Genomic DNA, 67094 nt, shown 5'->3' with positions numbered 1-67094 from the left:
GTGACCTCAACTGGGAACACCCCTGTCAGGTGAATCAATTTTTTTGCTACTCTGTGCACAGTCCAAGATTATGAAAGCACTGCACGTATTGATTTTGGGGTTACAAATAAACCTTAGTGAGTAGGCAAATTCGAAAATACAGAATCTATAAATAATAAGGAATGACTCTATTGGAACTTTTTATTCTCACATCAATTCAACGAGATAAGGGAGTAAAATCTTTTCTTCCTGTTTTTCTTGTGTGTCTGTGTTTTATAAAAAAGATATTCCTGGCAGGATTGGGGCCTTTGTATATTTGCTGGCTATCACAATACCATGCATTAAAGCACCAGATCTCATACCCTTTGAATACTGGCACATATTTTCACTTTAATTATAACCTTGTCAGAATTTGATTCTTTTAAATATTTGATTGCAGTTTACTTGAATAAAACACAAGTGAAGAGCTCCCATACCACTCCAATCTTACTTATAATTTGTACTTTATTATAAATAATTGCACATACTTTTATAATTTATAATTTATAAATTTTTAACATTTATAATTTTTATGACCAACTAGTCTATAAGCTCCCCATGGCGGGGGGGGGCAACTGTGTCTTTCTCTTTCACCTCTTCTTCCTTCAGTGCAGAGCGAAGAATCTGGCATCTAGTAGACACAGAATACACATTCGTTGAAAAAATTGTCCTTTCTCATGTGTTGGACACTGAAAGAATGTTTTATAGTGACTATATGCACATGATCTGCATTTCTATCACCCTTGTAATGACTGTTATGTATCCCAGAATCTTCACTGATAATGAAACATAAAGTACATAAATGTGAGGGAATGGCATGAAGAAGTTTTATATATTGACCCATGTCTTTTCTATAAGACGATATCTGGATTGGGAAAGAAAAAATCTTTTCAAGAGACCAAAGTTTTACCTTAGGCAAGGGTTTAACAAGTTTGCACTGGGGTGCTCCAGCAAATTCAAAATTTGGTAAGAGTGGATGAGGAAATTCAAAATCCCAATAGGTTCACATCAGCCATATATCAGCTTTCCCCATCAATTCACACAGTGGAGTGAGTCTTCCAGAAAAAGAAAATAGAAAAAGGAAAATATGTATATTTGTGAATTGCTATCCACTTTTTCTTAGAAAACATAGCAATAAATTTTCAGGTCTCTATAGGTCAAGATATTCAAAATACATCAGTGTTTTAAAATTTAAACAATACCACCAAAACAAATTGAAAAGAAAACCATGTAAGTGACTTAATAGTTAACAAAATACTCTGACCTCTGCAGCTTTTCTAAGTTCAAATATTCATTAAAGATTCATTCCTCTTTTCATGTATTACAAATTCAAGATAACTGATACATTATATTTCTAAGACTGTTTTTCTGTAATCATTGAAGTATATAGGATGAATATTACATTTTAAATGATCATCTTCTCATTTTCCATCTTCATATTATTAAGTTTGCATCTCTTTTATGATATTTGTGACAATTTAACTTAATCCTATGGCATTTTAAACATGTTTTATTTTCTTTGCTAACCGATGAACCTCAGTCTCTGGGAAAGGCCCATGTGACAGGGTTTCACATGGACACAGACCAGAATCAGAACCCACTTTGCTCTTCATTGAAATGAAGAAACTCCCCAAGATCGCTGTAAGCAGCTGAACAAGAAGTTGTTTCTAAATATCGTAATGATCTTCCACATTAAATATGGATCTGCAGTGTGAAGATTTGCATTGTTCACACTTATCTCAATGTGGTCTCCAGTTGCAACAGAGAATAAAGACGTTACTCACGGGAAGCTGAATATCCTTTAGGGGTATAGGGATGGGCAAGTAGAGAAACCCTAGTGGTTCAAGAGCCCTCCTTAATGATGCAGGTCTTACCAGGAAACAAGTCTTCCCTTCCATAGCTTAAAGACTCACTCTCCCTTGTACATTTTACAGAAGAAAGCTTATTGCAGGACCAAAGTCCTGGACCATCTGTGATCAGGGAAGTGCATGATGAATAAGATGCACTAAAGGAAATGATGTCTTCTCTGTCTGGAGAAACTGAAACATTCTGACATGGATTGATTATTATGATTTAATGTAAAGGGAAGGCTACTTGATAATTGCCTGTAAAGAATGTGAGCATAAGGCACTATCCCATCGTTCAATCTATCAAGAATTTTCCCATACTTAATTTGTGTCTCTGGTATACAGAATAATTATAAATATTGAAAGCAATAAAGTAAATGTTACCAGGCATGGAGGAATGGGTGGTAAGGGAGTTTCACCTGCAAAAAGCTGAAAATTCTCCTTTTTAAGTATTTATGACTTGGCCAAGGGATTTCCTTTGTCAGTTTCTATCTATAGAATAAATCAAAATTGCTGTGATGGGTGCCTGTTGAAGGAATGACATAAAACTTCTGGAAAGTCGGGATGGAAATCTGACTTTGTTGTAAAAGTCTATTTGCATCAATCTCTTGCACCTGTGTCCCCTTATTTACTTAAAATGTTCCCTAAGCTTCTTTGTGGTTTTGGATTGTTTGCTTGGTCTCACATTCCCACAAACCCTCCAACCCACTCGCCCACCCCACTCAACATCCAACTTTCTACTTTGATTGTTTGCCATTTGATCCCTGTTTTCCTTCATATTACCGGGAGTGACCTTACTATTGAATCTCATCAAAGAGCTTATTTTCTGTGATCTATGATCCCTGATTAATTTGTAGCAGATGATTAATCTTGGAAACTTTGGCCTTGGATTATTTGTTTATTCTTTTATTGTGGGCAGACCGACCTGCTTTCACAACACACTTACTAACCAGTTTCCTTCTTTGATTGTTTGCCATTTGATGCCTTATTTTCCTTCACATTATGTTGCATACCCTTGCTCTGTAATCTCTTATCTAATAGCTTATTTCCTGTGATCTGTGTTTCTTGATATATTTTTAGCAGATTTGTCTTTGAGACTTTCATCTTGGTTTTATTCTGCAAGTTGCTGCCTCCTATACCCTTACACAATATATGTATAGTCAAAGGTTAGCATTTTTTATCACTCAGACATTTATTTCCTCTGTAATCTTAAACTAACCTTACATACCCTCTTATCCATTGATAATAGTTATTACATTTATGCTAAGTGTAGTTAAGTATCATTTGTAAGGGATTTTTTTAAGGTTTCAAAATTTTTGTAATAGTGCCCAACAGGGGCCGGCCTGGTGGAGTAGTGGTTAAGTTCGCATGCTCTGCTTCAGCGGCCCAGGGCCCGCCTGCTCAGACCCTGGATGCAGACCTACCCATCGCTCATCAAGCCATGCTGAGGTGGCATCCCATATAGAAGAGCTAAAACTCTACTACTATGATATACAGCTATGCATTGGGGCTTTAGGGAGATAAAATAAAAAGAGGAAGATTGGCAATAGACGTTAGCGCAGGGCCAATCTTCCTCAAAAAAACACCATAGTGCCCAACAAAAAGATGCTTTATATATATGAGTAAATGGTGGTGAGGGAGCACCCCATTGGCAAAGCTAAGTTTGGGTAGTTGAAAGATATATACTGGCAATAGAAAGTGTCTGTTAAAAAGACCACCCAGATTAAGAAGAACTACCTTTCTTGATCTTCTATACTGTGCTGTACTTAGTGCTTATCACAATGTTTCTTCAAGTAATATGTGGAGTTTTGAAATCAAAGTATTTCTCTTTTCCATCAGTTAATGCAATATGCAAAGGAGTTAGGTCCAGGGGCCAAACTGCTGTGTTTCAATCCCATCTCCAACATTTCTTCCCCATGAGAACTTGGGTAAGTTACCTGAACTTTCTATACTTCAGTTTCCTCATCTGTAAAATGAGGAGAATAATAGTGCCTACGAAAAGGATTTTTATGTGTGTCTTCTATGAGTTAATAAATATAAAGCACGTGGAAGAGATCCTAGAAGTGAATAATTCTCATTCCATGTTGACTTATTTCCTTCTGCTTCCTGGAAACAAAAATCATAGCAGAAGCTCAATAAATGTTTGCTATTGAATGAATGTGCTCACAGATTCATGGTTAGATACCATATGAAAAATATACTAGACCCTCACATTTTGCTTTATTTTTTGAACTGAGGAGAACTAGTAGTTGTAGAATCAGAAAACAGACATTGATAATTCTAAAGAAATTCCCAAAGTTATAGGTGTACTTAGCAGATTATTTTTAATCCATTGAGAAGGGAGGAGTAACACTAGATAATACTCACAGACAACTCTTCCATAACTAAGCACTTTTCCTCCTAATAGAGATATTAGTTGATTAGTCCAAAGAAACAATGCAGATATAATAACAGAAAAAATGAATCTAGAAAGGAGATATCAGAAACTTGGACTCTGAGAGCTGAAAGAAATCTTCTCTGTGAGCTCACAGAAGTATTTGATTTTGAAGACAAGTAAACATAAAGTTTACACAAAGTAGTCATTCTTTCTTATACATAAAGTAGATTTTTTACTAAAACCAGATTGGTAAAATATATTTCCTCATGTTTGACCTTCTCTTGATTTTTAAATATATTTCATGAAGTTTCTTCCTATAGCATATTAAAAATGGCTACATGTTCTTTGCAAATTCTCCTAGCAAGAGGTGGAGGCAATTTTTTCCATCCTTTGAATTTGGACTTGCCTTATGACCTATTTTACCAGTAGAAGGTGCAAAAGTGACATTCATTTTCTAGGCCTTGAACATTCATGCAAGCTGTTCTGGAATTCTGCTATCGTGTAAAAATGGACAAACTTGCCTATTGGAGAGGCCACATGGAGGAGAGAATTAAAGTGTCCAGCTAATCTGCCAAACCCCAGCCTTGTGAGTGACACTTTCTTGGACCATTCTGTCCCAGCTAAACTGAGAGCTCTCTGTAGCCTAATGAGTGAGCCCAGGAAAGGCCCAAAGAAGAAACATTTCACTGAGCCCAGCCCAAATGCTTGTCCATAGGATCATAAGCAAATAATATGGTTGCTGTTTTAAACTCTAAGTTTTAGAATGGTTGATTCTATAGCAATGAATAACAGAGACATTATGATTTATGAAAAACATAGTGCATATGTAGCTCTGTAAGTAAACAAGCATAAGAATATTAATATAGTAAATCAATGTCAAATGGAGTTACATCTCCAGTGTCACAGAATTCTAGAATAATTTGTACAAGCTTCTTGAATGACAGATTTTAATTAAGAAATTATCATATGTCCATTTCGACACTAAATCTAAGAAAATATAAATTCTCTTTAATTTTATATATGTATACATACTTTAACACACACAAAGTAAGGTTTTTTCCCACTCACTAAGAAAGGTAATAATAAACCAGTAATAATAAACCAATAATAATATAATAAACCAATAAATAATAAACCAATAAACCAATAATAAACCAATAAACCAGGGAAAAGGTAATAAATAAACCACTGACTTATGTAATAATTCACTGTAAAATTCATCCTACTTCTTTTAGTTAAAAGTCTCCAATGCAAAGTTGAAATATAAAAAATACAACATATTTGTTACCCACTCCATAAATGTCATTTTGTCACTAAGTTCTGATATGACAACCGGTACACAGGAAGTAGGTAAGGTAAGCCCTCCAGAGTTTTTCATGCTTATTGTCAGTGGTAAATTAAAGGCTGTAGAACAAAGATATGTTAAGCAGTTCAGTCAGCAGCTCACCACAAGGAGCAATGGCATCTCCAAGAACAACATCATATTTCAATTCTTGCATTTGTTGATTACTTTCTCATTCAAAACTACATCCTCACAGAGTTTTTGAATAGATTCAGAATATTCAAAATTTATTTTTTGCATCTTTGAATCATATGCCCACAATGTACTTTTTGGTAACGCGTCTGACCACATCTTGATCCATTTCATTAAAAAAAAATTCAATTTCATTCTTAGTAAAGGATATAGGATAAACTTCAAATTTAAGAGCAGATTGTTTTTTGAGATCCAAGAGGATGTAAGATGAAGACACCGGCACAGTCACCTCATGGCCCCTCTGAGCAAGTTCATCCAGGATTGTCTTATATTGATCCACTGACTGTATTCCATTGGCCACACCAGCACATTTCCACAGAACCCTCAGCTGAAATAACAATACACTGCAAGAAAAGAGGCTCATTTCTTAGACAACATGGTAAAATTCAATCTTTATTCCTTATAAACTTCTTTTAAGTTTGATGTGGCTCTCATTTATATCCAGGAAAGGATCTATTAAGTAGTTAAAATATAACTGGTACATATCAAGTTCACAATGATTGCAAGAGCTCAGAGTAGAGGGTTTAGAAAACAAATAAATAAGCAAAAGAGTAAATGATCTTGTGCTTGTATATGGATATAATAAATCCCAGGATCATTGTAAACATTACTGCCTCTAGGCTAAGGGGACATTACCTTGTGTGTAGGGAGTTTCTAGATAAGAAAGCAGCATTGTGTCAACACAGATCTATTGTGATTTATTTGAGCATTTCCAAGCAGATTTTCTGAATTTCCTCCTCTATATTTTCATACCTGATATATTAGCTCCATTTCATTTGTCTTCACTTTGTTTTTCTGACTGTAGATACTCTTTCCCTTTTTTCCATTTTATCCAAACAAGGGGGAAAATCGAGTATCACTTTAGTTTCTTTTGTTTGAAAAAATTGCCTCCAAATTATGATCTTTTTCCTTTCTGAACATTTGCAATATTCCTTATGTTACTCTTCCTTCATCAATACTTACTCTTCACAGTACTTATCCTCTAAGGACGTTTTTTTGAACCTTGTTTTTGTAATCCAGGTTAATTGTATTTAAAAAAAATCCTACCTGGAATTCCTATCAATTTAGAACTAGGAAAAGAAAGATGTAAGTCATGGTATAGATTTGCTTTCATGCTATTAATAATATGTGGACCTGAAATGAGAGGATAATCTCTCTTAAGAAGAATTTGAACATAGAGTCTAAGCAAAACGTTGCCCGCAGAGTTGCAATATCCTAGGATCTTGGTATTGTCTTTTGGTGGATGTTCTGATGAGTTATCCAGATTCTCCATTTGGGGTGTAAAAATTATTCCCTAGCTGATGAGAAGATTGTCAGCTGACACCCCTCATCTACCAGGTTTCTTTGACGACCGCCTCTGCTAAAGAGAACTATCTAGTCTAAAGTGGTGTCTCCTTCCTCGGGAAGCCCACGTCTAATGCCTGGTCTCTTTATTTCAATGAGCCAACCCTTTTTTGTTGTTGTTGAGGAAGATTGGCCCTGAGGTAACACCTGTTGCCAAACCTCCTCTTTTTGCTTAAGGATGAGTGGCCCTGAGCTAAGATCTGTGTCAATCTTCCTCTATTTTGTAAGTCGGTCGCTGCCACAGCATGGGTTGATGAGTGGTGTAGGTCCACACCTGGGATCTGAACCCAGGAACCAAGGCCACCAAAATGGAGCGTGCTGAACTTAACCACTACTTCCCTGGGCCGGCCCCTGGGCCAATTCTTAAAGGTGATCTTAGCTTCTGAGGTCCCAGTGGGTTGGTTGAGACCTATGCTGAAACTTTATTGTATCCCTATTCTTTTCACTATCAATCTTTCTTCCTACCCTTCACATTTACAGACTTTATTTCCAAGAGCACCTCTTAGAAATATCTCTGCCAGCTAATCTCCAGCTCAGAGTCTGCTTCTTGGGGGCACTCAACCTCTGATAGTGGGTACCAAGGGTGAAATAACAGGGTAGACACTGAGATTGGATTTTGGAGCTGGATCATTTACCACCAGTTGTAATGAGGACTCTCTCACTGGTGGCAGGTGGGACACAAATAGCCTCAAAACTGTGGTAACTGTGAAATTTTTACTACTTTCAGTGATAGTGAGTTGGGACCGTATGCTTTTGGAAGGAAAGGCACTAGTGGTTGTGAAATATCAGGTGTTTGATAAAAATGGAAAAAGTAGAAATGAATGAGGACAATGGAGCTAGATGATTGTTTCTGCTGAATTCATATTTTGGAGAATATAATGGAAAATGATAGCTGTTAACTATCAAATTAAGGCTAAGTCTTAAAGCCACAGAGGCTTCCTTGGCAGAAGTCAAAGAAATTCTCATCTCTTACAGAAGGCCCCTCAAAAATCTGTATCATTTTAAAAGAAAAACATTTCTAATTCTACTTAAATTCCAAACTCAGTCTGATTTTTCCCAAGGTCAGGATTATAGTTGAGAAAGAGCAGAATCCCAAGACATCTGGTAAATGGTTAATTGTACATGACAATCTTGAAATCCCAGTTTCCCCTGAACCATTTGAGTCCTTAGAAGTGGCCCAGTCTGATATGCTATATAGATATGTTATGTTAGTCTGGAAAATCTACTGAAAGATTCTTTACTGAAGTTATAAGGAATGCTCAGTGTGGCTGTAATCTGAGGGTTAGGTCTTTCAGTAGTTATAAAACTGAACTCATGGGGCCAGCCCAGTGACTATTGGTTAAGTTCAAGTGCTTTAGCAGCCTGGGGTTCACAGGTATGGATCCTGGGTGTGGACCTACACACCGCTCATCAAGCCAGGATGTGGCAGCATCCTATATAAAATATAGAGGAGGATAGGCACAGATGTTAGCTCAGGACTAATCTTCCTTAGCAAAAAGAGGAAGATTGGCAATGGATGTTAGCTCAGGGCCAATCTTCATCACTAAAAAAAAAAAAATAATAAGAATTGGACTCATTGATATTAATCATAATCCAATCCAAAAATAAAAGACCCCAATTGATGGTGCTTAATCATCCTTAGTCAGCTGGTCACAATGGTCACAGTGAACAGCAAGATCAGATTTGCAGCCAGCAGGCTTAACCCTTGAAAAGCTATGGTTATGGTTATAGAACAGGCAGCCCTAGGGAGAAAATAGGCTACCAAAAAGGGCATTGCACAATCTATACTAGCTATGTGGAATCTGTGGCAAGCCTATTAGGAGAATCATGACAGAGGAAGATGATGCCATCTAGACTGAAGAATCACATGCATTTGGAAAAACAAGTCCCGGCATGCTACATGGCCCTGTTAGAGATGGAACGTAATCATGAAGCACCCTTTAATGCTCACCAGAAAACATCCATCATGCAATAGGTACTAAACAATAAAGTAGGCAAAATGACTCAGCTAGTTGACATCAGCCAGTCTCTATCATCAGCCATCCCCGTTCTGGTTCGAAGAGCAAATTGGTAAAGTGGCCATAGTGGTAGAGAGAGAGACTATGTATGGGCCCAAATGTGTGTGCTGTTGTTTAACAAAGCTAATCTAACTACTCCTTAAACCGAATGTCAAGAGTTTCAAATATACTAGCAATAGACTCAAACACTGTGTCCGTGATATGGCACCATTGTTTGAGTAGAACAACTGGACAGTTGGACACCAGTTTCCCAGATTGGATCCCTTCCATCTGAGTATTTACACTGACAGGATTCACTACATATACTGAGAATCTTTTTACCTTTCTTATCCACATAAATCAGACCTGCAGATAAGAAAGAAACGGTCACATTCCATTAAGCTGGTTTTAACAGTTTAAACAGTTGACAAGACTGAGAGACATAAAATTGGTATTAAAATCAAAATAGTTTAAGGCCATATGAGAAAATTGATTTTAGCACGTCAAAACAAAGTCTGAGTAGCTTAATTTTCAGCAGAAAATAGTGTGAGAGTTTTTGAATTTCCAAATTATGCAGATCCAATTCCAGATGTCTAGTTTCCTCAAACTCCACTTTCTTTTCCCTCATGCCATGTTACCACTAGTTTCTGATAAAGATCCTGTTCCTTGCAATGTAATCTGGAAAATGACTATACTCAGAAAGCTGGAGTGATCTTAGAGTTCACTTCATCAGTTTCCTGTCTGATAATTATCATGTTTTGTGATGCTTAATGTTCAATATCTGAAAATAGTTGTCATATATAATTTGTCCACTTTTCTAGTTGTTCACTATAGAGGGCTAGTCTGGCCACAGTTACACCATGACGACCAGAAATGAAAGTCAATACCTAATTCTTAAGCAGTCCAAACATCTTGGATCAGTCTTGAATAGATGAATCAAAGCAGAAACTGAGGAAGTTTTGTAACAAGAAAGGAATCCTCTTAATATAGATGTTTAGTAACTTGCTGATCTTATGTGTTAGAGAAAGTACACCCTCTTATTTTCCCAGACTTACTAAAATTAAGAGAACAATATAAGCACTTTTTTTTCCCCCTAAGAAAGAATCAAATAATTAACACTCAGACCAGGAAGCACCCAATAACGTTGAGAGACTATTATTGGTAATGGATGAGTCCATCGGCTATGGATCAAAGGTGTTTAGCTCTTCTGTGGTTCATAACAAATATAATTAAGAAGAATGTTTCATTTAGGGGACTTTTAAAAATAGTATGCTAGCATTATTTTAAAGTCTTAATGAAAATGCACATAGAAAGACATACGTTGTTTTCTTCTACTTTGTTACATACAAGTTTTGTATGGTACAAACTGAGACATATAAATGTGAAAGAAGAAAGCAATGATTTTTTTCTTGAATGATTTTAGCACCTTTTCCTGGTAGATGAAGCAATACTGTATATTAATAAGGAAATAAACATATTTCTAACAACAAAAATAATGTGAGCAAAAGTACAAAAGTTAGAAAAATAAAATAGGTGGTTTGAACTGCTTTACTTGATTATTAGAGTAATGATTGTTTCACATTTTTAACCCCAGTTTCAAGGCACAGTGCTATGATATGTCAGATGGGGGCTGGTCAGTAAGGTACATGGTCGTGGTCCTCTGGAGCTCTTCAGAGTATCTGCCTAAGAGAAAGAAATTAAAACCACAATAACATGTAGTGATATATGTGTGTGTTTGTGTCTGTGCGGTTGGAAAGACCTATTTAGGGTACTTTATTTTTCTGGATTTTATGCCTATTTTGTTGTCCTTTTGTGTATCAAAAATCTTATGTCAGATATCTTCAATAGTAAGTACGCTTTTCATTAAGTGTGCTGGTTCTTTTATATTCTTTAATAAGGAAAATAATTTTGCGTGTACTTCTCATTCAAAACTTTCTTAAAGAATGGATTTGGAATTTTGCCATATGCCTCAATACTTTAGAAAGACAAGAAATGTTAAAGGATGACTAGTTAGAAATAACCTAATGACTATTCTTAAGGATAATCATTGCAAAGATCTTTAGTGATCATAATTGCAAAGAAAATATTAAGAAACTGTCCTCTGGATTTTATTATAGTTTATGTTTGAGTGAAATAAATTTTACTAATAATTTTAATTAGGAAATAGGTCAATCTCATATATTTCAGTTTAAACATTTTATCTTTCTCTAAAATTACCCCATATTTTTCAGATGATCTCATGCAAATCTTGTTGTAAACTTCCTGACAGGTACATATCATTAGAGTTTTCTTTTGAAATGAATTTGGGCTGCTAGAGGAAGACTATTTTGTCAGTATAGATCTTATTTTATGAACTTCTTGATCAATTGAGATATTTACATTTTTCTCCTTATAGAACTCTCGTATCATAAAATGATTTTTGTGATGAATTGTTAAATCTTTCAGAGATGGTTTATAGTTTTTTCCAATTTTGGGAGTCTACATTTAGAATTTTCCCTTTTGTTATAGATTACAAATATATGTTACCTAAACTTAAAATGTAGAGGGAAAGATATTACTAATGTCACCTCCAGTGAGGGACTCATGTTTATGTATTAAAGAGATAACAGAGAAGAAAGAAAAATGTTTGAGGAAATATAGACAGAACGAGAAAAGATTACCTAAATTTTGTATATGCGGAATAATAGCTTCAATCACAACTGTTCTTCAGAAACATTTTCAATAATGCAATTTGCCTTAAAGGAAGTTAAGTGTTTTTGTTGTTTCAATATAGGAAGATATAAGCACATATGTATTTTGAAAGAATAAATACTCAAGGACTTGAACCTCATTAGATGAACTACATTTGAGAACATGCACAATTAAAGGTTGTGTATAGAGGGAGAACACTTAAGTAAAGTGTCCTTAAAGCCATTAGGAAAAATTACTTTAAGTTGTGAAACAAATAACTTTCTGAAATGGCTTTATTTTGTTGTTAAAAGCTGATGTGTGCCATAATAAAATCTATAAGCTAATATAAATTTTCTTAGCTGGTGATATATTCTTGAAAAACAAAATTGTGAGCATTTCCTTTGAAAGAATTTGCCTGCATAAAAAGTGATTCTAAGACTGGATGTAGCACCATGACTCTCCCCAAATCTAGTGAAAGCTGGGCTCTAAGACTCAAATCTAGAATTTCTTCTTTCAATGACTGATGAATCTAAAGGAAATGAACTGAATTTAATTAAAATATTCCAAACATTCACCAACAAATTTTGTAAACTAATTAGAGTACTTATACTTCAATAATGAAGACAAATTTGGCCTTTCATTTATTTATTTTTAGTTATTTTTTAATGCACAAGTGCCAACCTCACACCCCCCCCAACTCTGCAACCAGCTCATTTTGCAAACTCCTCAGGACAGCAGTGAGAGTGACTTTTGGTAGTCACAAAGATTGCCCACAGAAAACAGGCTAGGTCCTATAGGCATGGGAGAAAACACAAACTTGAGCTATAGTGCCACCTTTGTGAAAAGAAAAGAGAGTTTTCAAGCACCTGGCCTAAGTGAGTTGTAAGATCAAGAGAAGAAATACAAGGCTAATATTTTTGCCACAAAATGGAGCAAGCACTGTAGAGCAAGTGTATCCATAAAAAGTTGAGATACTCCTGATGCAAGCAGGACCAATGAAAGGTATCTCCCACTTGTAGGCAGCTGTAAAGATTGGAGAAGGAGATTGATACTTCAAATGTGAAAATAGCAATGCTAAACTCCAAGAAACATGAAAAATCAGGGAAACATGACATCACCATAAGATAACAATATCCTCTAGTAACCAACCCAAAGACTGGGCATTCTGTGATTTACCCAATAAGGAATTCAAAATGGCTGTTTTGAGGAAACTCAGTGAGCTATAAGAAAACACAGAAAGACGAGTCAATGAAATTGGCATAAGAATACATGAATAAAATGATAAATTTAACAGAGATAGAAATAATAAAAAAGAACCAAACAGAAACACTGGGGCTGAATAATTCAGCGAACGAAATGAAAAATGTAACAGAGAGAATCAATAGCAAAATAGAGCAACAGAAAATAGAATCAGTGAGATAGAGGATAGAAATTTTGTAATAACTCTGGCAGAGAAGAACAAAGAAAAGAAATGAAAAAGAGTGAAGAAAGTCTACGTGATCAATGGGACATAATCAAAAAATCAATATCTGAATCACTAGAGTTGCAGAATGAGAAGAGAGGGAGAAGGAGGCAGAAAGTTTATTTAAAGAAATAATGGCTGAGACTTTCCCAAACCTAAGGAGAGATTTAGACATCCAAGTTAACAAAGGTAATCCATCACCCCCATTCTGCAATTCAAAACAATCTTCTCCAAGATATATTATAATGAAACCATCAAATATCAAAGACAAAGAAAGAATCCTAAAATAAGCAAGAAAAAAGAAGATTGTAACCTGCAAAAGAACCCCCATTAGGATCTCAGCCAGTTTTTCAGCAGAACCCTTGCAAGCCAGGAGAGAATGGAATGATATATTCGGAGTACTGAAAGAAAAAAAATGCCAACTTAGAATACTCTATCTGGTAAATTTATCCTTCAGAAATGAAGGAGAAATAGTTTCCTAGACAAATGAATTCTAAGGGAGTTTATTACCCCATACCCACATTACAAGAAATGTTGAAAGAATTTCTTTAGCTGAAATGAAAAGACATTAATTAGTGACATGAAACATATGAAAATAGATAACACATTGGTAAAGGTAAATATACAGTTAGATTTAGAAAACTCTAAATCTGTAATATGACGGTATGTTAACTATTTAACTATAGTATAAAGGTTAAAGGAAAGGAAAACTAAAAATAAATGGAGCTACTATAATTTGTTAACAAATAGACAATATAAAATGAGGTAAATTGTGACATCAAAAACACAAAAGGGCTTTTAAAAGGGTAGAGCTTTTGTATGCAATCAAAGTCAAGTTACTATCAGTTTAAATCAACTGTTTTCTCTATAGGATGTTTTATGTAAGCCTCATGCAACAACAAAGAAGAAATTAGATTAACAAAATATAAAGACAAGGGACTCGGGGCACAACACCATAGAAAATCACCAATTCACAAAGATAGGCAGAAAGAGAGGAAAAAAAAAACAATAAAACTACAAAACAGCCAGACAGCAATTAATAAGATGGCATTACTAATTCTTTACATATCCATAATTACTCTAAATGTAAATGGATTGAATTCTCCAATCAAAAGGCACAGAATGGGTGGATGGATTCAAAAAAACAGGGACCCAACTACATCCTGCCCAAAAGGGACTCACTTCATCACAAAGGACACACATGAGATCAAGGTAAAGAGATGGAAAGATATTCCATGCAAGTGGAAAACAAAAGACATCACAGGTAGCTATTCTTATATCAGAGAAAATAAACTTTAAGCCAAAAATGTTAACAAGAGACAAAGAACATCAATATATAGTGATAAAGGGGTCAACTAACCAAGAAGCTATAACAATTGTAAATATATACTCACCCAACATTAGAGTATCTAAATATGTTAAGTAAATACCAAGAGATCTGAAGGAAGAAATGGACAATACAATAATAGCAATGGACTTCAAAAACCCACTTTCTGTAATGATAGATCATTCAGACTGAAAATCAACAAGAAAATGTTGGACTTAAACTATACGTTAGAGCAAATGGAGTTAACAGACATATACAGAACTTTCTACCCAACAGCAGCAGAATACACATTCTTAACTGCACATGGAACATTCACAAGATAGATGACATGACAGGCTACAAAACAAGTCTTAGCAAATTTAAGAAGACTGAAAAAGTCCGAGCATCTTTTCTGACCACATAATATGAAATTAGAAATCAATAACAACATCTGCAAAGTTCCGTTTGCCATGGGTGCTCACATATTCACAAATTCTGAGGATTAGGGCTTGGATATCTGTGACAGCCATTATTCTGCTCATAACAGTCTGTCCTCTGGGCCCCAAAGATTCCTGTCCATCACACATGAAGAATACATTCACTACACCCAAGGTCCCCCAAAGTCTCAACCTATTGCAACATCTGCTCAAAGTCCAAAATCTCATCAGCTCAAAAGGCCCACATCTCATCACCCATACCATCTAAATCAGGTATGGGAGAGGCTCTGGATATGATCCCTTAAGTAGCACAATTCCTTTTCTGTGAAGCTAAAGAACAATTTGTCTGTTCCCAAAATATAACGGTGATACACCTAGGGAAATAGCTATAGCCATTTCAGATTATCAGAGGAGAAAATGAAAAAAAAGTGGGGGACTTGCTGGTTCAAGCCAATGTGAAATCCACCTGAGAAAATGCCACTAGATTTCCAGACCTGGGGCTGATTGTACTTCATGGCTCTTCCTTCTGGCCTTGTGACTCTCCCTTCTGGGCCATCCTTCCTTTTTCATGGAAGATAGCATGTATTTGTAACCAAGTAGTTTTATTAGCCCATTTTCTGCATGTAGTAATCTGGAGATCAGACAGCATTCTTTCATTTTGTAGACTCTTTTGATCGAAGCTAAAAGTGTTTCTGCTGGTATAAAATTCTCAATAACTTTCTGGGTCTCCTGTGTATATCATGGAAACTCACTCCCTCAGATAACAGGCTCATTCACAGATCTTTCTTAGATAATCCTCTCTCTCTTTTGACTTTTACTGAGTTGGCTTAGGGATAACTTACTAGTGGTTCTCTGATCCTACTGCATCATACCCTCAGTCACTTCAAACAGTCTTTTGTGTGACTGAATAAACTTTTGATTTTTCTGAATTCTTAGCAAAAAGTACTATAGCCACACCCTTTGCTTTTTCTATAGATCATGTTTTCCTCACAGTGAATCTCTTAACATTAGCTTTTTTGACAATTTGGAGAGACTATGAATTTCACAAATCATCAAGCCCATGTCCCTTGTTGTTTAATAGTTCTTTCCTGAATTTATCTCTCTCATCTCACATTTTCCCATAAGCAGCTGAAGAAAACTCAGGCAGTATCTTGAAACTTTTCTGGGAAACCTCCTAGGCTAAACATATAAGTTCATCACTTAGAAATCCTCCTTTCATCATGGGACACAATTTCTCAAAGATTTCTGACACTATAGAGCAAATATTTCCTTTCCTATAGTTGCCAATAACATATTTTTCATTTCCTTGTGAGCATTCACTGGCAGCAAGTTTAATGCCCATATTTCTGCAAACAGTCAATTTTTGTGATTTAGGTATTCTATAATTCAATTTAGGTTTCTCTACCAGGATCCTTGTTACAACATTTTTTTTGAAGGAAATGAGGAGTGCCTATATTTTATTACCTATGGATATTGTACAGAAGATTTGATATCTTTCTATGTTATAAAGTCAGTAATATATTGTCATTGATGTAGGAATAAGAATAACCTTTATTCTTCTTAGAGATGCTGTATAACTCATATTTTTATTATATAGTAGGAGGGAAACACTGTTCCCTAGAAAATTGTAGACAGAAATCATTGACCTGAGTCTAATGTATTTTTGCCACTAGGTGCCTAGTCACTGGCTGTCTGTAGTTTTGATGTAGGAAGAAAAAAAGCCCATAGAAATCGCAATACTACCATAGATATTTCTGTAAGAATGAGAATTCCATATGATAGTCAACTGACTATTGTTAGCTAAAATGTGAAAATTATCAGAGTGTCCTATTAGGTGATCTAATCCCATTTTATAATACAGAAAAGATTGAATAGATCATGAATCTAACTAGAGTGTGATTCTGAAACCCTATCATTGGAATAAAATTCCAAGGAATCCTAGATTACTGGAACTTTTTTTTATGGTCAGTTGCTATGTACTATATTCCAGGTCAGTTCTCAAATAACATTGTGATAAAAGTAATACAGGATGCTTGGAAGGAGTTCAAATCAGGCATGAACCTGGTCTGTAGCTCAAAAGCAATGGGACATTTGATTCTATAAATTTAGAAAAACAGTAAGATTTTAGCATAAAGGGACTTATTTACTTTTTTCTAGGTAAGAGTTGATTTTGCCCACTTTTTTCCCAAGTTTATACCTGTCCTCTCCTACCCCATTTGAGTTGTTTATCTGATTATTCAGAAGCAATTACTTTGATTAAATGACATTCCAAATGGGCAAGTGAAGAAACACTACATTTAGGAACCTATGTCCCAGTAGTTGATATTTTCCATTTTAAACTAGAAAAAGGACTAGCCAATTTTGAACTGGCTTTTGGTCTCTCTCCTCTACTCCACAAGCAGAGTATAAGCAGACTCATGGTGGCCCATGCCATCTTCCTCAGGAGACACTTTTAGTATGCTATTCACAAATTGTACCTTCTAGTTAGTTTAAAAGAGGTAATGAGAGGAGGGGCGAGGGATGGAGATCATTTTATACCTGGAATCAGAGCTTGTCAACTCAACCTTTTACCCATTCTACACTGAGTAAGAAGTGCTTGAAATGATAACATGACCCCATTTGATGCTTGCAGTTTCCACACTTTATTTAGAAAATCCATTGGAATGAAGCCAGGTTGATAAATAAATGAACCTAGAAATTCTTTTGTTCCTGGCCATAATATCTAAAGCTCATCCTTAATTTACATTCGTATAACTTTCTGAAAACAATGCAAAACAAGATTTGAGGAATTTGAGCAAATATGTAAAAATAATGAAAATGGAAATACAAAAATACTAAGATATACGTGTATTTTCAAATTCTACCCCCTTTTGTGGAAAGCAGTTTATAAATATGATAAAGAGACTAAAATTTATCTGACTCTCTGTGGTGTCTGGGCAAGGGCCACTGCGATCATGTTGGTGTTTTCTCCTGTGAGATTTTTGATCTCCTGATCCCAATGAAAACACCACAATACCATACTCTCCAAAGCTCTGGACAAATTCTTCCATTTTCTGTATAGAAAGGATTTGCTCATCCATGAAAAAAAATGCATTATAGGTATTTTTCTTTTTAAGAAATGGATGCATTCACTTGTAAATAGAGATAAATTATTAATACATTGCTGCCTTCTAATATGCCAAACCATTAAATACCTTCAGTTGAAATGGTTGATATAAAATCTGTGTTCCTTAAACTACAGATAAACAAGGCTAGTAAACAAGTTATGGAAATAAACCATATTCACCAAGAATTGATAGAATGACTTCTTGTTCCTTGAAAGCGGGAACAAAAGACAGTCCATAGTGTGGCCTCTAGGATCACTTGTATGCCCTTCTATGTCTAATAAAATTATAATTACACTGATTTATTTTTCTTCTGGGTAGGCTTTCAGGATTCCCTTTTAGTGACTAGTTCTTATAAATCTCTCCAAATGAAGAATATCCGAGAATTGACATCTCTTTGCTTTGTTTTAAGAGAAGTAGCTTTGTTGAATCACTCTGATGCATATAAATCAGAACCATATTCACAATGGTCTTCATGACGTTTCAAATTCTTACATGGCTTGTAGGTTAAGCACCCTAAATTTCTGTCTGTGTTGAGTTCAATTCACTAACCATTTTCTTATGATACTACATTAATTGCCTTAGAGGGACATAAGATTTTGAAAATGATTTTATATAGGTGGAAGAGTTAAAAACGGACATGCCATTTAATAACCGCTTCACATTTGGAAAACATTTTTAACAGTTCAGCATCTTGTTTCGTTCAAATCACCAATGAGATAATTTGACTATATATCTAATGGTTGGTCTAATTATTTCATGGGATCTCAACACCCTGCTTTTGAATGATTGCCAAATTTTGTCCATACATCATCAGGATAGTGGATTTTACTCCTTTGGTACGAATTATTGTGTAAATCAACTAGCCAACTTTATCTCTGGAATAATATGAGTTTATAAGACAAAGGTAAAGAAAATCTGCACCTTAATTTTCTCTTAGGACCTACTTTTATAGACAATTTAATATTTAACTAATTTCCTCCACAAAGACTATAAATATTACATGTTTCCAAGTTTGGCATGTGAGATTGTGTAATTTAAAGATTAAAGTACTATGATGTAATCCATGCAGAAACAGAAGTATAATGATGTACACCTGAAATTTATACAATGTTATAAACCAATCTTAATGCAATAAACGAAAAATAAAAACAAAAAACAAAACAAAAGTACTATGATGGATTTTATAAAACTCAACTTGGTCATAATTTTTTTTTTTTTACTGTGAAGATTCACTCTGAGCTAACGTCAATGCCAATCTTCCTGTATTTTGTATATGGGTTGCCACCACAGCACGGCCCCTAATGAGTGGTTTAGGTCTATGTTGGGGAACCGAACCTGGGTCTCTGAAATGGGGCATGCTGAACTCAACCACTAGGCCATGGCGCTGGCCTCAGTAATAATTCTTTAATGCATGAATTTTTCCTTTTTATATCATCTTTGTTGAGTTATAACGCACAAACAATAAAATGCACCCTTTTTATGTGTACGCTTAAACGTCTATTGACAAACATGTTTGTTGATGTTACCACCACCACAGTTGTCTTCAGTACCTCAGTCTCTGATAGCCAATTTGGATGTATGTTAGAGAGTGTGAGGAGAAGTCACATCTGGACCAAAGGCACTCATCATTTTCCCAGTGGGTATTTGGGAACATAGCACATTTGGGCACATTAGCACAAACACAGCTAATGATCTTTCTTTCTTTTTTAATTCACTATTTTTTCTTGTGCATATTTCCTTGGCATTCTCTATTCTCACAGGGAGATATGTGTGACTCGGGGTAGGACGTAGGGCTTGCATCCACTAGCTATAACTGGGTCCTATTATCACTGAATAGAGCAATAGACACATGATTATCTATACTAGGGTCTTTAACTATAGATACACATTTTGCATAAAGGACACAAGCCCACATAGTATTTTAATGTCTTCTTCAGTATTTGCTTCTTTTCAGTACTTTGATTGCAAAAGTACTTAATTAAAAATTTAATGTTAATTATGTACCTATTTCTGGACATAGGAGCCGGGTTTAGGGGAACCATCAAGGGGTAATGCAGAATTCTGGGGCTATCAAATGGGAGAGCTGTTACCAACCCAAATTTAAAGGTCAAGAGAAGGTAGTCGTTCTAAGAGCCCAGTTCTTGGTGGTACTGTCCTTACTGGGTGCTGCAGCTTCCCATTGGCAAGTACTATTGGGCATGGTAGTATTAAGAGTCATCTCAGGGAATCTCCTGGGTTCCCAAAATGGTGTTCTTTGTTTATTACTGAGCAACATTCTAATTTCCTTTCTCTGTCTGTTGGTTCAGGCAGAGGACAGAGGACAGGTTTAGCTTCCAATTTCACAGAACTACTTCCTGATGAACTCATTCCTTCTTCAAGCAATAGGACCTTAAAACCAATTGAGCCCTGATGTCATGGATATTGGAAGCAAAAATTGCTGAAAGATTTATTTCTTGTAATAATATACGGGGCTACTTCTACCTCTTAGTCCCAGACTTATATATTCTGGTTGTGGAGGTAATAGCTTCCTATACTGACCCCAAGAGTAAGGTCTTCACCACTTCCTGGATGACAGACCTCCAGAAGATGTCATCTTTCAGCTTTTAATTGACCAGTCCAACAGTGTATTAAGTCAATTGTTTTGAGTTAATGGACATATTATGATATGTGTATTTCAAAATATTGCAAAGGATGACTCATCTTGTTTGCTTGTCATCATTTATTTACAATTGCTTTATGTGGAAGATTGCTTAGAAGTGAAGTTAATTTGGCCTTAAGCTCGTTTACTGATTTACATCACCCCAAGTGAATCTGACTATGCTGATAAATAGATGATCACCTCCTACTGGATAATTAAGAACATGACAAGCACAGGTCCATTTAAGCATAAGGATGCAATTCTAATGAGATCACCCATTTAAAAAATTTTGAACCAAAGAATGTGAGATGTTACAACAGCATCCTGTGCCCAACTAGTATGAAAACCCAACCTGCGACACTATCGCCAACCTATTCCCATTGAGAATCCATGTACTTGGCTCCCTTTGTCTTTGCAAGAAACATCAGTAAGCACAGGACACCTGGTGTCAGTCAGAACAGAGAGATCAATTTGGAGATTTGAGTCTTATACTCGTGTCCCGTCTTTTTTGTTTATTTAGCAACTTAGCTTTCTAAGGAAATAAATTCTTAAACTGTTAAGTGCTTACTATGTGGTTTGCGTGGTTTCTTAGATCTTCTGCTTCAGGCAATTGATTGATTTCTTGCTGAAACCTGAGTAAAATTAAAATTGAAACCTCAATGTAACACATATATTCACACCAGCTAGTCCACTTTCATGCATCTTTTGTTGTAAATTGTGCTTAGTATTCAGAGATGATGTGTGGTATATCATCACAAGGGAAAAGGCAGTCACTAAGTTCGTGAATAGTAGTCCTGAAAGAAAAGCTGAAGGTAGGGAAGGGCAAATATGTACTCTGTATATGTATATCACCCGGTGAGGACCAAATACTGCCGCTTCCATACTGGAAGGGGTCCTATGTATCATTTTAATACCAACTATGTGGCTGGTCCCCTCAGAAAATGATGCTCTACATTGGGGGCTCAATATTGGCCTTAGCTATAAGAATATTAGAAGTATGAAATGGCAGCAGCTAGTTCAGTCCTGAAAAGGAGAAGTACATAATATGTAGCCCATGCTCTCATGGCCATTTTGTATGTGGGCCTATTCTCAAGAAACGAGGAGGATGGGGAAAGAAGCTGACTGAAATCCACAAGATGTGCTGTCAAGTCCATCTAGTCACTGAGTTTCTTTTGCAGTGGATGCCCTCTGATAAGCATTTACATGAGTCACAAATTTCTTCACTCTCTGAATATTGTATATGGTATATATTGCCAGAATAAATCCAGACGCTTATTATCTTTGTTTGTAGATATATGGGATATAAGCATTTTCCAAATTAAAAGCATTTTTCAGATGCCAGAGGCTGTGTTGATTTGCTCCACGAAAGATATCACATCTGAACTTGCACCTGTGATTAGTTTTACTAATTAAGTTTGTGATAAATTATACTCATTTCTATGACCCACCTACCTTCTAGTACTCCAAACAGGTGTGTTAAATGAGGTAGTGATAGGAATAATCACCTTTGTATCTTCCAAGTCTTCGATAGTACATGAATACCCAAAAAGCTCCCAGAGTTATGGCAGCACTGTGATGTATTACCTTGATGGAAGGTGAGGAACAGGTAATTCCAGTGACCTCCACTTGGCCTTTTGTGAAGATCTCTAGCTTGGGTAATTCAAAGGACTCACAGGACTCCACAGACAATACTCATGCAATGCTTTTAATAAAGGAAAATTAGAGCTTGTGGAGTTAAAGAAGGGAAAGTGAGAAAAGGTGAGCATCAAGTGTCCAAAAGACTTCCAGGCACAGATCCCTGGGGTCATTTCTTATTTGTACAGGGTACACTTTGTCTCAGGATACAAACCATTGAGATTTATATGATGAATTTTGATTGATTGTACAAGACAAAAATGACTAGTGGGATCCTTTTTGCTCCTCTAATTCTTTAACTAAGCCAGCCTGTCTCATGGATTACAGCAGTTGTAAGCCATCAATAAACAAACTGGCTTTGGAGGCTAATGCGAAAAAGGAGGGAAAACTTTCAAATTTTAACACCAAATCATAAATCCCTAGTTAGCCACTCATCTTTATTTTGGCCCAGAGTTAGTACTAGACTCTAGACCGCCACGAAGATAACCATGGGGCTGTCACCATCCAAGTGAGGTGACTCAAATAGATATTCTGTCACGTAGTAAGTGTATCTACATTTTGGTTTCAGAGAAATAATATAAGATGATTCCATGATCCATCTGGATCTATTGTAAGAAGAATTGAGGGTAAATCTTGACCTGTCACTTGACCTTATGAACTCTCACTCTTCCTTTTGTACCATAGCGGTGTTTTGGGTCTCTAGAGATTAGTGTCAATTCAAAGTGATTATTGAACAGCCATTAGAAGATCTAGATATTTCTCTTTTTCCAGAATGCAAGCACCATGGTAAATAGACTCTGTGTAATTCAACCTGATAAAGAGATCTCATCTGGAATTGGAATTAACTTCTGATTTAGGTTGAGATAAATTGCTGCATCACAAAGGAGCTAAGCAATTAGAAGAGAGATGTCACAAGAAATGCTCAGAGGAAAACTTGGAACACATGGGTCAAGATTGCATTATATTTTCCAGTAAGAAAAAATAAGTCAGAGGGAGAAGGTCAAATACCATATGATTTCCTTCATTAAGTAGTAGATAATAACAACAATAAACAAACACTTAGAGACAGAGATTGGATTGGTGGTTACCAGAGGGGACAGGCGGAGGGAGGAGGGCAAAAGGGATAATTCGGCACATGTGTGTGGTGATGGGTTGTAATTAGTATTTGGGTGGTGAACATGATGTAATCTATGCAGAAATAGAAGTATAAAGATGTACACTTGAAATGTATACAATGTTATAAACCAATGTTACTGCAATAAACAAAAATAAATAAATAAAGAAAAATAATAATAAAAAAAAAAAGTTAAAAAAATAGAAGAGGGCCGGCCCCGTGGCTTGGTGGTTGGGTGCGTGTGCTCCGATGCTGGTGGCCCAGGTTCGGGTCCCGGGCGCGCACCGAGGCACAACTTCTCCGTCCATCCTGAGGCCGAGTCCCACGTACAGCAACTAGAAGGATGTGCAGCTATGACATACAACTATCTACTGGGGCTTTGGGGGGAAAAATAAATAAATAAAAAATCTTTAAAAAAAAAAATAGAAGAAAATATGAAAAGCACCTCATAGCAAGCTATCATCTGGACCCAGGAATGAGGCACAGGTCCATGATCAAGTCCATGTTCATAATCCTTCTGGGATGAGCATTATTGGGTAGTGGGGACATTGCTCTGTAATAAACTCTTGTGGATAATGTACTCAACTTATGTCTTTGAGGCTCTAAGAGTGGCAACTACTTAGGGACCAGCCTCCTCAACATTTGGTCTTGTAAACATATAAAAGTAACAAGTGAATTCACATTTCGAATTTTGGGATTCTCCACATGTATGACATTGGGTTTTGTGATGATCTGGAATGGAAGCTCATGACTAACTGCAAAGGGATGGTACAAGAGTAATACTAACAGAGGTGGTTTCTTCTACCTCTCACACAAAAAATATGACACCATTATGACACCTGTAAAGTGAATCTTCCTTCAGTTCCTACTAGTTAGTGATGAAATAGCAGTTTTATATCAAGAAAGGAAGAAAGATCTAGTTTATTCCAACTTCTCTAGGAGTTTTAGGACCCTCTCCCCACTACTCTCATCATTACCTATGTGATGAGATCTTATGTCTAGGAGCTCCTGGAAAAGAGACAAGAACTATAATTAGGCATGTTAATTAGAGAAATCATCTCCAGGACAGTGGGGTGGCTTCCCTTCATGCAACGGTCATGAATTTATGATCTGACAATTGCTTTAAGAATGAAAGATATGTGCCTGCATTTCATGGTATCGTATAAGGGGATTTCGTGTGAGTGGATGAAGGGACTGTTTCTGGGGGAAATTATTGACAGGAACTGAGAGTGAGAGATTAGAATTTCAACTTCTTTGGCTAGGTTTAGATCCAGAATCCAGAAAAATGGCAGAACTGGAGTGGGATTTAGAAGCCAAGAACCCGGGGGAGAAAATGAAAGTGAGAAGTAGAAGGTAGGTAGTGATGCAGTGTGCATGGCAGAACTTAGGTTCTCTGTTCCATAAGCAGCAGACTCTTCTCACTCCCAACTATATAACAGTTTACATATCATGGATACTATTCCATTAATTTAGGGATTACAGAAGATCTGAGACTGCAGGTGAATAATTATTTTTGGTAAAATATATAAAATATAACAGAAACAAATATTTCCCTCATTGTAAAAGGCCAGCAAGTTCAAAAATCAAAACATACAACAATATGAATCACTTTTTATTTATAACATATAGAACGCAACTTTTTGTTCACACATATATGCATGTCAATATGTACAAAATATTTGCATCTACCTATTAGATTTTCGATTAAGTTATGATCCAGAAGAAACTTGGGCAGAGTTTCATAATATACTCATGTAAGAATTGTAAATAGTTTAAATATAAAGTACTTTAAAATACGTTATTTTAACTGACTAAAAAAGCCAGATGTCATTAAACTCCTGAAATAGGTTTTCTTATTAAAACTTAAACTGGAAAAAATCCAATATGTTACAAAGGTATAGTCTCTGAGTACCAAAATTATTACCAGAATTTTAACATCTTTTATATAATGATGTATAGATGATTTAAATAGGTAAATATTTGTTTTTAAGAAAAGCTTGTGTCTCTACAGGATAGAATATATTTATCTAATTGTCAGGATAGTTCTTTTGAATAAACGCAGAAATCATTAAGAAAGTATTCAAATCTTGATTTTACTTTAACTCCTTATGTTACAGCATTTTACAATAATGAAAAAGTGAAGGGATATCTTGAATTTGACATAAAATAACCAAAGATTAAATGATTATATTAAAGACTATGATAGGAAAGAACACTATCTTATTGCCAGAATAAATAATTCAGTACCATTGTAAATTATCACTTTGATTACATTAATTTGAGCTTAAACCAAGCAGCACTAGTGTTTACATTTTTTAAACTCTATGCTTTATATCGTTATATTATTTAATTTTGTCAAAACCTCATAAAATTGAGAAAATATCTTTTTTCTCATATATTTCTGTATAGTTAATTTCTCATCTAAGAATAAATTATTTATCTTCCTCTTATTTGTGCCACCATTCCAGTAAAAACAGATATCCCCCTAATATTTATAGTGTTCTAAGATAGAGTTGTAATTTTAGGTCTATTAAGCTTGGGTCATAAATATCAAACTCTGCGGTAAATCATTTGCTGAACTTGCTTAATAGATAAGGTTGTCACAGTTAGATTGAATGATTCTTTGACCTCAGGGGCAAATAATTGGCAAATATATTGGAAGAGAGTCTTTTTAGAAAAGAAAGGCAGAGAAATCCTTACTTCTATTAAAATTCAATTTGTGTCTTCAAGTTGACTGCAGATTTGTGGTTAACACTAGTTAACAAAAAGCCTAAGTACTTGTGCCTGGCATAGTGATCACGGTACAGTTTATGAGATGAGCAAGAGAAATGATGGGGGAAAGGAAAAGGAAGAAATGGGAACACTCATTGAGTTTCTGAGTAGATGGAGAAATCACCCCCATAGCAAACAGCATTTCTGAGAAATGCATTTTCTCCCCAAAGTATCTGCAATGTAAGAAGCAGTTTTGCCTCTTCTTTCCAAATACAGATATTATAAGTAAAATTAATGCAAGAAAGAATTTTAAAAAATTAAGTTACTCAAAAGGGTAGGTTCTAAATTCCAATCATTCACGTTTGCTCCACCACATCATTGATCATGAAAACTTGGCAAAATCAACTAGTTCTCTGAAGCCAGAAAATGTTACAATACAAATCAACTACTATCACTACTAATTTCCAAATCAAAGGCAATTTTCAAATCAAAGGCAAAGAATAGAGTTTTATATTCCAAGGAGGACAAAGTCAGATGTGTCATACAAAAGGAAATTGGGGATATAAAACGTGATTCACAGCAGAGTAAAAACCCTGACAGTCTCCTGATGTTCTCAATTGGAAGGGAAGCTCTGGCTATAACGTGCTCTATCCAACTTCTTGTCTAGCTGCTTTAGAGAATATGCAGTAATTATGGCATACAGAAATCAAAATGATGTTAAATATTTAGAAAATGTTCAATATGATTGCTACTGCATATAGAATTAATCATTATACTCCTAATGCCTCAAACAGCATCTCAATTTGTTCAACTGAAACAAATGGATAAAGTAAAGCATGAAGATTTCAGTAATAGCAACTTTCATGTGTTTATATGTTTATCTTCTCTTTTTAAAGACTAGATTACTTAAAACCTTAATTGTAAATCATGTGGCCAACTCCTTGGAAGAGTCTTTAATCTCTGACTTGATAAGCTGAGGAATGGACAAGAACTTGGAGAGAAATCTGTTCAAATCAGTGGCTGGATTAATTTAGATGGCCTTATCAAGATTTCCAGGCAAACTCAAAGAAAATTACTCTCTCTTTTTCTTCTTTCCTGTCTTACCAAACTTCTGGCAACAGAAGAGGCAACACTTTGTGGCCAGAAACATAATAGCTGCCGCACATGCTAGCAGGAACCCAATCACATCCAAAGAACGGTACTGGTACCAGGTGAGATTGTGTGAGACTGGCCGCAGGTGTTTGGCTCCTTTGTGGCGCATCACAAACTCGATCCAGAAGACTGCTCGGTCCAGGGGCTTCATAGGCTGATCATGGTGAATTCTTGATAACCTCATAGCATTCTCTTTATAGCTAAAGATTGGACACATAGACAGCAAAATAAAAAATTCATTAAGAACATGATATACCTAAAATTATGTTATGTTATTAAAAGTATACTACATAATTATATGCTGAATATGTCACAGATAATATCACCAAGAGCACAGAATGCATATGGTAGTTTATTTTCTCATGAGACATTTCTAGATATGGCAGACTATCAGCTGGAATTTGTTGGATATTTCATAGTCTAAGTAATAGTTGGAAGTAGGTGAGAGAATAATTTCCAATCAGAAACAGCATTTGAAAAGTTCAGAAATAAGAATGTGGACCATGTAGGTTGAGAATACAGAATTTTAATCTCATTTGATAAGTATCATTTTAGGAACAAGATAGTGACAGGAAGCAGCATTGAGGGGCAGGTCTGTGATAAAGAGATGCCCATCTTCCTGCCCTGTATTGATCTGGAGACTTTGTGTCAACAATTAGCTAGTCTTCAACCGTATCAGGTAATGGTTTCTGTCTATGATCTTCATGGGCCTGACATTTCAGACCAAAACAAAAAGCTTAATATGACCCAACAGGGAAAAGGTAGGCCCTGAGAGTGAGCAGATACTAGAATATTTGCTTCAAGTTACAGAAGGATGCAAGTGCCATTGGTGAGAAGAGACAATGGCAATAATGAGAACACTAACTCTTCTAACTTCACTCATGGAACAAATGACCAGGCCAGGGTTTTGGATTAAGGTTTCCCACGGCTGACCTAGGAGGAGGATTTTCTCGGATGTGTGAAGGAGGTGAAGGAGGGAGGTTATTCTTCCACACTGAAGTACAATCATCATTTGAGGAGAATATAGAACATTAAATGGTAGAGAATAGTGGAACAACATGTAGAAAGTTATGAGGAAGAGAATTCTGAGCCAAAAAATTATACAAATCCCTGTTGCCCTTTGCTTCAAAGAACAAGGCAGGCCTTTCTTAGTATGCAAGAATTTAAGGAATAAGTACCTCTAAGGAATAAGTACCTCTTGTTTCTCAGGAAAACAAGGAAACAACCAAAATAGAAGCTCCAAGACACATAAACAAAATATTTGTCAGAGAACAAATTAAAAAAAACAAAACCCCTCAGGAATAGAAAGACTGAGGTAAAACAAATGGCATCATTAAATCCATATAAATACCAAACTAAGGCCAAACAGTACTGGAAATTGTGGTCATTGACAAGATCTGTATGTTATACGCCTTAACAATAATAATGATAATACATCAAACAAAGATTAAAATGTTAGGTTTAAGAGACATGCATGAGAGGTTGAGAAGTGACTTTATAGTGACAAGTCATTCTATAGTGACCAAAATTGGAAACATTTCAGAAATAATTATTCTAATCTCTAATGTTAATAGTTGTTCATGGATTTATATGTAATTTTTAGTATATGATTTATCTATTAAAGAATATTTATTCAAAGCCTGGCGATTCTTTTAATTTGACTATAGTTTTTCTTTCTTTCCCTGAATATATTTATTTGATTGATTTCAAATAAAATAACATATTTAATGTAATCATTTATTGTTGAGAACTTTATTTATTTACGATCACAGTTATGTTTATTTGAAATGAAATAGTATTACCAAGTAACATCAAAATTAAAGGATTTTTTCCAGCTTTACTGATATAGTTGAAGTATAACAATGTGTAAGGTGAGGTGCACAATGCGTAGATTTGATACACTTATACATTGAAGTATGATTTACTGTAGCATACACTAATACTTCCATGACATCACATAATTGCCATTTCTTTTTTCTGGTGAGAAAATTTAGAATCTACTTGCTTAGCAACTTTCAAGGTTGTAATATAGTATTATTAAATATAGTTATCATACTGTACAAATGTCTAGAACTTACTCATCCTATACCTGTAAGTTTGTACCCTTTGACCAATATCTCTCCAACCCTGAACTGTTAGCACCTGGTAACCACCAGGGTCTACTCTCTGTTTCTGTGAGTTTGGCTTTTTAGATTACACGTATAAGTGATATCATAAAGTATTTGTCTTTCTCTGTCTGAATTATTTCACTTAGCATAATGCCTTTAAGATCAACTATGTTGTCACGAATGGCAGGATTTCCTTCTTTCTCATGGTTGAATAATATTCCATTGTAGGCATATACCACATCTTCTTTATCCATTCATCTGTTCACAGGCACTTAGGTTGTTTCCATATTTTGGCTATAGTGAATAATGCTGCAAAGAACATGGGAGTGCAGATATCTTTTCCATAACCTGTTTTCATTTCCTTTGGATATATACTCAAATTGGGATTGCTGAATCATACAGTAATTCTATTTTTAATTTTTTGAGGAAACTCCATAATGTTTACCTTAGTGGCTATACCAATTTACATTCTCAGCGAAGGTAAGAATGTGTTTCCTTTTCTCCATATCCTCACCAACACTTGTTATACCTTATCTTTTTATGACAGCCGTTCTAACAGATGTGACGTGATATCTCATTGTGCTTTTGATTTGCATTTCCTGATAATTACTGATGTTGAGCCCCTTTTCATGTACCTCTTGGCCATTTGTATGTCTTCTTTGGAAAAATGTCTATCCAGAAATCCTGCTCATCATTTATATCTACTTGGTTTTTTTATTTCTTTTGCCATTGAGTTGTATGAGTTCTTTATATATTCTGGATATTAACCCCTTTCAGATATATAATTTGCAAATATTTTCTCCCAGTCCATAGGTTGTCTTTCATTTTGGTGATCATTTCTTTTGCTGTAAAGAAGCCTTTAAGTTTGACGTAGTCCCACTTTTTGATTTTTGTTTTTGTTCCTTGTGCTGTTGTGTCACACCCAAAAAATCATTGCCAAGACTCCTGTCAAGGAGCTTTTCCTCTAGGAGTTTTACGGTTTCAAGTGTTACATTTAAGTCTTTAATCCATTTGTAATTAATTTTTGTGAGTGGTGTAAGACAGGGGTATAGTTTCATGCTCTTGCATGTGATATCCAGTTTTCCCGGCATCATTTACTGAGGAGACAATTCTTTTGCCATTGAGTATTCTTGGTTAGCTTGTCAAAGTTAGTTGACTGTATATGCGAGGGTTTATTTTTGGGCCTTCAAGTCTGTCCATTGGTCTATCTGTCTTCATTTGTCAGTATCAGTACTTTTTTTTAATACTATAGCTTTGTAGTATAGTTTGAAATCAGGAAGTGTGATGCCTCCAGGTTTGTTCTTTCTCAGGACTGCTTTGGCTATTTGGGGTCTTTTGCGGCTCTATATAAATTCCAGATTTTTTATTCTATTTCTGTGCACCAAAAGCCTTGAGAAGCTGATCACTCAGCCTGTTCTTCCTTTCCCAGTTAGGAACTCTTTCTAGCTGGCTTGGGGATGGGATGATGCAGGCAAAACGAAGCTGTTCCTTCTCTTATTGGGTGACTAGTCTCAGTTTCTTTTTTTGTTTCACTGTGTTGCTAAAATTTCTTGATTGGACTCTAGAGCTATCCCAGGGCTGATTCTGTTCATGAACAGCTGTCCAATTATTGATCTTTGTCGTGGGTCAGACAGGCTAGGTCTTCTATGTCACCATTTGGACCACTCAATTTTACTTTACTTTCTTTCTTTTCTTTTAAGTTAACATATAGCAATATAGAATATTTTTTATTAAGAAGTAGCATGATCCAATATTTAAAAAATTATTTCTGTCTTTTTCTTTTTCATTTATAAATTAGCAAAAGGAAATATCTGAAGTAATATTTCTCTGTCAGTAATTAGTTATAGCTACAGGAGGCGAGTTAAGTGATTTTTAATTTTTGTTTCTCTATTTTTTCTTATATTGCTAAATTCTTTATAAGGGTAATATCTGCAATTTTTAAGAAATAAGCAATAATTATTATTAATAAAAAATAAAGATTTGTGTCACTTTAACAATAGCTTATTTTCTTTAAAGGAACTTAGTGTTTCTATGAGGTTGTGATCTATTATCAATTAATAGTAGGTGCATCAAAATGCCTCCATCAAATTTGAGAAGTATAAGAAAATTGTACTCAATATCAATTATGTGCTGGTGATTATTTAAAAGCAATCAATTTAAAATTATGCAAGTTTTCTTTTTTAAATAGTCCACGTTTCTCAGACAAGAATATATTCTTTACTCACGAAGGGTTGTTAATAACGGCCTTCATAGCGTTAAGCAGATCCGAACTCTTCATTGTATGCAAGTCTACTTCAACACCTGCCCCTTTGGCCTTCATACGAGCAATATTACCAAACTGATCACCAAATATGGGAATTCCCACCACAGGGACCCCATGGTAAATAGCTTCATAGATCCCATTGGTTCCACTGTGAGTGATAAAAGCTCTGGTTTTGGGATGACCTAATAGGAAAAAACACACAATTATTCTAAGTTGTGAGAGTTTCAGAAACAGAAAATCATGACACCTGTACAAACTATTGATTCAATTAGGCAGCATCTACTATACAATTCTGTGCTGTGAGGCCATATATAAAGTCCTCTAAACTCTAAAGAAATCAGCAATTATTTATTCCAGCAATTAAGTCATTCCATGAACTTCTAAGAAGGTTTGTGTGGAGTTTAAATGATGGAGAGTAGTTTCCAGGTGGACAAGTTGTTGGGATAAGGAATATATTAAAAAAAAAGAATGGAACGTTTGAAGAAATGAAACTTGTGTGGGGATGTGGCAGGAGAGGTAAGATGTGCAGGGTTTCAGTGGGAGAATGTCAGCCTAACAGGCTACAAAGATAGACCAGGGCAAGTTCATGAAGTACTCTGTTTAAGAAAATGGGATTTTGCACTTGATTTTATACTAATATGGAAACATTTATAATATTAGAAATGATAAATAGAGTTATCAGATTTTTATTTTCAAGTGGTTAGATTGGGATAGAGAGAAGAGAGGTGGGAGAAAATGGATACAAAGAATCAGGAGATGCTGCAATATTCTATGCCAGAGTTAAAGAGAGCCCGATCTAAAGGTATGTTGACTCTGATTCTGAGGAGGGAGAGACTGTGTCATAAATGGGAGAATTATAAACTCCTTCTTAATGTTAGAGCTTGGCAAAGATTCTCTCCTTGTCAAAACTCTAGTCAGACTACTCTGAACTCTCTTCTCAACTAGGCCCTGATTTTTGGGCTTCTGTGTTTGTCTCTGCATTGTCTAATTTTAGCAAGAATCCTACTAAGTCAGCCTTAGTTTAACTAGATTCTTCCAGCCTCAATATCCAGATATCCCAGATCAGGATATCTGATCAACCTTTGTACCTGATCAGTTTCCTCATCGATCATAATCCCCCAGGTGATGTCTGATCACTCTGACCTGCCTTCACCAAGAATCTGAGTAGATCAGTTTAGCCAGAGTCTCTCCTTGCCCCCGAGGTTTCCCCTTAATTTTCTATACAATGAACCCCCACCCCACTCTGCTCCTTGGCTATAAAATCTCTACTTTTCCTTGTTGTATTCAGAGTTGACTCCAATCTCTCTGCTTCACTGCAAAAGTCCATTGCAGTGGGACCTATGCTTATCAGGATGATCTTGAGTAAAGTGTGCCTTCCAGTCTTGAACCAGTTTCATGAATAATTTTTTTCTTTAACAAGCTTCAGAAGAAATTAAAGACGACGTTCAGGAGTTTTTTGCTTGTTTTGAATACAAATTTGTTGGATTTACTTGTTATTGACTAATCATTCAGATTATCCCTCATTCAACTTTGTTTAGTTTTGCTTCTCTTTGGTCTTACCGAGAAGATCATTCTGTGGAATCCATTCATATAGCCGTGTATTGGGTCCTAATGTATCTGGTTTTGTTCCTGTGTATCTCCACAGAACCTGTTAAGATAAATGCCTCTACTCTATTAGATTTTTAGGATCACATGAGACATTTATTTAGAATTATTCTAGTTCAATGCTTTCATGTAACAGATGAACAAACTGAGGTCCTAAGAGATTAAGTGATGGGTGTTCTTAAACCATTGAAACTATGACTTCATTTAAAATGTTTGCAACAATCCTAATAGATAGGCCATGGTCATCAGAACCTTTCTCATTTATTAGACAAAGAAATAAAGGCAATCTGTATCTGAAATAATTACATACTGCTGTTAAGGGGCCCTTCTGGTAAAGGGAATTTTTTAAATGGAATTTTCAGAAGCAAAGGGAAAGGATGTTACTTTCACTCTAAGAGTTTGTTAGTGTTTCGAACATTTGTTACATACTTGGAGGTAACAGAGAAGCAATCATTGTATTTTTTTTATTATTGTAAAATATACATAATGTTATTTATCATTTTAATCTATTGTAAGTATACAATTCAGTGGCATTAAATATATCCACAATGTTGTGTAACCATCATCCTCATCTACACCTCGAAAGTTTTCATCATCGCAAACATAAACTCTGTATCGTTAAACAATAGCTTCCTATGCCCCTACTCCCCAGTGCCTAGTAACCTCTATTCTGCTTTCTGTCTCTGTGAATTTGAGTACTCTAGTACCACATATAAGCAAAACCATATAGTATTTGTCTTGTCCTGATTGGCTTATTTCACTTAGCATTGTGTCTTCAAGGTTCATCCATGTTGTAATGTATTAGAATTTCCTTCCTTTTTAATACTGAGTAATATTCCATTGTGTGTACATCCTACATTTTGTGTATCCATTCATTTGGGTATTGTGAATGATGCTGATATGACCATTGTGTACAAACATCTGTGCAATTTCTTGCTTTCAATTCTTTGAACATATAGCTAAAATTGAAGTTACTGTTTCACATGGTAGTTCTATGTTTAACATTTTGAGGAACCACAAAACAGTTTTCCACAGTGGATGCACCATTTTCCACTCCTTCCAGCAATGCACAAGAGTTCCAATTTCTCCACAATATACCAACACTTGTTATTTTGCATTTTTTGATGCTAACTATCCTAATGAGTATGGAGTGATATCTCATGTTGCTTTTGATTTGCATTTCCATAATGATTAATGATGTTGAGTATCTTTTTATGTACTTATTGGCCATTTGTATATCCTCCTTAGTGAAGTACCTATTTAAGTCTTTTTCCATTTTTGAATTGAGTTTTTGTTGTTGTGATTGAGTTATAGGAGTGTTTTCTGTATTGTGAACATTAATCCCTTATCAGATACATGATTTGCAAATATATTTCCCAATCTGTAGACATTGTATTTTGCTTTCTTAATAGTATCTTTTGATGCACAAAAGTTCTTAATTTGATGCAGTCCAATTTATCTATTTTTTCTTTTGTTGCTTGTGCTTTTGGTGTCATTATCTATGAAATGAAGGCCAAATCCAATGTGAGAATTATTTTCATCAATATTTTCTTCTGAAAATTTCATACTTTTAACTCTAAAGTTTAGGCCTTTGACCCATTTTGACTTAATTTTTGCATATAGTGTAATAAGAGAGTCCAACTTCATTCTTCTGCGTGTGGCTATCAATATCTACCAGCACTATTTTTTGAAGATACTGTCCTCTCCACCGAATGCTCTTAAACCTTTGTGGAAAATCTATTTTTCAAATATGTAAGGATTTATTTCTGACACAGTGTCTATTTCATTGGTTTATATGGCTAGTCTTCTGCAGTACCACACTGTTTAATTTACTGTAGGTTTATAGTGAATTTCAAAGTTGGAAAGTGTAAGTCCTCTAACTTCATTTTTTTTCAGGATTGGTTTGTCTATTTGTGGCTCTTGTGGTTCCACATGAGGTTGAGGATTGGATTTTCTATTTCTACAAAAAAGGCTGTTGGAATTCTGACTGGCATTGCATTGAGTGTGTAGATTGTTTTGGATAGTGTTGACATCTTAACCACCTTGTCTTCCTATCCATGAATATGGGATGCCTTTTCACTTATTTAGGTCTTCTTTAATTTCTCACAGTAATAATGTTTTGTAGTTTTCAGCATACAAATATTTCACCTCCTTGTTTAGATTTATTCTTAAGCATTTAATTCGTTTGGTTGCTCTTTTAAATAGAATTGCTGTCTTAATTTCATGTTCAGATTGTTCCCTGATGGTGTATATAAACACAACTGATTTTTGTGTGTTGATCTTGTATCCTGCAACTTTGTTGAATTTGGTTATTACTTCTAGTAGCTTTTTGTGGATTCTTGGAGCTTTTCTATATATAGGATAATGTCATCCGGGAATAGAAATAGTTTTAAGTTTTCCTTTCCAATTCGGATCCCTTTTATTTCTGTTTCTTGTGTAATATCCCAGGCTAGAACTTCTGGTACAATGTTAAAAAGCAGCAGTGAAAGCAGGCGTCCTTGTGTTGTTCCTGAACTTAGGGGGAAAGTTTTCACTTTCCCACATTGAGTCAGATGTTAGCTGTGGGTTTTCCAAAAATATCTTTTATTATGTTGAGGAATTTTCCCTCTATTCCTAGTTTTCTGAGGGTTTTTAGCATGAAAGAACATTGGATTTTGTCAAATTCCTTTTTTTGTGTAAGTCAAAATGAGCATGTGTCGTTTTTTTCCTTCATTCTATTAGTCTAATATACTACATTGATTTCTTATGCTGACCCACCTTGAATTCCTGGGATAAATTAATTTATCATGGTGAATATTCCTTTCAATATTCTGTTGGATTTGACTTTCTAATATTTTGTTGAGGATTTTTACATCTATATTTACAAGGGATCTTGGTGTGTAATCTTAGTTTCTTGTGGTGTCCTTATCCGACTTCTGTATCAGGGTAAATCTAACCTCACAGAACCATTTAGGAAGTGCTCCCTCTGGTTCAATTTTTTGGAAGATTTTGAAAAGGATTAGTTTAGTTTTTTTATAAATGTTTGATACAATTTACCAGTGAAGCTATCTGGTCCAGGATTTTTCCTTGTTGAGAGGTTTTTGATTACTAATTCAATCTCTTAATTTTTTATAGCTCTGTTGAAATATTCTATTTCTTCAGTCAGTTTAAACAACTTGTGTGTTTCATGGAATTTATCCATTTCTTCTAGGTTGTCTAATTTGTTGGAGTACAATTGTTTGTAATATCCTCCATATAATTCTTTTTTTCTCTGTAAAGTCAGTAGTGTTCTCCCCATGTTCATTTCTGAGTTTAGTTATTTGCATCTTCTTTTTTTCTGTCTGCAACTGTAGCTAAAGGTTTCATAATTTTGTTGATCTTTTCAAAGAACAAACTTTTGGTTTCATTAATATTTTCCTTTGTTTTTCTATTATCTGTTTTATTTATCTTTGCTCTAGTCTTCAGTATTTCCTTTCTTCTGCTAGCTTTGGGTTTAGTTTGTCTTCTTTTTCTGATTCTTTAAGGTATAAAATTAGGTTATTGATTTTAAATCTTTTTTCTTTTCAATATAGGCATTTACAGCTATAAATTTCCCTCTGAGAACTGATTTCACTGTGTGTCATAAGATTTGGTCTATTGTGTTTTCTTTCATTTTAAAATATTTTTAAAATTATCCTTGTGATTTATTCTTTGACCCTTTGGTTGTTAACTTCAATAGGATACAAAAACTCTACACATTTATAATTCCATTCTCCTTTCTGTTAATGATGTCGCAAATTACACATTTATACATTGTGTTTCTAATAACATAGATCAATAGTTGTTTTTTTATTTATTGTCCTTTTAAATCATTGAGAAATTAAAAATTGGAGTTACATCCAAAAGTTCAATAATACTAGCCTTTATAATTGCCCTTGTAGTTATGTCTACTGCAGATGTTTAGTTCTTCACATGGTTTAGTGTTAATGTCTAGCAGCCTTTCATTTCAACCTTAAAGACTCCCTTTTGCATTTCTTGCAGGGCAGGTCTAGTGGTAATGATCTTGCCCAAATTATCTTTATAGGGGAATATCCTAATTTCTACTTCATTTTTGAAGGAAGTTTTGCTTGATATAAAATTCTCAGGTGACAAATTTGTTTCAGCATTTTGAGGATATCAACCCTCAGCCTTCTGGCCTCCAAGGTTTCTGATGAGAAAGTGTCTGATAATCTTTGGAAGATCATTTATGTGGTGAGTTGCTTCTCTCTTGCTCCTTTCAATATTCTCTCATTGAATTTGCATTTCAACAGCTTGATTATAATGTCTCTTGGTGTGGGTCCCTGTGTTTCTCCTACATGAAGTTTATTAATCTTCTTGGATTTCTAGATTCATATCTTTCATTATATTTGGGAGATGTGAAGTCATTATTCCTTCAAATATTATTTTTTCCCATTTCTTTCCTTCTTTGACTCCTACAATGTGTATGTACTTCCACTTGATGGTGTCTCAGAACTCCCTAAGGCTTTGTGAACTTTTCTTCTTTTATTTTTCTTTCTCTACCTCCTCTGACTCAAGAATTTCACTCATCCTTTCTTCAAGTTTGCTAATTCTTTCTTCTGGCTGCTCATATTTGCTTTTTAATCCCTGACTTGAATTTTTTATTTCAGTTATTGTACTTAACAGCCCCAGTATTTCTTTTTGCTTATTTTTATAATTTATTTCTCTTTATTGATATTTTATTTTGTTCTTACATTTTTTCTTCTCTTTATCAATATATTCCTTTAGTTATTTGAGCAACTTTAAGACAATTGTTTCAAAGTTATTTCTAGTAATTCCAACATCAAAACTTCCTCAGAGATCATTTCTCTCAATTTATTTTGGCCCTTTGAGTGAGCCATCCATTCATATATCTTTGTTTGCCTTGTGATTTTTTTATTGACATGGACACTTGATTACTATAATATATTAACTGTAGAAATCAGATTCTACCCTTACTTGTGGTTTGATTTTTCTTTTTTTTGGATTGTTGAAGTGTGTCTCTTTGGTAGGAATCAGCCTGAGGTGAAAGCTATATAAGTTCTCAGATCTTTTCTGAGCCTCTGTCTCTCCTTGGACATGCATATGGCTTTCTAAATTCCACCATTATGTGTGAGTGTTTTAGAATGGCCTAATTATTTAATGTGTGTCTCCCAAATGGAGAAAAAAGGAAAAAGGCAGAAAAAATAGTGCTGCTCCTTTAAACATCCTGGAAGCTGCTTCAGTTAGTGGGGGTGGAAACAACTGTGGCCAATTTCCATGCCTCCACCTCAGTGATTAAAGGCAGGAATGAACAATCAGAATACAGAAGCCCATTATTTGGAGGGTATAGTCCTTACTGCCAAATTTGGCTTCACGAAATCATACCAGGAATACAGGCATTTTGCTTGTCCCAGGGCTGGGAGGTGGAGGATTTTAATGCTGCTATGCTAAAGGCTGGAATTGACCAATTTTAATTAATCACTGTTTACTAGCCTAGCTTTCCCCTGGAAGTTGGAAGTGGACAGATAGACTTCAGAGTTCCAATATAGTTACTAAAGGCAGTTTCTGCCAGTATAACTGCTGTTTAGGTTAAGAGACAGATCCTTGGTGCTCCTTTTCATTCCACCCTGATGTCACCCCTAAGCATCATATTTTAAAGCAATAGAAAACTCAATATTTTTATGAATATCCTTTAGGGATTAAATATTTAAATTAGTAGTGCTCCCAAGAAACAACTTTTGAAAGAAATTTGGTTATAAATAAAAGTATTGTTATGATCGTTTAGAACTTAAAATGATATGTATTTGTCTATTTTAACTAAAGCTAGAAAGGAAAAGTATCTCTGGTAATATAAGAACGACATTACTCAGTTATAATCTAGAATGACGTTAATAAAAAAAACATGTTTTGTAGCAACTTCATAGAGTGAACTGCACAGATTCTTTTCCATATTAATAAAAATTTTAACTGTTTAAATAGAACAGTCATCACTTACGAGTCCTCCAGGAATCTAAGCTGTCAGTTCCAGGCTCAACCAGCGCCTGGTCCAAAACCATTAATTAGAAGGAAATATAGTCACAAGCTATCTTGTGAATTGAGGCCGTGTTTTTATATACTTTTTCCTTTACTCTTTGTCATGTTAGTTGTATCGTGCATGTATGACTCAGATTTAGGGAAAAAAACAAGAAAAACAAAACAAGATTAGATTACATGGAAGCCTTAATATCTATCCATAAAGCCGAGAGATTGTTTAAGATCACTGAATGATTTAGTTTTAGTCCATTAGTTAAAGAAAATTCTGCAATATGTTTTCCTGATGGTAATGCCACTTTTAAAGCAGGATACCAGTCAAATGTATTTAGCTACCCTCTTCTAAGGTTTAATAGTTTTTCTTTAAGGCTCAGTCAAATTAACACTAACAATACCAATAGCTTTTCCTACGTTTGTGAAGTACACTTTTAAGGAGAACTTCATGGATTTTAAAACAGCCATGCCTCAAAAAATAAGATTATCTGACCTTCTGTGGAATCTGGGCGAGGGCTGATGCAATCATGTTAGACTTTTCTTCTGTGAGGTTTTGGATCATTGACCCCAGAGTAAAGACCACAACTCCATCTTCTCCAGAGCTCTGGACAAACTCTTCTAACTCCTGTAAAGAAAACAGCCTTTGTAATATGAAAGTCTATAGTTACAAGAATAAAATAGTCACACACTTTTCTCAATGTGTCTGAATTATGAAAACAGTTCTGCCTTTTCATATGTTAACCATTTTAGAAATGGTTAGAAAGAAGAATTAGAACCATTAGAAATGGTTAGAAAGAAAATGACCTGAAATCATTGGTTATTAGGCAAATTAGAAATTATTTAATTGAAGCTTTCCACCCAGCATGTTCTAAACATTTTTCAGTTGTGTGTGTGTTTACAAATTATTGACTACTTGTTATCTTCTGCCATGTGCTCAGCTCTTTACATGTATCATTTAACTTAGATATATGGTGATTTTAAGAGATATGTCTACCTTTACAGATGAGAAGGCTGTCTCAGAGAGTTTAAGTATTTTGTTCAAGGTTACACAGCAGTAGGTGGCAAAACCAAATTTCTAAATTAAGCTTGTTGATTGTAAAGCCAATGACCATATTCAATACTCTCTACTGCCGTCCAGCTCTCTCCACAATGCTCCAAATGAAGAAATTTTGACTCTTACATTAAGATAAATAGCTCTGGTACTTCACTTCATATTTAGCCTTGGATACTAAGAAAATTATCGTTAACTTTCATGCTGAATCAGTCAGTATAATGACATGCTAACGGCATATTTACTGTTTTTTAATTTAAATTTTCTTTTATTTTGATTCCACTTGTACTTTTTATAAGCTACCACAAATACATTTAAGAATGAGGTAGCCATATAACTTATTGACCAAATAAGTAATTCAGAAATAAGTATATGCATTCTCTGCAGAAATAAGTATAATGCATTCCAATATTTTGGAAATGTATGGCTTTGCATTCAAAATAAAAATAGCATATTTAATCATGTTGAAGTAAAAAAGAATGTTTTCACCCTATGTTTAATACTAACCAAACTAAGGCACCAAATAAGACAAGAAAAAAATGTGTAAGGATTTAAAGGTGAAGACATAAATTTTGTACATATGTATATGACAATTTTGGGGAAACTAAAATAAATATGCAAACTATTATAAATAATAGTTGGTCAGATTCATAATCACTACACTAAAATCAATAACATTTATTTACAACAGCAATAACCAACCTGAAAGTTTAAAATGAGTCATCATTCACTGTAGCAATTAAAAATATAAACTGTTTAAGAGTACAGATACACGCACTTTTATTGAAAAAAGTTACAAATTCTAGTAAATGACATAAACAAAGACTCGAATAGGTAGAGAGATATGTTGTGTGTATTAGTCAGTGTTCTCCAGAGGAACAGAACAAGTAGAATGTGTGTATATTTATCTGTCTATCTATCTATCCATTTATCTATCTATCTGTGGAGAGAGATTTATTTTAAGGAATTGATCCCCGTGATTATGGAGGCTGGCAAGTCCAAAATCTGCAGGGTTGGCCATCAGGCTGGAGATCCAGAGAATAGCCAATGTAGTTCCAATCTGAAGGCTGTCTGCTGGCAGAATTTTCTTTTGCTTTCGAGAGGTCAGATTTTTGTTCTATTCAGGCCTTCAGCTAATTGAGTGAGGCTCACCCACATAATAGAAAGCAATTTGCTTTACTGAAAGTCCACAATTTAAATGTTAATCTCGTCCAAAAACATCCTTGGGGAAACATCCAGAAAGTATTTGACTAACTATCTGGGTGCCTGTCCCAGGCAAGTTGACACTTAAAATTATCCATCATGCTGCAGTTACAGACAGATTGATTTAATATGTAAATCTATCAATCTTTTAAAATTAATTTTCAATTACAGTATAATTTTCTTGAGATATTGGCAAATATTTTTAAATTTATATATAATAAAGAGAAATACTGGGAACATCTTAAACCAGATAAAAATACATAATACAAAATGAGTGTCACTAACCTCCTAATAGACAAAGTGAACAATAGAACAAAGTAGTGAGTCCAGAAAAAGAACCCTGAGCATGTAAAAGCCTGCTATATATAAACTTGATATCACAAGTCACTGAGACAATTAGTAAGAAAAATTCACATTGAGTAGATTATTTGCTATTAGGTAGTGCTGTAAAAATATATTCACTACTTAGACAAAAAACAGAGGTGAATCTTTACCTCATACTATACATTAATATAGTCTGAACAAATTAAATGAATCCATATTAAAGTAAAATATTACCATTTTTAAAATAAAATATGAGAGAATATCTTTATAATCTTAGAAATAAAAATATTTTAAATGAAAATTTGAAAAGTACAAACTACAAGGTAATTAAGGATGGATTAGATTACATCAAATTTAGTACATTATGTTTAAAAAAGGAATTCTGAGGTAACATTAACAGATACATGAATTCTTAGAGGAAGATATTTGTAACTGCTAAAACAAGGATTAGTACCTAGATATTCTAGATTATGGGAAGAATTTGTATCACTTGGCAAAAACAAACAAAGAAAAAGATTATGCTAAAGAAAAATGTACCAACGATATGAGTTTAACAGAGAGAAAATCAGAATAACTGGTAAATTTCTGAAACAACGTTGAATGTTGCTATTAACTGATATTACCAGTGAAATACAACAAGGTGATACCACTACCTCTATGAAACTGACACATATTAGAAAACAGAGCACTATCACTATATGATGTGGAAGTCGGGACCACTCAAGCACTTCTGATGAACCTATACATTTATACGGCTACTGAGTGAAATTAAATGCACCGTGAAATTAAGTATGCATGTACCCCATGATCCTACAATCCCACTATTGGGTAGGTATTTCAAATATATGCACAGGTGCATAATAGAACATGTTTGAAATTTTTCTTAACAATAGTCTTTGTTGTAGGATAGAGATGGAGACACCTAATTGTCATTTATGGGAAATAAATAAAAAAAAATGTGGTAACTACATACACCAAAATTCTCTTCAACAGGCAGAATGAATGAAATATATTTACAAATTGAAACTTAGGTACATATTAAAAAAAACAGAGTAATAAAACAAAGAAAATACAAATGACATCATAACACAATTTGCATAGTTAAACTCAAATCAAGGTTACGTACTGTTCAAAGATCCAGTTATCTGTCTAAACTGGAATGAGAGAATAAATATTACATGCACTTGACTAGGTGTCTACTGGTTGTGGGGTAATGGAAGAGAAGAGGTTAAAGAAAAATGTAAGAAAATAAATCAAAAGAGGTATCTGCTATGGGCTGATTAGGGAATGTCCATGAGTTGAGAGCATGATGAACACATTCTGTGGACCTGAGGTTCAAACAAAGAAAACAAAACCAAAACATAAGTTACATAATTCCACAAACATGTGTTTTAGCATTCAAAATCAAATGGACATTTTTTATCATGGTGTAGTGGTGGGGGTGGAATTTTTCCCTTCTCTTCCCAACCTTTTCCTATGTCTTCCTTAGAAGGAAGAGATGAAAGTCTGTTTGAGTCTTACTTCAGAACCCTGATTGGGTCATATATACTAGGAGATTATTTTACTGAGTGTGATAAGTACATCTAGACAGGGATGAGATGGTTCTTTCTCTACTTCTTCTGTAGATGGAGTCAAAAGTTTAAGAAGAAAAGAACCTGTTCCAAAGACAAGCTTTGGATATTGTTTTCTTCTGTTCATGTTTAAACTGATCTCATCACTTTGGAATAGTTGTCTGATTATTGATAACGTTTTGTCTCAAGGGAAGAAGAAGCTATGTGCAGTTGAGTCTAAATGATCCACACTAATTTACTGCATAAAGATTAAGGCACCAATGTCGCTAAGAAAAGGGCTTCCACTTACTTATCATATGGCATTGTATGTACACTAACTCGAAAACAACACACAAATATGGTTATTGTTTGTGGAAAGATTAAAGTTTTACCAGGTTCTTCCATCATGTTTCTGTCTACTAAAGCCTCAAACTTCCTGATTAGTTTACTTTTCACCCTTATTATGGGTTATTTTGAATGTTCACATCATCTCTTGTATTTGTATGTAATGTGTAGATTTAGTGTCCTTAATCTGCTTTTTATAATTAGGAACATTATTGAAAATTCTGAAATATTTTAATACCAAAACCTGCCATAAATTATTCAAAAAATAAAATGTTATCAAAATACTTGCTATATTAAAGAATCTTTACTACCATTATTGACTTAGGAATTTTTTTCAAGAATGTGAGAGCATGTGCATTATTTGAACGCAGAAATTTTGATTGCCTTTTTGTAATGTCCTCAGGGCCCTTCTGTGCTATGGTGGGAGGAGACAGGGGAAATAAGATTCTTCTGGAAATACTTTAAAGATCTGACCTTTTCTGGGTATTCTTAAAGGTCATACAAAAAACATCAGATAGGAAGAAGTCAAGATGGAAGAATAGGCAGACTCGGAACTCACATCTCCCGTGGACACAGCCAATTTACATCTACTCTTGGAAAAATTACCCTGGAGAGAGAACTGAAAACTGGATAAGAGGAACTCCTGCAACAAATAACAATCCTAACTGAGGTGGAAGAGGCAGCAATTCCCTTCCAGAAAGAAAAAAAAAAACCACCTTCACAAGCAGCAGTGCTTCTCGGACACCCGGGAGCAGCCCAAAGGTATGAGCCCTCCCTGGAGGAGTGGGGCCCTGAGCTGGGGAGCGCCCCCACTATAGGCATTTTTTGGACCCAGCACAATCAAGATGAGTGGTATAATATCTGACTTTGCCTGCTACTAAAACATGGGGAGTACCCCCAGAAAAGCTGGTTCAGAAAGAAATTAAACCCAGCTCTTAAAGTGCCCACACACAAACTCACCCATTTCAGAAAGCAACCTAAAATCACCAGAAAGAAAGATGCACAGTCTTTTGGTGAAAAGAGACTCACCTGATAGGCTCTGAGTGCATCTCGGTGAGAGGTGAGACCTCTCCAGGGACTGGGACATTGGTGGCGGCCATTGTTGTGGCCTGAAGTCGGTGTGCTGACACAGATGCTGGCAGACGCCATTGGAGTTCTTCCCCTGGCCTACTAGCCCAGGGTCTGCCCCACACACTAGAGCACCGATTTAATCCAGCTCAGCCAGGGCAGGCAGCCCACACTAGGGACCGGCCCCACCTGACAACAAGCCCTCAGGCAACTTGTGGGCCTGCTAAGTGAGATGCCTTGATTCTCTGCAGCCTGGGTCCACCTCTGTGGGGCAGGGTGTGAGCAAGGAGTGGGTGGAGAGTGTGGGGTGGTGGTGGAGTGTGTAGGGCTCCCACCTTGGAAATTGGGTCCACATCAAGAGGTCGGGGTGCATGCATGGGGCAGGACTGTGTTGATTGTATGTGTGGACCTGTGGGCAGTGGGGCTTGTCAGCTGCAGAAGACTTATGCTTCTCAAAGAGCCACATGGGGGTTGGCCCCACCTTCTAAAGCCTGAAACAATTGGGTGTTCCCATGCCAGAGGCCAACCCCACCCAGCTTCAATCCTCAGAGAGCTGACAAGAGACCTAAAGGCTGGAGGTTTATAGCAATTGTAAGCCCTTGAGCTTAACAACCTGCCACACTGGGGGCCTACTCACTTAATAGAAATACTACAACAGGAATGTGTTATTAGAACTTGCAGCCAACTGTGCTGGGGCTCCCCACACCCAATGAAGAGACTGAAGGGCTCACAACAACTACAAGCAGCTGAGCATTACAACAGCTGGCCGGAGGCATAGCTCAGCCTCCCTGGGCACCTACAGGAAGACCAATCACACCACAACAGAAGGACACATGTAGCCCACATGGATGTCGCTCCTGGAGCATTCAGAACTGAGGAAAGCACACTGCCAGTCCTCATAAGGGATCAATTATATAAGGTCACCTATCCAAGAGCAGGAGACGTAGCTGATCTACCTAATACACAGACACAAGCACAGAGAAACAGGCAAAATGAGGAGGCAAAGGAATACCTTCCAAGTAAGGGAACAGGACAAAACCCCAGAAAAGGAACCAAGTGAAACAGAAATGAGCAACCTACCCAAGAGCGAGTTCAAAAAAAGAGTGTTAAGGATGCTCACTGATCTTGGGAGCAGAATGGATGAACTCAGTGAGAAAGTCAAAAAAGAAATGGAAAATATAAAAAAGACCAAATCAGAAATGAAGAATGCCATACTAGAAATGAAAAATTCACTAGAGGGTCTCAAAAGCAGAGTAGAGGATACAGAAGAATGGATCCGAGAGCTAGACAAAAGACTAGAAGAAATCACCCAAGCTGAACAGATAAAGGAAAAAAGAATTAAAAAGAGTGAGGACAGTCTAAGGGACATCTGGGACAACATCAAGAGCACTAACATCCGTGTTATAGGTGTCCCAGAAGGACAAGAGTGAGACAAAGGGGCAGAGAATCTATTTGAAGAAATAATAGCTGAAAACATCCCTAACCTAAGGAAGGAAACAGACGTCAGGTACAGGAAGCATAGAGAGCACCAAACAAGATAAACCCAAAGAGGCATACACCAAGACACATCATAATCAAAATGTCCAGAATTAAAGATAAAGAGAGAATCCTAAAAGCCGCAAGAGAAAGACAAGTTACATAATAAGGAAACCCCATAAGGCTATCAGCTGACTTCTCAGCAGAAACCTTACAGGATAGAAGAGAGTGGCATGATATATTTAAAATGCTAAAAGGAAAAAACGTACAGCCAAGAATACTCTACCCAGCAAGGTTATCATTCAAAATAGAAGGAGAGAGGGGCCGGCCCGGTGGCTTAGCATTTAAGTGCGCACGCTCTGCTTCTGGCGGCCTGGGTTTGGATCCCGGGTGCGCACCGATGCACCGCTTCTTCGGCCATGCTGAGGCCGCATCCCACATACAGCAACTAGAAGGAAGTGCAACTATGACATACAACTATCTACTGGGGTTTTGGGGAAGGAAAAAAAAAAAAGGAGAAGGATTGGCAATAGATGTTAGCTCAGAGCTGGTCTTCCTCAGCAAAAAGAGGAAGATTAGTATGGATGTTAGCTCAGGGCTGATCTTCCTCACAAAAAAAAAAAAAAAATGGAAGGAGAGAGAAAAAGTTTCCCAGACAAGCAAAAATTAAAGGGGTTTGTCACCAAGAAACCAGTACTACAAGAAATGATAAAGGGACTTATTTAAGGGGAAAAGAGAAGACCACAAATAGGAAAAATTACCTATTTCCATGAGAGGTTAATGGATACAAATGCACAAAACAGAGGTTATATATGATATCAAAAACATAAAATGTGAGAGGAGGAGAGTTAAATAGTATAGCTTTCAGACAGAGGTCAAACTAAAGAGACTATCAACTTCATATAGATTGCTATATATGTAGGTTACTGTATATGAACACCATGGCAATCACAAACCAGAAACCTATAAAAAATACACAAAAAACTAAGAGAAAGGAACCTAAATATAATACTAAAGAAAGCCATCAAACCACCAGGGAAGAGTGCAAGAGAAGAAGTAAGGAACAGAGAAGAACTACTAAAATACTTAGAAAAAGAAAAGTTAAAAAAATGGCAGTAAGTACATACTTATCAATAGCTATTTTAAATGTCAATGGACTAAATGCTCCAATTAAAAGGCACAGGGTGGCTGATTGGATGAAAAAACAAGACCCATATATATATGCTGCATACAAGCGACACACTTCAGACCTAAAGACACTCACAAACTGAAAGTAAAGGGATGGGGAAAGATACTCCATGAAAATGGCAATGAAAAGAAAGCTGGGATAGCAGTACTCATATCAGACAAAATAGACTTTAAGACAAAAACTGTAAAAAGAGACAAAGAAGGGCACTACACAATGATCAAGGGAACAATCCAACAAGAGGATATCACACTTGTAAATATCTATGCACCCAACGTAAGAGCACCTAAATATATAAAGCAATTATTAACAGACATAAAAAGAGAAATAGACAGTAACACAATAATAGTAGGGGACTTTAACACTCTACTTACACCAATGGATAGATCATCCAAACAGGAGATCAATAAGGAAACATTGGCCTTAAACGACACACTAGAACAGATGGACCTAGTAGATATATACAGAGCATTCCATCCAAAAACCGAAGAATACACGTTCTTTTCAAATGCACATGGAACATTCTCCAGGATTGATCACATATTAGGCCACAAAACAAGTCTCCATAAATTTAAGAAGACTGAAATAATACCAAGCATCTTTTCTGACTTCAACTGTATGAAACTAGAAATCAACTATAGGGAGAAAATCAGAAAAGTCACAAATACATGGGGATTAAAAAAAAATGCTGCTGAACACTGATTGGATCAATGAAGAAATCAAATAAGTCAAAAAATACCTGGAGACAAATGAAAATACAACATGCCAGAATTTTTGGGATACAGCAAAAGCAGTTCTAAGAGGGAAGTTTATAGCAATACGAGCCTATCTCAACAAACAAGAAAAATCTCAAATAAACAATCTAAGAATGCACCTAAAAGAATTGAAAAAAGAAGAACAAACAAAGCCCAAAATCAGTAGAAGAAGGGAAATAATAAAAATCAGAGCAGAAATAAATGAAATAGCGACCAAAAAAAAAAAAATAGAAAAAATTAATAAAACCAAGATCTGGTTCTATGAAAAGATAAACAAAATTGACCTTTAGCTAGACTCACCAAAAAAAAAAAAAGAAAGCGAGAAGGCTCAAATAACTAAAATCAGAAATGAAAGAGGAGAAATTACAACAGACACCTCAGAAATACAAAAGATTATAAGAGAATACTGTGAAAAGCTATATGCCAACAAATTGGGCAATCTGGAAGAAATGGATAAATTCTTAGAATCATATGACTTTCCAAAACTGGATCAAGAAGAAATAGAGAATTCGAATAGATCTATAGCCAGTAAGGAGATCGAAACCGTAATCAAAAACGTCCCCCAAAATAGAAGTCCAGGACCAGGTGGCTTCCCTCGTGAATTCTACCAAACATTCAAAGAAGACTTAATACCTATCCTTCTCAAACTCTTCAAAAAAATTGAGGGGAGGCAGGAGCTCCCTAACTCATTCTACAAAGCTGACATTACCCTGATACCAAAGCCAGACAAGGACAACACAAAAAAGAAAATTATAGGCCAATATCACCAATGAACATTGATGCAAAAATCCTCGTCAAAATACTAGCAAATTGCATACAACAATACATTAAAAAGATTATACACCATGATCAGATGGGATTTATTCCAGGGATGCAGGGATGACTTAACATTCACAAATCAATCAACGTGATACACCACATTAATAAAATGAAGAACAAAAATCTCATGATCATCTCAGTAGATGTAGAGAAAGCGTTTGACAAGATACAGCATCCATTCATGATAAAAACTCTGAATAAAATGGGTATAGAAGGAAAGAACATCAACATAATAAAGGACATATATGACAAACCCACAGCTAATATCATCCTCAATGGTGAAAAGCTGAAAGCTATCCCTGTAAGAACAGGAACCAGACTAGGATGCCCACTCTCACCTCTCCTATTTAATAGAGCATTGGAAGTCCTAACCAGAACAATCAGGCAAGAAAAAGAAATAAAAGGGATCCAGATTGGAAAGGAAGAAGTGAAACTGTCACTATTTGAAGATGACATGATTTTATAGATACAAAACCCTAAATAATCAACCAAAAACTTTTAGAAGTAATAAACTAATACGGTAAAGTTGCAGCATACAAAATCAACATACAAAAATCAGTTGCATTTCTATACACTAAAAATGAAGTAGCAGAAAAAGAAATTAAGAATGCAATCCCATTTACAATTACAACAAAAAGAATAAAACAGCTAGGAATAAACTTAACCAAAGAGGTGAAAGATCTGCATGCTGAAAATTATAAAACATTGTTGAAATAAATTGAAGAAGACACAGAGAAATGGAAAGATATTCTGTTCCCTTGGATTGGAAGAATTAACATAGTTAAGATGTCCATACTTCCTAAAGCAGTCTATAGATTCAATGCAATCCCTATCAAAATTTCAACAACATTTTTCAAAGAAATAGAATAAAGAATCATGAAATATATATCGAACAACAAAAGACCCCAAATAACTAAAGGAATCCTGAGAAAAAAGAACAAAGCTGGAGGTTTCCCACTCCCTGATTTCAAAATATACTACAAAGCTATAGCAATCAAAACAGCATGGTACTGGCACAAAAACAGACACACAGATCAATGGAATAGAATCAAAAGCCCAGAAATAAACCCACACATCTATGGGCAGCTAATCTTCGACAAAGGAGCCGGGAACACACAATGGAGAAAGGAAAGTCTCTTCAACAAATGGTGTTGGGAAAACTGGACAGCCACATGCAAAAAAATCAAAGTAGAACATTACCTTACATCCTCCACAAAAATTAACTCAAAATGGATTAAAGACTTGAATGTAAGACCTGAAACCATGAAAATTCTAGAAGGAAATGTAGGCAGTACACTCTTTGACAGCAGTCTTAGCAATATATTTTGATGCACCATGTCTGACTGGGCAAGAGAAACCACGCAAGAGTAGGAAAAACAGACAAACAGGATTACATAAAACTAAAAAGCTTCTGCACAGCAAAGGAAACCATCAACAAAATGAAAAGACAACCTAACAATTGGGAGTAGATATTTGGAAACCTCACATCTGATAAGGGGTTAATCTCCAAAATACATAAAGAATACATGCGTCTCAACAAGAAAAAAACTAACAACCCAATTAAAAGATGGGTAAAAGACCTGAACAGATGTTTCCCCAAAGAAGATACACAGATGGCCAACAGGCACATGAAAAGATGTTCAACATCATTAACTATCAGGGAAATGCAAATCGAAACTACAATGAGATATCACCTCTTGTCCCTCAGAATGGCTATAATTAACAAGACAGGAAACAACAAGTGTTGGAGAGGATGTGGAGAGAAGGGAACTCTCATACACTGCTGGTGGGAGTGCAAACTGGTGCAACCAATATGGAAAACAGTATTTATCAAAAGAGCGTGAAAACGTCACTGCCTAAAGATACATGCACCCCTGTGTTCCCTGCAGCATTATTCACAATCGCCAAGACTTGGAAGCAACCTAAGTGCCCATCAAGGGATGAATGGATAAAGAAGATGTGGTATATATACACAATGGAATACTACTCAGCCATAAGAAACGATGAAATCCAGCCATTTGTGACAACACGGATGGACATTGAGAGTATTACGCAAAGTGAAATAAATCAGCTCAGAAGGTCAAATACCTTGTGATCTCACTCATTGTGTGGTGGATAATAACACCAACAAACAAACACATAGAGACAGAGATTGGACTGGTGGTTAACAGAGAGAAAGAGGGGAGGAGGAGCGTGAAAGGGATAATTAGGCACATGTGTGTGGTGATGGATTGTAATTAGTATGTGGGTGGTGAACATGAGAACATGATGTAACCCATGCAGAAATAGAAGTATAATGATGGACACCTGAAATTTATACAATATTGTAAACCAATGTTACCACAATAAACAGACAAAAAAAAATCAGATCCTTAGTGACACACTGTTGCTAAAATAAATAAATACATAAATACACACAAACATGTAATATACATATATATGCACACACATATGCATGCATTATTGGATCAATAATAAGGCAATAGGAGGGTTCTGAATATATTTGATGTGTTAAGATATAACAGATATGCATATAAGTAAATCTCACACTACCCCAACAGCTGATTTCTATGCTTTTAGAATGGAATCTTTACAGTGCACGGCTGTTTTGCCAAAAAATATGAAATAATATGAAGAAGGCTCCGAATATTTAAGTGACTGCTTTCTGAGCAGAAGCAATGGTTTAGTAAAATGTAGAATAGATATCTAGTATTATTTAACTTGTCAAAATTAAATTAATGTTCTCATATAACAAGATAAAGTTAAGAATTTTGTTACATGATTTAAAAATTCCCCAACATTTTTAGCCTTTTCAATGAATATTTCATATACTTCCTGATCTTACCTGAAACTTGATTCTTGCCCTACAATCCTTTAGGTATACTCCACTCATTTTTCCCTACTTGCATCAGGATCCAGACAGAGGTTTGGTCTGTGTCCTCCCCTCTTCTAACTGCATTTCCAACCATTTCCTTTTCTATACTTTTAAAGACTATCCTCATGATATGTGTTCAATCTGTACTATCAATTTCCCATGCCAACTGTCAGACTTTCAGGAAGACTTCTGTTCACAGAAGCCTTTGGCATCTGGCTCATAGTCTTCTGCTCCATGCCAAGTTCTGTTTTTATCCAGGGTGATTTAACCAATACAAAATCATGTCTTATTATTCCTTGACATCCTTAGTTTAAAACCACTGCTTATGGAAAAGGCAAAACTATGGAGGCAGTAAAAAAAATCAGTGATTTCCAGGGATTTAGGGGCAGGGAGGGATGAATAAGTGGAGCACAGAGGATTATTAGGGCAAAGAAACTATTTCTTATGATACTATAAGGATGGATATATGTAATTATCCATTTATTCAAACCTATAGAATGTACAATACAAAGAGTAAACCTTAAAGTACAGTATGGACTTTGGTTGACATTGATGTGTAAATGTTGGTCCATTGATTGTAACAAATGTGCCACACAGCTGGGATATTGATCATTGGGGAATTTGTGTGTGCGAGGTGGATAGAAGCTAGGAGAAAACTCTCTGTACTTTCTGTTCAATTTTGCTATGAATGTAAATGGATCTAAAAAAAGTCTATTAGTGAAAAATCACAAATGATACATAGACCCGTCCCCTGAGATTAAGACACTGAATTCAGTAGCTGCTTACTAGACATTGCATTGGCGCCTCAAATTCAGCATGCCCATATATGAACACATTATTTTCCCTCACAGCTATTCCTCACTTTAGTAAATGCCAATATTCTCTACTGAATTGCCCACAGAAAGAAACAAATGAAGGAAAGGCAAACACACAGAAAGCCCAGTATTCCTTCTCGAACTCTCTCTCCTAACCTCCCCCTCCTGCCAATCACCAAATACTATTGAATTTCTTTGTAAAGACTTAAAATCAGTCCACTTCTACTAAAATCACTATCAGATTGCAGTTTTGATCTCTATAATCTCTTACAGGAACTATTGCAACTATATCTCAGCTCATTTCCCTGCTTTAAATCTTGCTCCATTCCAAAAAATTCAATAGCCAAGATTTGTGAAAGAGTAAGCCAAGATCTAAATAAACAATTTAGAACACATTACTGCTTAAAACTTATGCATTTGTCCTTCACTGACATTAAATTTAAAGTAAAGAATATTTAGTATTGCTCATTTGTTTTTACATAATCTAACCCTCAATTGTCTCTCCAGTCTCATTTCTCTCCTCTATTCAAACCAAACAGTTCATCATTACTGCACTTCTCCCAGATGTTTTGGATAGACCATCGTATCTCTATTTGATCTATTCTCAAATTGTTATAATTTACTCACTATTGTCCATTTCTAAGGTGACATGATGCTAAATAACATGCAACTACAAAATCTCAGTGGCTTAAAACAACAGTCTATTTCTTTCTCATGCCTTGTGTCCATCTATTGAAATGCAGATTGTATATATATACTTTAATCAAGAACTCAGGTTGACAGAGTAGCCAATATTTGGAACACAGCCTGTTGACATAACAAGAGAAAAGAGAATTCTGGAGTTTCTGGACCAGAAAATAACGTGTTGGGCCTGGAAGTGATCCATGACACTTTAGCTCATAGTAGTTGCCCAGAGAGTACTTCATAGTTCCACTAAACTCAGGGCTAGGAATTTCATTCCTATCAAATATCTGGTATACTTGACGAACATCACAAATGGTTGCCATGATAAAGTTACAAGATACCTATGACAGTATAATAATCTAAGAGGAGAATGTCCATTAATTCCTGTGTTTGTGTTTTCAGTTTGAGGGTCAAATACGATAAATAATAAACCAAAAATCATTCCAAAAGACAAATACTCAAACAAGCAAAAATAAGGAAAATTAATTACCTTAGGTAGGGGCTTTGCAGGCTTGCAGTGTAGTCCTCCAATAAATTCAAAATTAGGTAAATAAGGGTAAGGAAATTCGAAATCCCAGGAAGTTCGAATCAACCACATATCAGCTTTCCCCATAGTCTCACATAACGTGGTAGATTTTCCTGAATAAAAATGAAAACAAACTGATATGTTAAGTGGAAAATGTTTTACCATTCAATTTTCTAAGAAAAATCCATAAAGAACCAGTATTGGGTCTATGTAAACCATGGGAAATCTATTGCCTTCCCCCTTACCAAGAGTATACCATAGTGAGATTATGAATAATCAAACAAAGGATTTAAGTCTAGAACACGGCCAAAAGCCTGCTGACAAGTTTTTCTGCTTCAGCTAAGCCTGAGCCCTAGTCCATGCTCAGAATTGGCAAGTGCTCCCAGCAGGAACAAGAAACTCAGGCAGTGATCCTCGGCTCACGATGGTAGAGTGTCTACTCCTCTTCTGGAACTCCAATTTATCTCATCCTTGTTGCTCAAAAAGCCTTTGGTATCTTTGAAAAATGATTTTTGTAATTTTTCCATCTTTTCCTAGTGTTTTTGAGTGTTCTACCACAACTAGTTACATCCTACCAGAAACGGAAATCTTTTAATTTTTTTTTTTTTTTTTTTTGCTGAGGAAGATTAGCCCTGAGATAACATCTGTTGCCAATTCCCCTCTTTTTGCTGAGGAAGACTGGCCCTGGGCTAACATCTGTGCCCATCTTTCTCTACTTTATATGTGGGACACTTGCCACCGCATGGCTTGATAAACAGTGCATAGGTGTGTAGCTGGACCGAGCCCGCGAACTCTGTGCCACTGAATCAGATCATGTGAACTTACCCACTATACCACTGAGCCTGCCCCCTATTAATACATTTTTGAAGGTGATTATCTCCTTTGCTATACAAAATGAAAGTTTCTGTTTCACAAGACTTTGTCCTCTTTGAGGAAGATATAGCACTGCATAATAATCTGTTGGCAAAATATTTTTTATTCTGACATATTTATTAGGCAAACAGTGCAAAAGGAGTACTTTTCAACAGAAATGGGAACTTTTGAACATTAAGAGAATAAAAACTCAAATTAGTGACTCTGAATTAAATCTTTTTTCCTTACATTGGAGCCAGAGCTGCTGCTTCTTTTTTTTTTTTTTTTTTTTTTTTGCTGAGGGAGATTGGCCCTGAGCTAACGTCTGTGCCCATCTTCCTCTATTTTATATGTGGGATGCCTGCCACAGCATGACTTGATGAGCGGTGCGTATATCCGTGCCCGGGATCCAAACTTGCGAACCCTGGGTAGCCGAAGTGGAGTGCGTGAACTTAAACACTACACCATTGGGCTGGCCCCTAGAGCTTCATTTTTAAATTCTATTCAGTTATTGTGGAATAAGGAAGCTTACCCAGAGATTTGGTATCCTTCTAAAATATACATTCAGGAGTAACGATACGAAGACATCATAACCACTATACGGTTCCCCACCATATGACTTTTTTGAATATTCTCCTTGATGTTCTAATTACTCTAAAGAATTGATCAGAAAATGTGAAGGATTTTGAACTGACCAGGACAATCTATCTCCATTAGAGATCACAAGCAAATATCAAAAATTTATGGCTATGATTCTGGTAATGCCAATGGTATTTAAAATCCAGTTGTATATTCAGTACATTTCCCATTTTGGTGCCTTATTGGTCTCAGTTGTGGGTATAATCTTATTCTCTTTGTGTGATGCTTCCCTCCCTCACCTTTTTATGACAGTTTTATTGAGATATAATTTATATACTATACAAGTCTTACTTTTAAATACACAATTGAGTAGTTTTTAGGATATTCGTAAAGTTGTGCGACCATCACCACTATTTAATTTTAGAATGTTTTCATTGCTCCCAGAAGCAATCCCACATCTTTTGGCAGTCATTCTCCATTACCTCCTCTTCTCAGCCCCTGACAACCACTAATCTACTTTCTGTTTCAATTTTCCTATTCCAGAATAATCTTAATTCATTTCATATACATGAAATCATACACTATGTAGCCTTATGTGCTACCTTTTTTCAATTAGCATAATATTTTCAAGGTTCATCCATGTTGTAGTATCTATCAGTACTTTATTACTTTTTAATGCTGAACAATATTTCTTTGTATGGATATACTTCATTTTGTATATCCTTTCATCAGTTGATGAACTTTTGGGTTGTTTCCATTTTTGGCTACTATGAATAATGCTTCTATGGGCATTCATGTCTATATTCATGTGACGTATGTTTTCATTTATCTTGGATATGTATCTAGGAGTAGAACTGCAGAGTCATATGGTTGATTCATTGGCTTTCATAACAATATAATATCTTTTTCCTGTTAAATCTCTACTCCTTAGATAATATCTAGTGTGCTTAATGCATCTTAGTGAAATGAAGACAATATAGTACAAGAGGAGTGAAAAATAATGGATCTGGATAAAGAGATTATGAGAAAATGTCCCAAATTTGGAAAGCAAAAGAAACTATATCAAGCCCTTTTGATACCATGCTGGGCCACTGTTGAACAATGAATAAAGGATTATTTAATTCTTTAGGAGAATGTGTCTGTGTTTTCCTTTCTTATTTATTATTGACTCATCGTGGATTTTGAGTCCAGATACAGTGATGTTAAATATTAACTTGCATATTTCTGTCTGGTAGAAAAGATCACATCCCAAATTATGATTTTATTGCATACAGGACATTAACCAGTTTGTGTCTAACCTAGTAGTATTATCTTAACATTCCTTTTTTTCCCCAAAATGTTTGTAAATAGTTCCTTAAAATAATTTTTGAACTAGATTTTCATCTTAACGATTTCTTTCTCTGTGATTTGAATGTATCTGTGGAATGATTCACTTAATAATTCTGTAAGAGCTATGAGTTATATTTTTTAACATTTGAAAAATATACCTATAATACATTATAAAATGAAGATCCTGAATTCTGAATGATCAATGACAATCTATATTAATTGTATTTTTAAATCTATGAGAGTCAAAGAAATGTTTCCCTTCTATTTATCAAGCCCTCCTTCTTTCTCACATTATTGATATGTTCCCAAAAAGAATATTCTAGAGTGCCAAAAGTTAGGAAAGAATCAGAGACAGAGTCATATCCTATCACTAATGCTGCACCATGTAAGAAGTTCCGAAACTGAGCACCAAACTACTGGAATCGGAAGCAAATAAACAATTTCCATTCAGCAGATCAGTCACTGCCATCTTTTCTCAGTTTTGCTTTTTGCTGCTTGAACTCTGACCCTGGATAAATAATGGGTGCAGCAGTCTCTGCCTTCATTTTTTTTTAGGGTCAAGTCTAGAAGAAATAAGCACCTGCTTCTCTCACAGAATGCCCAGAAAAAGTCTCAACGCAATGTCTTGGCCTTGATTAGGTCATATGCCTCCTTGAAGATATGGCATATTCCTGGGCACTGTACTTCATTAGAAGCACTTGTATTTTTTGTGAGCTAGTGAGAAAATAATTTCTCAGAGAAAATTTAGAACAGATACCAGAAAAAAGGAAAAGGGATGCTGTTTTATAAAATAAGAGATCACAACTATAAAGAAAAATTTTAATTCTTTTTAGGAATAAACTTAAACTTTGGTAATGATAATATATTGGAAATACTTCTGTTACATTTAGTAACAAGGAAGACAATCTTAAAATTCATATGGAACCACAAAAGACCCCAAATAGGCAAAACAATCCTGAGAAAGAAAAACAAAGCTAGAGGAATCACACTTTCTGATTTCAAACTATTACAAAGCTATAGTAATCAAAACCATATGGTACTGGCATAAAAACAGACAGATAGACCAGTGGAATAGAATCGAGAGCCCCAAAATAAATCCATGCATATATAGTCAACTAATAATTCACAAGGGAACCAAGAATACTCAATGGAAAAAAGTCAGTCTCTTCAGTAAACAGTGCTGGGAAAATTAGATATTCACATGCAAAAGCATGAAACTAGACCCCAATCTTACTCCACTCACAAAAATTAATTCAAAATAGATTAAAGACTTAAATGTAAGACATGAAATGGTAAAACTCCAAGAAGAAAACATAAGGCAAAACCTTCTTGACATAGGTCTTGACGATAATTTTTTGGATATGATGCCTAAAGCATGAACAACAAAATTAAAAATAAACAAATCAGACTTCATCAAATTAAAAAGCTTCTGCATAGCAAAAGAAATGATCAACAAAATGCAAAGATAACCTATGAAATGGGAGAAAACATTTGCAAACCATGTATCTGATAAGGGGTTAATATCCAAAATATATAAGAAACTCATACAACTCAATAGCAAAAAAACAAATAATCCAATTTAAAAATGAGCAAAAGACCTGAATAGATATTTATCCAAAGAAGATATTCAAATGGCCAATAAGTACATGAAAAGAAGCTCAACATTACTAATCATCAGGGAAGAGCAAATCAAAACTACAATGAGATACCATCTCACACTTGTTAGGATGGCTATCATCAAGCCAAGAGATAACAAATGATGGCAAGAATGTGGAGAAAAATGAACACTTGTGCACTGTTGATAGGAATGTAAATTGGTGCGACCATTATGGAAAACAGTATGGAGGTTCCTCAAAAAATTAAAAATAGGACTACCATATGATCTAGCAATTCCAGTTCTAGCTACATATTTGAAGAAAAGGGAATCACTATCCCGAAGAGATGTTTGCACTCCCATGTTCATTGCAGCATTGTTTACAATAGCCAATTCAAGGAAACAACCTAAGTGTACATAGATGTATGAATGGATAAAGAAAAGACGGTTATATATACAATGGAATATTATTCAGCCATGAGAAAAAAGGAGGTCCTACCATTTACTTCAGTACGAATGAACCTTGATGGAATTATGGTAAATGCCGTAAGCCAGACAGAGAAAGACAAATACTGTATGCATCACTTCTACTTGGAATATAAAAGAAAAAAACAAAACACAAAAAACAAACTGCTACCTACAGAAAATAGATTGGTGGTTGTCAGATGCGGGGGTTGGAGGGTGGGTGCAACGGGTGAAGTCGTTCAAATGGTACAAATGTGAAGTTCTAAAATAAGTAAGTCCTGGAGATGTACTGTACAGCATGGTGACTATAGTTAATAACACTATATTGTCTACTTGAAAGTTGCTAAGAAAGTCAATCGTAAAAGTTCTCATCTCAAGAAAAAATAATTTATAATTATGTATGGTGTTGGATGTTAACTAGACATTTTGTGGTGATCATTTCACAATATATGCAGATATCAAATCACTATGCCGTACACCTGAAATTAATATAATGTTATAGGTCAATTATATCTCAAAAAAACCCTAAATAATGTAAGCAGGGTAATGATTCCTCAAAGATAACTAATACCTTATGCAAAATAATTCCTATGACAAATATGAATGCTTTTTTAAATCTAAAAATCAGTTATGTGGAAGGAAACACAAGGGGTAAATGGACTTGCTGAAATAAAAACACTGTGCTCAGGGTCAAAGCTCACTAGTTGACCTCTAGTGCATTTTTGAATAGAACAACAACAACAAAACAAAGATAAGTTAAAAAATCTGGAAACATTGTCCTTCAGAGAAAAACTTTCCAATTTTTCTTCCTCTTTGGGAGACAAGGGCAGATAAAACCAAGATATATTTATTTATTTTCTAGTTTTTTGTTCACCACATGACAACTCCTGCAACCAAATAACTAAGCCAAGACAGGACGCAAACAGAAAGCCTAAGAAATAGCAAGTTAATCAGAAGGAAAAGAGGGTGTATAAAAGAAGTAAACAAGAGAGAAATAGTTCACGGTTATAGAAATCACACTGTTAGATGCAGGTTTACCAGATACTCAAAAAAATTAGTAGCAGCTAGTAAAATTTATGTATAAAGAATATTCCTTCTCTGATATGTTGTAAGTACTCAATCATTTAAAACAAACAAATAAAAAAGAATCCTTTGTTTTCTCTTAAAACAGCTTATCCACTATTCAGCAGTTTAGCTACCCCAAGACCCACAGGAGCTTTCGTCTTCACTTAAAGTGAAGTTTTTATACTTCAGATTTTTAAAGTTTTTATACTGTCAGATAAATATTTACATTTTACATATGAAAGAAGAATCCTTATTAGGTGCAAATTTCTCTTACCTAAAACCGTGCTATAATACTCATCCCATTCGGGGAGTAGAAAATATAAATACATCACATCACTCGTTAGGTACAATAACCAATTCTCCAGCCTCTGTACAAAAGTCATGTGGTCAGTCAGTCCTGATATGCTGCCAGGAACATAAGAAGAAGGGATGGGAAGCCCACCACACAGTCTCTCAATGACATTCCCATCAGAAAACCGAAAAGTGTATACAAATGGAATATTGAGAAGCTCAGCCAACAACTCCCCACAAAAGCTTAAAGGATCAGCAATGCAGATATCAAACTTAGCTGCCTGTAGCCTGCTGAGTAACTCCTTATTTGTGATAGCACTGTCACATACTCTTCTGAATGTCCTTAAAAACTCCTGGTTCATTTCTGTCAGTTTTACTTGCATGTCCCACCATGAAAGTTTTGGCAGTTCAACAGTAGTTGCATACAGAAATGTATTGAGCTCTTCCACGAGACTTTCTCTAGTTACTGAAAGTTGAAGGATCTCTACATTAAAGGGAATTTTGGTATGATCAATCATAAGGCTAGGTGAAGGTACCAGGATGGTTATTTCATGCCCACGAAGATGGAGTTCTTCCAGAATAACTTCTAAATTAATCCAATGACTAAAATCCATGGGCCATACAAGTACTTTCCCAGCCCTTCCAGAGTCGAAGAAACACAGATGCAGCATGAAGAGGACGCAGAAGCCTTTCACAGTCTTCATGATCAGCTCCTGCTCGAACAAAACTTGGGTTTAAACCAAGTGCATGAAGTTCACAATCCAAAGATCTCTTCTTTGACCCTCGCAACCAGTTTATAGTATGCTGGCATGAACTTTGAACAGCATACTTTGTATTATTGGTTAAAATTAAATGCAACTGCTTTGATAAGAAAAAGGTCCATAAAGTCAATAAAATGAGTTAGGAAAAAAATACTCAGACTCAGTTTCAAAACTTCTTTTAGAGGATATGAAAATAAAGAGGCTTAAATTTAAACACAAATCTAAAATAAATTTCTAAATAATGTTAAGAAAATCCATCACCATGTGATGCACATTCAATGAAGATTGAATTTTGTATCATTTTTTCTGGTTTCATTTGATGTTTGTGAACAGAATTGTCTCTCTAGTATTTCTCTTACTGATAACTCTGCTAGATATTTTAGAGAGGAAGGAGGCTATTGTCTACTGCCAGAAGGAGAGAATGTGTGCACTGTAACAGACGTTAAGGCAGAGAGAAGATTTAAATCCAAATATTCTAATGCAAAATTTAGTGTTCTTTCTGCTAAATCACATCTATCTTTAAGAGAAAAATAATATTTTTTTTTACTATTACTGTAGATATGAGTTCAAGTTCTGATTCCAGGTTAGATTAATGTTATGTTGAGAAGAGATATCTTAGAATAGAAAAGGCAAGTCATGAAGAAGATAACAATAATCTTATCCTTCTTTCCAGCATATCCATTCTATTTTCCTTGCTTTCTCAATCTAAGAGACTTTTTATAATGTAAAATTCCATTTTTTTGCTTGGATCCTCACACCTGGAAGCCACTACCCAATGTAGAAATGGATCCAATGATATTTAGGACAATAACTTCATCAAAAATTTTTTGCTTAAAATGTTGATTTTTCCTCAAGTAATTAATCAATAGGACTATATGATAACACTATCATTTTTATTATTATAACAATAATTGGCTGATAAGAAATAAGATTGAATAATTATTCAGTTGATCATTATATCTATAAATTCTATCCCAAATTGTATATCTATCTATTCTCCTTTATCAGTCTTCACTATCATAAATCTAATCCCAGAAATTTTCATATCTAACCTAGACTAACTGCAATAGCCTTCTGATATTCTTGCTTTCACTTTTGCACACCTGCAACCCACTTTCCACATAGGAACTTTTCTGATTTTCAAAACAATCTACTTCAGAGAATATTATTCCTGAGCAAAATAATAACTTTCTGTTTTTATGTACGTTAAAATCTACACTGCCTGAAATGCCCCCTAATATTCTGACTAGTTTTCTAATCTTATGTTGTTCGACTTTCTTCCTCCAATTCATTTCAGCTTCCTTTGAGCTTTTTGATTATAAGAAATTCTTTTCTGGAGTGACATCAGCAGATTACAGAATACGAGTTCTCTACTGCCTTCCCCTCCCAGAAAATTGATTTTGACAGTCAACCAGGAATGAGAGTACCTTTGCCAAAATGGAGTCTTTTGGAGTCCAATGGAAAAGTTTCAACCCACCATGGAGCAAATAATCCAAGAATAGAAGCACTGAAGAGGGTAAAAGGAACAGTTTCACTTTGTGTTCCTCCTGCCCCAAGGCAGCATGACTCAGTGCCAGGAGAGAAGACTGTAACACGTGATTTCTGCTATGGCAGAAAGTGTGATCGTGTGAGTGAGTGCCTAGCTTCCCCTGTCATGCAGGATGCTGCCCAAGAGGCCCACTTCCTTCTGCCTTACTCAGATTACCAAGGACATCTGCAAGACTGAAGGGCTAGAAGAGGCTGAAATCACAGCCAGAGCTCAGAAATCATCAACGAGATACTAAAAACCACATCATGGTTCTTCCTACTAAACAATTTGAGGACTCCATTAGAGAGCTTGACCACATGCCACCGGGGACACCTCACCTACAGTTCACCCACAACTGGCCCAAAGATGTCCCCCATGCACCATGCACTTCACTCCCATTATCCTGATTGCTCCAAGTGTGTGTTCCCATTGATGGTGAGAGTGAGCCTTTATAGATAGCTAGTAAGCATGTGCAGAAAGCTGACTCAAATCTGTGAGCTTAGGAGAATTCTCACAAACTTGAGCATTTTAGGCCTCTGCCCTAGGGAAAGGAAATGGGATGCTTTCAAAACTTTGTCTGGCTGTGCAGGATTGAGAGAAGGCATACAATCTGAATAAATCACCCTCAAGTGGGAGCAAGAAGTGTTGAGCAGGGATATCCATAGAAAAGCTCTGATAAAGCCTCCAAATTCCTTGTCACACTGTCAGATGAAGGGGTCTTTCTCCATAAGCCAGCCAGTAAAGAGTTGAGGAGGTGATTGCTTCTTGAAATGTGAACACCAATGCAAGACTTCAAGGAATACAAAAAATCCAGGAAATATGACACCACCAAGGAACACAATAATTTCCCAATGACATACAGCAAAGATATGAAAATCCATGAATTGCTTGAGAAGATTTTAAATTAAATTGTTTAAAGGAAGTGAGGTATAAAAGAACCAGACAACTCAATGAAATCAGGAAAACAATATATGTATAAAATGGGAGGTTCAACACAGACAGAAATCATAAAAAGAATCAAAAATAAAGGTGAAATAAATTAAAGAGAATATTTTGTTTAGATCAGGACAAATAAATAAACAGAAATCTTGGAGCTAAAGAATACAATGAATTAAATAAACAATGAATACAGATAATCAGCAGCAGGCTCAATAAAGCAGGAGAAAGAATCTGTGAACTCAAAGAGAAGTCATTTGAAATTATCCAGTCAGAGGAGAAAAGAAAACTACAGACCCCTATACCTCATGAATATAGAAGCAAAATTCTTCACAAAATATTAGGAAACCAAATTCAACAGCATATTGAAAGGATCATACACTATGATCAGGTGAGATTTATTCCTGAGATACAAAGTTGTTTCACATAAACGAATCAGTAAATTTGATACACTACATTATTAGAATGAAAGTCAAGGATCATATGATCATCTCAAAAGTTGCCAAAAAGCATTTGAAAAATACCACATCCTTTCATGATAAAACTGTTTAACAAATTGGGTGTAAAAAGAACATACTTTAACATAATGCAGGCCATATGTGACAAGCCCACAGCTAACATCATACTCATTGGTGAGAAGCTGAAAGCTTTTCCTCTAAAATCAGGAATAAAGCGTCTGCCCACTCTCTCCACTTTCTTTCAACATAGTGTTGGAAGTCCCAGCCAGCGCAATCACGTAAGGAAAAGAAACAATAGGCATACAAATTGGAAAGGAATAAGTACCTTTGTTTGTAGATGATATGTCTTATATACAGAAAAATCCTAAAGAGTCCACCAAAATTTGTTGGAACTAATCAGTGGATTCAGTAAATTTTCAGTATACAAAATTCAACATATAGAAATGAGTTGCATTGCTGTACATGAACAACAAAACATCTGAAAAAGAAATAAAGAAAACATTCCCTTTCACAATGCCATCAAAAACAATAAAATTCTTAGGAACAAATTTAACAAGGGACGTGAAAGATCTGTATACAGTCGTGCATCACATATTTTGGACAATGATGGACCGCATGTACAATGATGGTCCCATAAGTTTAGTACGGTATAGCCTAGGTGCATAGTAGGCAATACCCTTAACATTTGTGTAAGTACACTCAATGATGTTCACAAAACAACGAAATCACCTAATGATGCCTTTCTCAGAATGTATCCTTGTCATTAAGCAATGCATGACTGTACTGAAAAATACATGACTTTGATGAAAGAACTGGAAGAAGACACAAAAGATGAAATGATATTCTGTATACATGGATCAGTAGAATTAATATTGTTAGAATGCCCATACTACCCATCTATATTAAACAAAATCCCTATAAAAACTCCAAGGCATTTTCACAGAAATAGAAAAAACAATCCTAAAATTACAAAAAACATCTCAAATAGCCAAAGAAATTCTGAGAAACAATAACAAAGTTGAAGGCATCACACTTCCTGATTTCAAACTGTACTATAAAACTATAGTGAAAAAGTAGGCTACTGACATAAAAATATGCACATAAGCCAATGGAACAAAATATAGAGCCCAGGAAAAAGCCCTTGAATAGATGGTCAACTGATATTTGACAAAGGAGTCAAGAACACTCAATGAGCAAAGGGCAGTCTCTTTAATAAATGGGGCTGGAAAACTGGATAGCCACATGCAGAGGAAAGAAACTGGACCTCTCTACTACACCACTCACAAAACATAACACAAAATGAATAAAGACTTAATTGTAACACCAAAAACTGGAAACCTAGAGAAAACATGAAAAAAAAATCTCCTTGACATTTTTCTTGCCAACAATTTTTTGGAGATGACACCAAAAGCACAAGCGATAGAAGCAAAAAGAAACAAGTGGAAATACATCAAACTAATATGTTCTGCATAGCAAAATAAATAATCAAAAAAATGAAAAGGCAACCTACGGAATGGAGGAAATTTTTGCATATCATATGTCTGATAAGATGTTAATACCCAAAATATATAAAGAACTCATACAACTCAATAGCAAAAAAAAAAAAAAAATCTGATTAAAATATTGACTAAGGAACTGCATAGAAATTTTTCAAAGAATATGTAAAAATGGCCAACAGATACATGAAAATGTGGTTGACATCACTAATCTTCCCAGAAATGTAAGTCAAAATCACAATGATATGTCACCTCCCATCTGTTAAAATGGCTATCATCAGAAGACAGGATATAACAAGTGCTAGTGTGGATGTGGAGGAAAAGGAACCATTGTCCAATGTTGTTGGGCATATAAATTGGTACAGCAACCATGAAAAACAGTATGGAGTTTCCTGAAAACATCAGAAATAGAACTACTATCCTGCAACTACAGCTCTGAGTATTTATCCAAAGGAAATGAAAACAGGACAGAAGAGATAACTGCACTCCCATGTTCCCTGCAGCATTATTTGCTAAGGCCAAGATATGGAAACAACCTAAGCGTCCATAAACACATGAATGGGTAAAGTTGACGTGGTATATGTATACCATAGAATATTAATGAACCAAGAGAAAGATGAAAATCTTCCCATTTGCCACAACATGATGGACCTTGAGGGCAGTATGGTAAGTGAAATAAATCAGAGAAAGAAAGACAAATACTGTATGTTCTCATATACATGTGGAATCTAAAAGTCAAACTCATAGAAACAGAGAATAGAGTAGTGGTTTCCAGTGACTGGGGTTTGGTGGAAATGAGATGTTGGTCAAAGGGTACAAACTTTCAGTTATAAGAAGAATAAATTCTGGGGATCTAATGTACAGCATAAAGATTATTGTTAACAATACTGTATCATAGTTAAAAGTTGTTAAGTGTATAGATTTTAGATTTTCTCACCACAAAAAAAAATGGTATTTATGTGACATAACAGAGATGTTAACGAATGCTAAGGTGGTGATATTTGCAACATACAAGTGTATCAAATAACCTCAAAATAACACAACGTTATTTGTAATTATATTTCAGTAAAGCTGGAAAAAATTTGAGATTTTAAAATAATGCAAGAATATTATTTTAAAAATCCCCTAAATTAAACATTCTTCTGAATTATATTTCTTATGCACCACAGATATTTTGACCTACACCAATGAATTCATCTTTTATCAGTATGACTCTCTCAATGTTATTGGGTACATTCCGGCCTGAGTGTTAATGATTATGTTATTTATTAGAAAAACAATAAGGTGCTCTGTTTTGTGCTCATAATTTTAGTAAGTCTGGAAATAGAAGAGGGTTTACTGTCTCTTAGATATAAGTTCAGTAGTCACTCCATGTCTACATTATGAAAATTCCTTTCTTTTCACAAAGCTTCAGCTTTTGCTTTAATTTGTCTACTTAAAGGATGCTCCAAGTTGTTTGGACTGCTTAGGAATTAAGGTGTTAACTTCTATGTCTGGTCATGATCATATAACTGGAGCCAGAATAACCCTCTGACGTAAAAAACTAGAAAACTGGACAAATTATATATAACAATTAATTTCAGATAATGAACATTAGACATCACAGAAATATGATAACCAAGAGAAGGGAAACCAATGAGGTGAACCCTAAGATCACGCCAGGTTTCCTAAGATCACGCTTTTCATATTATAATGCAAGGAACAGGATCTCCATCAGAAAATGGGGGTATCACTGCA

General features: G+C 35.3%; 1 protein-coding gene across 1 annotated transcript; it reads right to left on the bottom strand.

The window, feature by feature from the left end:
- Nucleotides 1–27270: 27270 nt before the first annotated feature.
- On the bottom strand, nt 27271–60882 carry LOC101407376 (UDP-glucuronosyltransferase 2C1-like). Its single transcript, XM_004419133.3, has 6 exons — nt 60162–60882; nt 53968–54116; nt 39820–39951; nt 33282–33369; nt 31684–31903; nt 27271–27550 (listed from the first exon to the last, which is right to left on the bottom strand). Exons 1-6 carry the CDS (start codon nt 60880–60882, stop codon nt 27271–27273), a joined length of 1590 nt encoding a protein of 529 aa, XP_004419190.2.
- Nucleotides 60883–67094: the final 6212 nt, after the last annotated feature.

The sequence above is a fragment of the Ceratotherium simum genome, chromosome 8 (genome assembly GCF_057802395.1).
Source record: "Ceratotherium simum simum isolate JZ-2026a chromosome 8, ASM5780239v1, whole genome shotgun sequence".
Lineage (NCBI taxonomy): Eukaryota > Metazoa > Chordata > Mammalia > Perissodactyla > Rhinocerotidae > Ceratotherium > Ceratotherium simum.
The sequence above is the reverse complement of the archived record's forward strand: the minus strand, read 5'-3'. Positions and strand labels throughout refer to the sequence as shown.

What these genes read in the sequence shown, in the direction of transcription:
- LOC101407376 (XM_004419133.3), bottom strand. Translation starts at nt 60,882, where the DNA reads ATGAAGACTGTGAAAGGCTTCTGCGTCCTCTTCATGCTGCATCTGTGT. An exon ending in GTATTATAGCACGGTTTTAG is followed by an intron (nt 54,117 to 60,161) that starts GTAAGAGAAATT and finishes ATTTTTATTCAG; the next exon opens with GAAAATCTACCACGTTATGT. An exon ending in GCCGTTATTAACAACCCTTC is followed by an intron (nt 27,551 to 31,683) that starts GTGAGTAAAGAA and finishes TCCAATCTTTAG; the next exon opens with CTATAAAGAGAATGCTATGA.